A 72089-nucleotide genomic window follows, 5' to 3' on the forward strand; every position below is an offset into this window, starting at 1 on the left:
CTGTTCCTTGTACTAGCTATGCAATTTGACTTTGCTGGGGTAGGGAACAGAAGAAAAAAACACTCACACCTTGAGCCATGATCTCAGCTGGAAAGCAGGCACCAACAGCTGTGAAACTACTGTGAGATGTCCCTCTTGTCAGAGCAATGCCTGCCTGAAAGAAAGCTTCTTGACTTTATGTCAGTGCAATATTGAAGCCTAAGCTTCCAGCTGCTTGCTCTGAATGGAGCTGTGCAGAGTTTTCTCTAAGCAGACTTCCTTGCTTAGCTTTAAAATTATCTCCTTCTGTAATAAAGATGCCTGAAAATGTGAGTATTTTCTTCCAACAAAAGCTATGAAAGGGCTAAATGAAACTGTTCATCATTACCGTAGAATTAAGCAGAGGAATAACTCTCCAGTTTAGCACCAGTCTCAGCTTTAAGGTGCTGCCCAACAGCTGTAAAGAGCATGACAACTACCTGAGGTTATCAGGAGAGATGGATACTTCTTTACATGACCTCCTTAACTGCTCCTCTACAGTGAAAACCATATTAATTTAATGTTTTCATGGCATGTCTCAGTGGTTTGGGTTGTCAGGAAGGCAAAGTGGGCAATTAGACCATGAGAGTAATTAGTTATAAACTTAACTGCATGGTGATATTATACAGATACATATAAATTGTTAGGGTTTTCTGTAACCCAGAAGAGCTTTTAGTTTACTCAGGCCAGAAAGAATTATTTTTTATTTTGTTTATATCAATAGAACATTCAGGCAAAAGTAACAATAAAATTTTTAATAGTTGCTTTAATTCACTTTAACAGAAACATTCAACACTTTAAAATTCATGTTTTTCCAAATCAGCTCTGAGGATTTTCTAATTGTGACTTGCGAGGTAGAAAATGGTGATTGATTTTTGAAGTTGCCATTTTTCCTTTGGAATATTCACAACTAACTTTTGTACGCATGTGACTGGTTGTGGGCCTGCTCACATGTACATATATTCCCTTACTTTCTGAATTATGAAATAAGGGAGAATAAGAAAAAAAAAAAAGATCTGAAAATACCGAACACAGAAATTCAAAACCAAATAAGTAATCCAAACATTTTCTAAAAAATGTTTTCTATATTTTTCATTATCTGAACTTAGATATTGAGCCCAGTTGTACCCAAGGTGTTTCTAGGATAATTCCACAGACCCTGGTGTTCTTCTGTCTATGTACTAATGAAAATGAGTCAAATTTTGTCTAGACTTTTTCTCTGAAATTATTGTTTCTAGAACAAAAATTGTGTGACATTTGTTACTGCTCAGAAATTACTGTGGAGTGGCTACTGGGCATATTCTTCATTATTCGTTTGTATTTGTCTTCCACATTTTCTTGCATTCAGCATGTTTGGGCTTTTTTTTATTTTCTTTGCTACTTGTGAAAATTTAATTGAATATATTACACAGTATTTGACAATTTATTAATCCCATGTCCTGTTGTTATAGGAAATGAGCAATCTCCAATGTCACCTTCTAGCATATTCATGTGGGTCAATCGAGGTCAGAATTTATACAAACAGCTACTGTCAGGAAGTAAATTTTGCGTGTACTAACGAATATAATGCAGTCTGAATACTGATAACCCTGGAACACAACTAAGTGTGTTCTCCTCTGTAGTTCCATTCTTTTGTGTTAATACCATTATCAGCTTGTTTTATGGAGGAATTGAAGTTGAAAAAACCAAGAATGCATTAGCTTACTTTACTGTCTGGACATATGGTGAGCCATGGGATCATTAACAATAACACATTAGCCCCAATAATGTTTTCTGAAAGCTCACGGGGATTTAATCTGTTGTTGCATATTAAAGGTATGCATATTGTTTCCTGTCACCTTGCAGATCATACTGAGTCTACAAAAATAGCACCCAAGTTTTATTCATCTGGAAACTTACATGCAACAGCTACACACAACAAGCAGATCTTTTCTGTCAAAATGTTCTTGATTTATCCATTAAAAATATCCTCCCTTCCATAAGGTAACAGCCATTCGTTCACTCTGAAACTAGAGAATCTGACTGTGTTCTGATCTGGCTGTAGGGTGTTTCCATCAAGAGGTTTATTTATATGGATAGATATCCTGGAGGAATATTAGGTTATATTGATGCTATCCCAAATAAATGATATCAGGATTGACTGAGAGGTTTAAAAATATATGCTACTCTAACCATTAGACCAAAAGATGACTTTGTTTCTCTGACTTAACTGGTGTTGCTAATGAGTTAACTCAGCTCCCTGGCACAGTTTGGGCATGGTAGAACAGGCTGGGTAAGTTCCTGTAAAGGTATTATAGGTTGTTAATGAAGAGTTTGAATATTTTTCTGCTGCTTTGGGTTCTGCAGTGCTAACACACTCTAGGTATAATGGCTCAAACTCCCTAAAAATGGGTTGCTAAATCTAAGGAAAAAGTATGGGAAGTAGTTAAACAAGAATGGAATTTATATGAAAAATTATTGTGGAAATGAGAGAAAGATTCAGCACTGGGGAAAGATTAAAAAGTGTCTGAGAGTGACTGCTCCTGCTATAGTATATTCTTTCCTGGGGCTGGGCCCTAAATCTCTTCCTATATCTGGGTTGGTTGTCAAGTTATGTTTATCAACACCTAGGTAATGTAGAGGCATACAAGGTTTCACACACCTTGTCTTTCTGACAGATAGCAGGAGACATTCTCTGTTTTGGCTATTCATTCCTCCTCACATCCCTCTCCTTCCCCTTCCTGTTGTTTTTTCTTAAACCAAGATCATGGCTTTTACTTGGTATGCAATTCTTTTATAACATATACACACAAACATACACACAATTACATTTCTATATGTTATTTACATAACATAAAATTACGTAAATAGCATATAGAAATGGAATTATAACATATAAATACTGTATATATTTATATGTATTCACTGTGGTAATAAGTAGCAATCCTTGGACAATTGAACAGGTGGCAGATTATAACTGATGAGTGGGATGATGGCAATGCATCAGAGGCTTCTTAAATCAGCTTCAGCACCAAGAAAAGGTGAATGGAACTGCAGTCTGATTCTGAGTATGTCATCATGAACTGATCCACAGAGCTAGCTCAGCACCCAGGTGAAAAGAAGTTATTCTTTATAGAATATAAAATTCTTGAACATCTGTCAGTTTAACGCACAATAAAATATAATTCACTCAAGTCATTTATTTAAAGTGCAATTTTTGTTTGAAAGTCACTAAATGTATTATTTTCTTTAATACCTTTAGTTTCTTCCATAGCGACTTTAACTGGCCTGCATGGTCATAAGGTATGAACTGGAGTGTTATGTGAGGTACAAATTCTTCTGGTTAATGAAGCATTTCAGATTGTTTTCATGAAATCTTCTCTTAATGAATTATTTACCCAAAACTAAGGCTTGATACCTGGTACCTTTCATGATAGCTAGTATCCCCTTTGAAAAAGTATTTTAAAAAATTCTTTTGTCTAAGTTGAAAGTTATTATGCTGAAGTAATGGAAGCTAGTTGGATTTAAATAATATAATGAAACATTTTTATTTGAAGTTGAATGTGCAATTTAATTGTATTTTTCTTTCCATTTAGAATTAACCAGACAAGCTGAAATTAGTATATATGCACTAGTATCAGTGACATCTAAAAACCTACATAAATGGGTGTTGACTGTGAAGATCAAAATAGTTATTAGGCAGGACAGCACTTCCCAGTGATTCATTGCACTTCTGAAAGGTGTGGACAGCTTTCCATTAATTTTAATGGAACCTGAACCAGGCCCTTGTAGAATTGTATAAAACAGCCTAGTATTCATAATTTCCTAATTCCTGAGAAACCTGTGTTCACCAGCTATTTCACTGGTAACTTGAAAGCACTGAAGTGCCTTCCCACTGCTTGTAAATTAAGAATGACCCAGTCTTGAGAAAGGTTTTGATAATAAAGAGAGGAACAATCACATAATGATATTTTAAAATTTCAGTCCATCCACAGAAGTAGTTGGTACAAAACTACCTATATTTTGCATAGTATCTCTTTAATTAGGTAGGAGCTGGCTTCCTAATCCCTGCTTTAGCCTGAGAGGCTTTTCTTCACCATTCTGTAAGAGTGAGAGCCACACTGTTTACCTGAATATATGACAGGGAAAGTCTCATTTCTGATGCTTAAATCACTGAGCACTAACCTTCTACTACCTTCACATGGCTTCATGTCCTTTCAGCTTATATTTTCTTTTCCATTATGTGGTCTGGAGTAAAGGAAGCTGAAGGAAGACCTTATTTCTCTTCATAACTACCTGAAAGGATGTTGTGGTGACGTGGTCTCAGTCTCTCCTCCCAAGCAGCAAGAAATGGGACAAGAGGAAATGGCCTCAAGCAGTGCCAGAGGACATTTAGATTGAATTAAGAAAAATTGGTTTAGATTGGATATTAAGAAAAAATTCTTTATGAAAAGAGTTGTCAAGCATTGGACCATGCTGTCCAAAGAAGTGATGGAATCACCATGCCTGGTGGTGTCTAAAAGATATGTAGGTGTGGAACTTATGGACACAATTCAGTGGCAGACTTGTCAGTGCTGGGAAAATGATTGCATGATCTAAAAGGTCTTTTCCAACATAAACAGTTCTATGATTCTATGATTGCTGTGCCTGAATTACAGGTCTACATCCTCTAGTAGAGGTCATGGAGGGACTTCTATTCACTACAATACAAAATGAGCACCATTCTTAGGAATTCATTTACCTGAACAAGTGTAGGGAGAAATTGCCAAGATAAATGCTTATTAGCTTGCAGGATTTCTTGTATCTTGCTTGGTGTTCTCTCTTATTGATTTGAATAGCATGGCTTTTCACATGATATATGTTGTCTCTGGGTAGTTGTTGCTTTTCTCTCTCTTACATCTCACATCTACTCTAGGAAGCCTAGTCTGACTATTTGGTGCCATATATCTGACCACTAGGTGCTGTCTTGACTAAGGTTAAACTTTCAGTCTGGCTTTAGCTGGTTTTAAAGCACTTCTCCTTTTAGTGACTATCACTTCTACTGTTTTGCTGCTCCTGGAGGTTGATATAAATATTGAATTAACCTCTTTTAACATCTGTTTCTTGTGCCAATACATATGAATAAAAATACACTGTCTGCCACAGGGTTTCTTTTTGCCCTTTCATCTTCTTTTTCACTATCAAATACTGCCTGTCACCATCTTAGGTTAGGCATGCTTGCAGCTATTTTGCATTTATGTAATGAAAAATAAATATGTAGGCCATTGTAAACTGTTCTGTATTTTTCTCTTAAATCTAGATCTAATGAACTAAACTTTGATGCTCATATCAGTTGCATTAGTTTTACCCAATTTTTTCAAGCCCAGCTTCAATTTCAAAGTTCATAGTGTAAGAAGGAAATTACCCTGGGGAAAGTTTCTTCCAGTTTGTGAGATAATAGCTGTTCAGTAATTATTACAACTCCTTAACCTGTTTTGAAATCATTTGGTCTCCTACTGCTCACTTGGTGAAAGTGGCTATAAAGTCTTTCCAGTAACAATATTTTGAGGTAATAATTTTCATGGGTTCAAGAGACGATTGTGTTAAAGCTTTCATAACAATTAGTGTCACATCCCAAGCTTGTGCATATACATGTATTGGGATTTTGGCATTGTTAATGGCTGTATTTCTTCAATGATAGCCATAATTAATGGGTACGAACTAAATTTGCTAGAGGAGGAAAGTTGAAACTACAGCTAAATGAGTTCTGTTAAGCCTAAGCAGAACAACATGAAAGAATTCTACAATGCAATTAAGAATTACAATTGCTTGACTGGTTCTAGGTATTTGTTTCTTTTCCAGGCAGAAGCATGTAGAACTTTTGTATTTCCAAAGAAAATGTCACCCACAATTTTACTTTTAATATCAGGATTTTTTTACCCAAATATGCATTATAAATTGAACTTTTCCATAAGCCTCACATTTTGTAAAGTTTTCAATTTTTTTTTCCAAGATATTCCTGAATCCATGTGGTACAGAAATACTTTGTAAAAGATGAGAAGGAGTAAAGTTCTTCGAGTTGAAACATAGTAAAATTTATCAAATGTTTTCTTGTAGTTCCATAGGAAAAAACCTAAATTCTTTCATGGTGGAAGAGTATCTGAAATAGACTTTATTATGTTTGTTTTATTTTTTACATAGCTTTCTCTTTTGTGATACAAGCAATGTTCTCCATCATTGCTTGAGTAGAATAATGGCAGATTATAATGTAGAATGGAAAAAGACTATATGAAATATGTGATATTAGATGTGCTTCAACGTGTGCATCATAGTGTTTTAGCCTTTTCAACTGTTAAGAGTTGGTATCCACAAGTACATTACTCACTGTAGCTCTTTATTTCATTTTCTGAAAGACAGATGAATGAATTCTTAGAGCATGTGAACAAAAGTAAGCCAAAATATTTACTCAGATAGTTACTGAAGTTATTTTTTTGTCCTTATTGACTGGCCATGTACCCAGTAGAATTGCCACAGCCTGTAACTTCTGAAGGTATTTACTACTACATTTAACTGTAAGTAGTTATATACTGCAAATGTGTAAATAAGCATTTTGCAGAAATACAGTGAAGTCAGCTTCCACTGGAATTTTGGCATGCTCACAAGACCCCATGTTTCTTCTGGTTACACAATACTTGTAATTATCCACTTAATTACAGCTTTTAAGACCTTGAAATTTTGTGGTGAAATGGAATACTATAACCCAGCTGAGTGCCAGTAGATCAGGCTTACAGGGGGCATGCATGCTTTGATTACTTTCCTGCTGTGAAGGTTCTTAGGTTTGAAAGTTTCTGGAATGACTTTGTAATTTTATCAGGTATTCTTTGAAGCTCTTCACTATAGCTCACTGCCTATTGCTTGCACAAATCTGCAGTCTAATGTGCAATAAGCTCGTCAGATAACGACTGACAGATGCATATTCCTTCCTACTCTGCAGTTTAGTGATATATGTGCTTTACATGGTATAAACAGCTGTAACTTTGTTGCAGCACAGACAATTTCATAGGATCACACAATTACTGAATGATTTGGAAAGGACATTAAATAGTTGTAGTAGTTCCAAGCTCTATCCAGGGGATATCACTGATGAGTGGAAGAAAGCAGAAGTCATACCCACTTACAAGAAGAGTACTGAGGAGTATACAGGCCCATTAGTAGTACCTAAGTTCCTGGAAAAATAATAGTGAGTCCTCTTGGAAACTGTTGAAAAACAAACAAAGCAGATGACTGGGGAAAACCAGGATGGATTTACCAAGTGCAAATGAAAAAAAAGATAAAATCTGTTTGAAGAAGAGAACTGTAGATATTGTTTACCTGGACTCCAGTAAAGCATCTGCCATTGTTTCCCACAACCTTCTCCTGGTAAAACGGAGATGAGACTGGATAGGCAGTCTGCAAGGTGGATAGGGAATTGACTGTCAGGCTGCACTCAAGGAATGGGTTTTACCCAGGCTGGCAGCCTGGCACCAGGGGGTCCCCAGGGCCCATGCTCTTCAGCATCTTCATAAATAATTTGTATGATGGGATTTGAAGAACCCTTACCAAGTTTGCTGATAACTCCACACTGGGTGGTAAGGTGGATGTGGGTGTTGATTTTGCATGGAATGGTTTTCACAGCAGGGAGCTACAGGAGTGGATTCTGTGAGAAGCTGCAGGATACTTCTGCCATGTCTGGCAGAGCCAATCCCTCCAATGGATATGCTGATGGCCAAGTCTGGGCCAATTAGAAATGGTGGTAGTGGCTCTGTGATCACATATTTAAGAAGAAATCAAACAAAAAGTTGTTACACATTTTTAATTTCAACCAGAGAAGACTGGAGTGAGAACACATGAGAGAAACTCTGCAGACTCCAAGGTCAATGGGGAGGAGGGGGAGGAGGTGCTCCAGGCACCAGAGCCAAGATTCCTCTGCAGCCCATGGTGAGGCAGCTGTGCTCCTGCAGCCCATGGATCCACAGGGGATGCAGAATCCACTGCAGCCCATGGAGGAGATGCACATGCTGGAACAAATGGATACCTGGAGGAGGCTGTGGTCCTGTGGGAAACCCATGGAGAGAGAGGTAAGTGCTGCTTTCAGACTGGAACAGCCTGTCCCTGAAGGACTGCACCCTGTGAAAGAGTGATCCACGTTGGCAGCAGCTTGAGGGGGACTGTTGCCTATGGGAGGGACTCACACTGCAGCAGTTCACAGGCAGCTGCTGCTCAGGAGAGTGGAGCTGTGCTGGAGAAGTTCACGGAGAGCTGTGTTCCATGGGAGGGACCCCACAGTGCAGCAGGGGAGTGACTCCTCTCCCTGAGCAGTGGGAGAAAGCACAGGTGATGAACTGACCATTACCCCCATCCCCTGCCTCCTTGCACCACTAGGGTAGGAGGCAGAGCTGGAAAGGACAGGGGTGTAAAAAGGTGTTTTGAATCATTATCCTGCTCTGATTTTCTTAGTAATAAATTCACTTCCTATCTCTATGTTTAGCTTGCTTTGCCCTTGATGATATTTGATGAGTGAACTCTCTCTGTCCTTATCTCTACCCATGAACCGTTCACTAAATTTTCTCTCCTCTGGTTGCAGCAGAGAGTGAGTGAGCATCTTCTGTGGGTGCCTGGCATCTGGCCAGCCTCAATCCATGACAATGTGTCTGAAGAGACAGCCCTCTTAGGGACCTGGACAGGCTGGTAGAGTGTGCTAGAAGCAGCAGCATGAAGTTTAGCAAAGACAAGAGCAGGGTGCTGCACCTGTGACAAACAGCCCAGTTCTGGCTCAGCTCTGTGTGGCTGGGGAGCAGCCTTGCTGAAAGGAACCTGGGGGCTCTGGTGGGCAGTCAGCAGAGCACTGCTCCAGTGACAAAGGCAAATCAGACCCTGGAGCACTGCTAGCAGAGGTACTGACATGGTCATTCCACTCAGTGCTGGTGGGGCTACATCTGGAGTTATGTGTGCAGAGCTGGTCCCTACAATCCAAGAAAGACAGGGAGCAAACAAAGAAGGGCCATGAAGATGATCAAAGATTTGGAAATCTGCCCTGTGAGGAAAGGCTGAAAGAGTTAGACCTTTTCTGACTGGAGAAGAAAAGGCTCAATGGGGATTCTTTTCGCAGTATTCCAGTACCTAAATGGTGGCTACAAAGAGGATGGAGGCTCTTTGGAAGAGCCACATGGGGATGACAAGGGGCAGCAGATATAATTTGCACTGGAGAGGTTTCATCTTGACATAAGAAATAATTTTTTTTTGTAGTGAGAGCAGCCATTCACAGGAACAACCTTCCCAGGGACATGGCAGAAAAATTGTTAGGCTTGTTGTTCACTTTGCGTTCTGGAGTGAGTGCCTGTGGTACAGCTAGAAAGATCTTGGGATATGCCTTTACTTTCACTTATGGACATCTCTGCAAGCTCATAGTCACAAACCCAGCATAGTGAATCTGGGAAAAGCAAAGCATATTTCAATGCAATTTACTTTAAGTATTTGCAGGAACATCAAAACAAGCTTACATGTATATATAAAGTATTACCTTACGAGAAGACATTCTTTTTTACTAGATAAAAAAATACACCAGAAATCTTTGCTAATCTGAAATTAGTCTCATTTAATTGTAACTGGCCCCATTTCCAAACATGAAGTTCAGCAATACTGACTTATGAAAACCAGTAATAAGGTATTAATGACCCAAGGTTGTATGTTCATGATCAATTACTCAAAATTTATCACTTTTCATTAATACTAAGTCACTTTAATACTTTAAACCAAAGCATGTATTACAAGATAGGTAATCATTCATGTAGAATCTGATTGGGGCACAAGGCTATGTGTTTGGCTTTCAGGAATTCACGTGGGTCAATTCTATCTGCAGTGAAAGCTTAAATGAACTTGGCTGCACCTAACAGATCTCTTGACAGCAGATAAAAGCTGGTGGTAAAAGAGAGAAAACAATCCACAAAATATCAGGGAGAAATAAAGGAGTCAGACTTTGAACATAAGAACACCAGGAATGCATCACATCCAAGATAATGCAAGACCTTGTGTTATTATATTGAGTTTTGTGAACATTCAAATTTTCAGCACAATTTCAAGTCTCTCATTTCTCACAGTTATCTTTAATCCTTACCCTTTCCAAGAATGTCTGTAAGAGAATTCCTGGAAAAAGTATCTTCCTTCCATTTTTCAGTTTCCTCTTTGCAACACAGGGGACTTTGAAATATTTATTATTTCCCAGTGGATTTTTTTCTTTGATTTTTTCCCCCTGGATCTCATTTAGATTTCTAGTACAAATAAGAACCTTTGACAAAAATCTCCTAGGCTACCTGCTGTATGAATTATTAGCTTTAGTTTTAATTGTTATTTTTGTTATTATTGTTGAATCTGCTACCTTTCTTTGATTCTCCATAGTTCTTTTATTGTACAAACTGGGGAACAACCTATCCAGTCAGCTCATGAAAGTCAGCTGTCAGCATATACCATCCTCCATATTCTCTTCAATCCATATCGTAATTAATATCTTTTTTCAGATTGAAGAGTCCTTAGTCTGCTTAGTAATTTCTTGCTCAGAAGCTGAATGATATCTTTCAGCATTCTTGTCTGAAGCTTTTACATATCAGCTGTCACTTCAAATGCCTTTGTCAATTATATCTGAGGTATTTTAATCCATGAACTAATGCTGACAAATCTTTTTATTTTATTGCTCAACCAGTGCTGACTGAGTGATTCTTTCAAATATTGAAGGACTCTTCCTTCATGACATCACATGATAACATTTTTAGAATTTATTATTTAAACCCATCAGAGACTACCTGAATAAAAGTCCAACCCTCTGTCAGTTTTTAAAAGGCCAATGCTTTTTAAAGCATTACCTGCTCCAGATCCTGCCCACCTCACCAGCTGTAGGCTTGCTTAAAATGTTATCCCATAGTGATTTAAATTAGACATAATCCATTGAATTAAATGTGTTGTAATAAGTCCACTGATTTCAAAATAGACAATGATCTGAGCTTTTGTTCATAATATATACCACAAATTCAGTATTATAAAAGATTCAGTATAAATGTAATATGAATACATTTAAGCTTGCCATTTTTAGCTATGTAAAACAGTCAGTGCTTGAGTAAGTGTTGCACTATTGTGTTCTGAGTTTTTATTGTGTGAATGTCCTTAATCTCAAGATTATGACTAGCTCATTTAAAGTCCTGACTCATAATGGTAATTTAATGTCTGTGCTACACTGAAAATATCCAATATGAACGAACTAGTGAATATTAAAAATGTAATCAATTACTGAAGTAGGAAAACTTTACCTTTAGTAGAGAATAATTTTTACAGAACAAAATACAGTATGTGGAAAGGGTAACTTAACATTGGAGTACAGAAGAGAAGTTTTATTAAAGCCATTAAAGTTCCATCTCCTCTTACTGCAGTGAAAAGAATCAAAAACACAACCTCCTTTTGTCTAGGAAAAAAAAAAAGCAAAAAAGACTGAAAAGCATGCTTGGATCTATGGAATGGAGAGTTGATGGACAGGTAAAAGAGGAGTTGGAAGCTAAAAGAAAAGAATATATTAAGTATCAAGAGACTGCAGGGGAGAATGTGAAGGACATACTGAAAAGAAAATGTTCCTGCACCAATACTTTGTGGTTGTAACAAAAATAAATATATGGCTTTTAAGAATGAAGAGGTCATATAAAATATTATTTTGTTTTGCTTATATATTTGAAGGATGCAATTATGTATTTCTGTTTCCTGAGTTCTCCTGGATTTGCCTGCCTGTCTGAGAAAGAAGTAGTCATTCTATAACCCAGAATGGCACACAGCAAGTCACAAAATGTTAGAAATTTGTCATTTCAAATCACTAAAAGAAAGTAAGGAAAGAATTTTAGAAATCACCTTATCTCTGAATGAGAGGGAAAAGGAAGGAACATGGCCAATTTACAGTTGAGGGGTTTTTCACTCCCTTCTCTCTGGAAGGTTGCTGTTCTGTTACATGCAGCATGCTGTGGACCCAATTTCTTTCTATACTTCATTACTTAACATCTTTTTTTTTTTTAATCTATATCTTATGTACCAGGTATGGCAAATCAGTTTTAAATGATTTAATGTCTGAAAAATAAAGCATATAAAATTTATTACACCCATGAAGGCAAGCATGTGTAAGCATGTCTTTTGTAAATGGCACAAATGAGCTGATTGACAAGGTTGTCTGAGGGACCAATGTCACTTGTGCTGGAGTATTCATTTTGGAGAGAATTAAAGAGGGAAATTTAGGATTTGCACCAGTTTCTATGAGAAAGAGTAAGATCCTTTTTTTCCTCATAACTAATTTTTGTTTAGTTTCATCACAGTGTCTCTTTTTCTTATCATGAGTTTATAAATGTTATGCACTATGTAACCAAGAGTGGGACAGGCCCTGTTGAAACCTGTCAGAGAGTTTGCTCCTTTTCATTTGCCCAAGCACTATTCTGGAGTCAGAACAGTCACTGCAGCCATTGGTATTGTGCCAGAATGAATCTGAATAAAATGATGAGATTTAACTGAAGGTTTTTTAAGGCAGTGAGTCCATTAGTCTAACACAAATCTGCAGAGAGATTTGCAGATTCATCTGTCTTTGAATTAAAGGAAGAAAGGAAGCAGACAAAAGAGAAAGTTATATAGCTAAAATTAGATATGATGACAGATAGCAAATCTCTAGCCTTTATCAAATAGTTTAAACTTCTTTCCTGATGGTATTTCGGCTATAAAGAAAACTCTCTGCATTAGGAGCAAAATTATAAATGCATTGTGTGGGAGGATTATGTTGAAAGTCTGGCATCTACTTGATAACCTCATGAAATTCTGCCAGATCTGTCCCATTGAATACTGACAAGGCTTGAGAGGACTATAATTTCATTTTCAGGAATGGATTCTAGGGACTTAGTTTATGCTGAATTCAATTTTTAAATTTTATTCTTTCCCTTATTTCCCTCCACTTTGGCAGTTAAAAGCAAGGAAGACTAAACATGTGTTTTCACCTTACACATTTTCAAAACTCTACAATTATTCAACCAGTTGAAGTCTGCAGGTTGATTTCTTCTGAAGAAGAAAGAGTCACATTTTCAGAAAAATTTCCAGAAATGTCAAATTTCTGAAAAACCTTTTTTTGATAGGCTGTTCTGGAGAAATAAGTAGGAAAAAAAGGAAATCCCAAGAAAGACAAATATAAAGAAAAAAAACCAACTGAAACTTGTGCTTATTTTGGCAAAGACTGTTGTTATGTCGAGTCACAGTAGATGGTGCTGATGGGCTGGAAGGCATAAATTCATTCATTTGGGTCATACTCTGATGAGGCTGTTTTATAGTAACATATATAAATAAGCACTATTTGGTGTAAGAAACAATCAACTCTATTTGCTATTCACACATTGTCACTACTACATCTGATATTCACTGGATTTTAATTGATTCAGCTGGTATTAATGACGATGTCCTACTACTCATCCTTCCCTAAGAGACATTTTGTTTTTTTTTTTTTACTAGAGGAAGGCATCAGTGGGAAAATGATTTTTTATTTCCTACAATAATAAATGAAAACGGGGGAAGATATTTTTGTATATGGAGGGAACTGTGTGCAGTTTGATGGGGAAACTGAAAAGCATATTGATAGCAGCATTAACTCTGCTGGTGCTTTGTGTGTTCTTACGGCTGTTCTTTGCATTATGCAGCTGATTTGGTCTGACAGAAGGGGATCTCTCCCATGTTTGCTGTGCCATAAAAATGCTGAAAACATCCTGCTGACCTAGCCAGTTGGTAACAGCATTACTGGATATCTGCTATGGTCCCATTGTATTAATGGCATCTTCTATCCTGAGATGATGACGAGGGAAAAACCTCCTCAAAATCAAGTTAGTTTAGCTGCAGACTTATATTTACAGTTCAATGAAATTGAGTGAAACATTTAATTTAAGGCAAAACCTACCTTCTGGAACACACAACAGAAGTAAAAAAAAATAGTACCATATTCAGGAGAAACCATGAATATCTAGATAATATTTATGCTGGCAGATACTAGATAGTTCACTTTCTAAGTAAAATGCATTAATATAAGAAGCTACTGCAAAAGTGTTTCAAAAAATAATAATGATCATCATAGGTGTTATTGTTTTATCTCATGGGGTTACTCCAAAAAAGAAATTTAAAAAGCAAAAATTTGTTAACTGAGTGAAATTACTCTGCTAGACTTTATTTCTTTGTTAGATCAAAATTTAAACACCTTTTCTGACTGAGACCCATTATAAGTAACAGATAGCAGCTAGATTTTATGAGTAAGTTTTCCTTATCTTCTTTCTAGAGCTGACCAAAGCCAAACTCCTGCATTTGATGCATCAGAGGGATTTAAAGTCCTCTTAACTCACAGAAAAGACTGCTCTAATTATGGAGATAAACTGTTCTCTAGCATGGGTCTTTCACCTGGGCGACTTCTTGCACTGTTCGTGAACTCTGACAAGTAATTGCCCAGTATTCCCTTGATAGGAATTGAAATGTAGAAAAAAACCCTCTTTTTTGTGTTATCAGTCAGGTTGTGATAGAAATGTGAAGGTTTTGTTTTATTTCATATCTGTCTGCTACTTCAGCTTGGTGGTTTTTTTTGGTTTTCTTTTCCTTTTTCCCTTGAAGGAAGTAATGTATAAGTGGGTACACTAGACTAGGACTCTGGATATCAGTCCCCTACCTTTTGTGAGACTTTCAATGTCTAAGATTCCTAACTCCCAGCCTCACTCCCAACCTTTCTGCACTTTTCCCTTGTTGGATGTTATGTTGGTAAGTGATTCAGTTTAGGAATTTGAAAGCTATGAATGCAAAGTACTAAGTAACTCCGTGATAATTGTAAAATTCAGTATACTGTATATATATAAAAATATACACTATATATATATATTTACTGTAATAGTAAAATCCACTCACTGCTATTGCTTTGCTAAGACAACTCTATAGCTTACTCTATAGCTTAAGTCCATGCACATTTGCAGAAGTGCTTTAAGCATTAAAGACAATAAAGCTGAAACCAGGTCGTATATTATATGAAGTAATTCTTCCTCTACACTTGCCTTCTGAGAGTGATAAAAGCTATTAACTTTGTGTGTGAATGTCATTTAAATTTTGCATTCCTTTTTTTTTCTCCCCAATGATCAACAGTAAATTAAACCACTACGTGGCTTGTTTTTACAGATGAAGAGAGAATTGAAAGCAGTGCATGAGGGAGCTTTTTATTCCTTAAGACCTCACAGAAACCAATTTCAGTGAATGCACCTTCTAAAAGAATAGTAACAGAACATTTAAAATGTATTCCTCTACAACTCTATCTATATTTTCTTTATCTGATTTTATGAGGATCCTATTATGTTTGTACATATATGAGAATAAATGGGTTCAAAATTACACAGATTTTACTCTCTCTTCTCAGCCAGTTGTATTATTTTTAAATCAATTAAATACAGTGGCAGGCCACTAAGCCTGTCTGTGATATTGTGTCTTTGTCAGCAGTTTACTTATGTCTTTCCCAATTAATTAAATGGGAAACAGTGAGTGGCTGATGCACTGCTATGCATGGTATGTAGGACAAACCACACCTGCCACTGTGCATAAAATCTGCTTAATGCACATGACGGAAGCACACATGCACACAGCATATTGTGCATGTGTGTAGATATTGTGAAGAGTTAATTCCTTGCCAAGATATTTGCAGCTTGTCTTTCTTTTTGAACACACTAGCCCTTATCTTGCATTTTCTTCAGTTTATTTACAGAATTTTTAGTCTGCTTGCTCTGGTTTAACAATCTCCTGAGCAAGCAGACTGAAAATTCAGTAAACAAGATGAAGAAAACTTGCGATAAGGTGCAAAATATCTAGAAGAAACAACAGTTGTACAGATCAGAAGACTGAACTAAACTTTCAACATGGATTTTACACAGTGTGCAAAATATTTTTCCTTATAATGTATATAAGCTCCACCACTCAGCTGTTTTCTTAACATGTATATTAAATACTAACAAACCCTAAAATGTTAGTATCTGCAAAAATTTGACCTCCCCACTGAACATTGCTCACCATCTGCTTTACATCTTCACTTTATTGTCCACAATTAAGCTTACCATTGTAAGCCACAATGCTTTTCTATTTTTCAATTGCATCTCAGGATCTTTATCTCAGTTTATTTTTGGCCTGAAAACCAAATGAAGAGGTAGCACAGTGCATTGGTATTTTCTGATTCAGTCTCCAATTTCAGTTTTCTTTTGCCTTCTCTACATGCGGGAATGAAAAAGGTTTTTTTCTCCCTTTTGCTTTAACATCTTCCCATACCCTCACTAAAATGGCTCAAGTACATGATAGCTCCCACATCTCCTTTTCAAAAAGTGCCACTGAAATGAACAATGCTGGAAAACCTCCCTAACTGCCATTAATGCCTTCTGCAAATGCTAGCAACTAACAATGAAATGGTTACTTCTGTGTGCAGACTTCTGTAAGCATCCTCAAGTCCAGCCTTGGCCAAGACCTGAAATGGCTTCTGAATTATGCATTTATCTCTCAGGGAACACCATTCTATTTTAGAACAGAAGAAGCCACGTGAACTTATCACACTGCCCCTTCCTTCACAATTTTTTTGCTGCTTGACATGTCCCCTAGGCAGATTGTGTGAGACAGACCTTTCCTCTCTAAAATTCTGCCATTTTTGGCAGCCTTCTGACATGTACTCTATTCATTGCCTGCATTTATTGGATCTCAGCTGAACCATTCTCAGCAGCCCATATTTTGCTGTTACATTCCTCATCCTGCTATCACCCAGCTCTGTAACTCTATCTTGTGTAACAAAATATTCTCACTTGTGAAAAAGAATGGTATGAAAAAGAGCATAAACAGACTTTCCCTTAAGTCTTTACATGAGTCTCTTGTGTAAGAGCCTGGGGGGAGGTAAAAGGTGCAAACACATGCCCTGTGGGCGATATTCCAGCCTCCAGGCTGGAATTATGACAAGGACATTTAGACAGCCTGCTTGACAGACTGGTTCAACAAGTCTCTCTAAATGCAAGTAAAGCTTTTGAATCATCCTACAAGATTTTATCTTTTGCCAGATCACCCTCTATATCCAAATATTTATTGCTGGTCTCTCTGTTCTGCTTTCCTTTCCCAGGTCTTGTCTGGGCATACTGTCCTTTATCACAGAAAGTGCACTAAGCCTTGTGTAGACCTTCTGGACTGCTCTTGTACTTCTAAATGAAATAAAAAAGTTTTCATATTTAACAAGTTGTGCACATTTCTGCACAATTTTTATCTCTAGTGTTGAAATTGTAGAACTCATTATGCTGGGATATTTTGAATGTCAAAAGGAAATTATATTAGGAAAAAGATTAGACAGATTTAGGGAGGATAATACACATGTAGCTGGTAAACAAGGCAGAGGCACAGTTTCTAGTTTAGAAAGTCCTCAAACTTTTGAACAATTGCAAAAGCCAGGTTGCTCCAAGGGACGGTTCATTCTGAGCTTTCTGCTGTTCCTTTCTTCACTTGATAGCTTAATAGAAAAATTTTGCAATATTTTGCATGATGAGGTGTTTACTAAAGACTTGTCCAACATAGAAAACATGAAATTTAATTTTTAAAGAGGGTATTTTAATGCGAGGTTTAGTAAATTTAGGCCATATTTCAAGGATTTACTATAAAAACTATCAGTAACACTTATTTTAAACATAGAAGCTTTAAAAAAATTGAAACAGAACTGGCTGTAGAGTATTATAGATGAAAATATATATTTTTGGGTTTGTATAGGTTACATAAATGGATACATCATGCATAAAAAATGATACTTGTTTTCCCATTACTCATTATAAGGCAGTGTTGTCTAATGGGAGTAAACTAGGTTAGTAAACTGCTTCTTCAGCAATTTACCTTCACAGTTGATTCCAGCTGCAACAAAAAGATAAATCATACGCAAACATTTCCAGATAGCCAAATTACAAGCAATTTAGATTTTACTCTTTAAAATTGGTCATCACATTTGTAAGATCTCTTGTTCCCATATCATAGTCTTCTGTTGTAACTCCTTTTGGTAAAAGTTGTTGTAACCTTAGTGCCTTGCTAGCAAAAATTACACAGAGGGCATTTCTCCTCTGGAAAATGAGTTCATGTTTTGACCTTGTTTTATTTATCTACATATTTTTATAAAATGTTTTCAGTATGGTCACCTAATTAAACCCAGAGATCATGACCTGCGTGACTACTTGTATTTTCAAAACAGTAGCAGAAAAATTCAAGCTGAACTTATTATCTGTAAAATATGTATAAAAATGTGCTTACTAGGAAAACTTATTGGATGGCCATACTGTTTTAAAATATTTTGAGAATAAGGTCATTATTCATAAAAACTTTCAAACCACAGACACTTTATAGCAGGGTGTATAAAAGTCTTCTCTTTCCTACTGAAGAAGTTTTATTAATTGTCGGCTCATAAATATGCTTTTGAGACACAATGCTAGGTACTTTTGAGACACTTATGTAGTTGAAGGATAATTTATGTGAAAATTAGATGACTGTGTGCATTACCACTACCTCCACAACCTTGCTTTATGCACTTTGACATAGAAAGTGATGACACAGAACACCTTTTCCTCTTTAAAACTTAGATGACTCAGGTTATAAGGTCAATAAATGCTGTCCAAATCACTCTCCAAAACACGGTTGCCATCATTCATACTGGAAAAATTCCCTCTGCTAGGAGCAGTCCTCAGTCCATGATGTTTCCTGAGCATTTCACTGGCATTTTGGGGAAGATTGCTATTTGTCCATACATACATTTGTCCATACAGTAAATAAAGCCAGCCCTACAGCTCGTCTCCAAGACCTGATCAGTTTGCTAATGAAGCTCCAGAGACCTATCTTTTGGACATAAAATGGAGTTGTAAGATTAGAAACCTTCTACTCTGAATGTTTGATATACCCGGGGGACAAGGAATCCCAAGTTCTGGACCACTTGTGATTTTATTTATTGATTCTTATTGCAGAAGGATAAATAAGCCATCCCCAAAAGAACAATAGAACCTTGTTCCCCCTTGCTGTCTGAGAACAGCTTAATGTCTGGCAATATTCAATTTTTTCTTGCACATCTCTTGACTGTTTGCTTATATATCCTTATGTAGCCTTTCTGCTTTAGATATCCTTATAAATCCTTTCTAATTGGTGGTACAGCTGCACAGGTTCAGAAAAATCTCCCTGTCATGTGAGTTACTGCTTTTCAAGTAGGCCATGATTTTGTGGACAGAACATCTTTCCTGGGGTGTTTGAGTTGATATTTTGAGATCCCCTCTGAAACTGATGGGGGACTAGAATAGACATTGTTTACATCCTGAAAGAACACCCAAAGGTACAATGAAATAAGTGAAAAAATAAAAATTAATTTAAAAAAAGGGGTTTGCTACCATCAAGACTGGTTTGTAAATAATGGAGCAATATTGGACTGTGAATCTCAGTCTCATTTAGTTTTAAGCCCAGACAAGAGCAGGATATCACCCATTCCCTTTTCTTCTGCATAGAGTAAGGTTTGGCTTAGATTGTCTAGATTGTTTAGATTTTCTAAACATGGACATTTCTCCCATTTAAGTGATTTAGGGATCTAGAGGGCAATTTAGACCACCAAAACCTCCTGTAGGGTGTTGTATAACATTAGCCATGGAAATATTTGGACCCTTTGCTAAATATTAAACCCATGTTCATATTTAAACAATTCAAGTCTCTTTAAGGCTGTGCACAGCATTATTAAAATCTACTCGTCTGCTTAAATCCCTCAGGCCTGAGTTATTCCTTTATATGGAGCTACTGCACACTGGAAACAGCTGCTGTCAGCAAAAACAGCCTATCTGAAAACCTACAAAGCTTCACAAGTCTTAACAGCTTAACAGACCACTACAGAACAGAGGTGTGAAGTTTACTGAAGTCCAATTGATTAAAGTCACATGCCAGTCTTAGCTGGAAAGCAAAGAAAAGAGGTATTTATAAATATTTGGAAAAGTCTTTCAAACAGAGTTGGCAAGTACAGCTTCCTTGAAGATTTCTCTGTCTTTGTTGTGTTGGGATAGATCTGTAAGTAATTTAAGATAGTACAGATCCATCATTTTCAAAAGTACATCTGGGCTTACAGGAGCTGAGACTCTCACCCTGTGAATTTTAGAGCACAGCAGGGGCTTATTTTGTATCCATAAAACACCCTGCTGTGAAGTAAAAATTATTTCCTGACAATCATATGCATTTTCAAAAAAAGAGTGGTATCAACCTTTTGGCTCATGACCACAAATTTATCAGAAATAAATTTAGCAAAATGTCAGGGAAAAATGTCCAGTTGGGGAAGATATTTTGATTTAAGCAGAGCAATTGTTCTTTCTGGAAGTTTGAAATAGCACAAGTCCAAATTAAATTAGTAGCAACCAGAGACTATGATGCAGCATAGTACAGTTTCTCAGAACTCCTAGGTAACTAGAGAAATCCTCTGTTGAAATTCAAGGTTTTATTTAATTTCAATCACTGTTGAATCAGAAGTTGCCCTTATATGTTTGCATTAAGGGCTGCCATGGGTACCATTTTGTTTGTGGATGAGATGGTGCAGACCTTCCGAGAAGAACCTTTCACATTCACACCTGGTTCTTACCAAGCTCAAGGTATCTAGCCAGGGGTAGATGTGACAGATGCAGAAGGAAGAAGAACAACCAAATGAGATTTTTATTTTAAAACTATTTGAAAAACATTACTTTGCAGACATGGAGATTTTAGATAAGAGAGTACAGAATGTGCAAACCCTAACAGGTATTCTACAGTAATTGCTGACTGATAAAGTGCCAATGTAAGGAAAAAGCTCTTTTCTTAGAAACATTATAATGTTCTTTCTTTAACAGACAATTTGCTTGAAAACTTCCAAAGATATTGCCTGAGAAAGGCCCAAGATACAATTTTATTCCTCTTTTTAATTTTTTTTTTCTTTTAGTGGAGTTGGTTTTTAAAAGAGTTCAAAATATTATCTATGCAATACCAGATATTCAAATGGTGCATTAATAAAGTATTGAATCATCATCTGTAATTAGTTTCATAAGTCTGAAACTGAAGAGCCAACATAGGTGAAGGTTTGTATTTCATACAAATAATTTGTAATAAAGAAATAGGTTAGAATCAGAATGAAATTACTATTCTGATATTCAGGGGTCCTATTGTTTTTGAATTTTAGCTCCTTGCTCCAAAAGGTTGGATAGGAGGCAAAAATTGTGAAATGAAAATAGTTTGTTATAGTGACCTTTCATTATGAAGGTTGAAATAGAAATAAGAATGGTTGCAAACACCACTTAGCTCTTGCACAAAAAGAAAAGGGTGTTGGCTGCTCTGAATTTACAGGCTTTAAGAGATGATCTCAGAGGTTTCTGCAAATGCAAGCATGATTCAGCTGGTTGTATTTCCTTACCAAAAGTTCCTGGGTTTGTGCCTCTTGTAAAAGTTAAATTGTGTCAGAAATACTATTGATTAGTCTTAGATTGATGTGTGATTAATTTTGCTCATGCTAGGAAAATGGTTCTTTACCTGAGAGTGTGTCCTTGGACATTTTTGTCACAGCTCACAGTGCATACTGACACAAACAGTGTAAGTCCTATGAAAAAAAAACAAAACAAAACAAGAGCAGAGATTTGAGTTTATTCTGCAAAAACCTTTATTCTGCTCTCCTTTAGCAGTTTTAAGGACATACATTTAGTTTATTGTTTCATTTTGTTTTTAAAGACATAGTTGGATGGAGAACACACATAATTTTGGAAGTACAGGAAATGAGGAAATTATGTTTGGGTGTGTTCAAACAAGACAGCTTTTGAAAATGGATGCAAATGTTATACACAGATTTCAGCTCAGGTTGCAGAGGGAATATGCTGCATTAAGGTATAGCAGTAGAGCTAATCAGCCTGTCAGAATTTAATAGCCAAATGTCTTATATTCTAGATAATGGAGAAAAAACTCTTTTATTTTTGTTTTTAGTACTGTCTCAGGGATTTTTGTGCTCCTGGCTATGCAATAGTAATAATAATAATTTGATGAGGCAGCAAGTGGAAACAGGAGTTATAGTTAAGGTCCTTGAGGCAGAGATAATAGATCTTACAGTTCCTGGCAGCCTGACCTTCCTTTTACTTTTTATTCAAAGGAAAACCACCTTGCTCTTCTTCCATCAGCATGTTGGGGCCTTTAAAAAATAACAGAGTTAGGACTGCTGGGCTTTGCATTGAGCACCACCCCTTCTCCAAGAAGGAGGTGAAGGTATTTAGCATTCATATCATGCTGGACCCTCTGGATAAGGATGGAGGAGCCAGGGGCCTTCCTTTGCTGACAGAGGGGGATTTCAGGCTAAAGCTGATGTTTAGAGATGATGGGAACTCAAGGGCTGCTCAGAGCAGCCCCTAGAGAGGCTTCTGTGTCTCTGAGGCAAACAGCACTGTGGAGCAGGTTTTCCTGATGATATTCCTGGACATCTGCAGTCTGTTAAATTCCCACAGAGACAGAATGTGGGTGGTCGGGATCCTGCCATAGTATTGTTATCAAAGAAATTATTCTAAAAGAATGACTTACCTAGAGTGAGAGCTACCTTGTTTGTCTAAAATTTAAAAATCTATGATTTGAACAAATTGTCATTTTATCTTCCAAAGAACACATTACCTCTGCTGTGTGGAATACCCATATGATCTGCACTGTCAGATTCTATTATTATTGTGACAGATACTGTAGCATATAAATTTTAAACTAATGAAAAAAATGTCATCTATCTTTTGGAGCTAAATGTTCAAAGTGCATCAGCTATTCAATTTGATAGATCATTCTTCAGACAGTTTGAGAAGAATTGCATATTAAAAATACAGTGAATGGGAGAAACCCTCACTTTTATCCAGCTTCCCATTTCTTAAACTAATTCTGGGGAACTCATGAGAGGTCTAGTTCAAAAAATTTTTCTTCACTCAATCTATCTGGGAAAAAAAAGGTAAATAAAATATTTCTATATTAAGATAAATTTGATTTGAATAAAAAAATAAAGCAGGGTATTAGAACTTACTAATGCTGTTTTTCTGTTTATTATGGTCTCCTGGAAACAGCTGAAAGGGGAAAGAATAACTGCGGTTTATTGCTTTCATATTATTCTGTAGGTGAATGGTATCAACATTTATGATTCTCTAATAAAAGAACACACACTTGGGTTTTATAGGCTAAAGCAGTTGATAAATTCCATTAAATGTTTTAATACAGAAAACTTTTCTTATGTGAAAAAAAATAAATAAAAACCTTTGCAGGTTCCAGATGCAACAAAATTTTGGATGCTTCTAAAGCTGGACAGAAAATGAAGAGCTTGAAAGCTGAAACCCTTGGAAAATTTCAGATTGAAGACACTTGAACACAAGGGCAAATATGAATCTAACCATGAAATTTCCTAGACTGTTTTGTTTGCATGTTCATTAGCATCTTCATGTTAGCACGTTTCATTAGAATTAACATTTTCTTATGTTTCAAATGCTTCATTTCGCCAATTAAATCATTGCTTAAAATATCATCAGGGGCTCATTTTTCATGAGGGCAAAAACATTACACTTCTGTTCATGTATGACTTGTTACTCTCATCTTCCCTCTTTCTGTTACATACTTTTGGAAACCATAAAGTTTGTTATGTAAGCATAGAGGATGAAAACCAGCACATAAATAGTTAATTCTTAAAGCCACTAATGGTCAGGTTGAAATTACTTAGAGTATAACTTAAACAAAGGTTATATGATTTTATTGTAATTAATTTATAGGGACTCAGGAATGTAATAGCTATTTACCCCCTTCCTCACTTTCTGAAAGTCAACATTTGAGAAATTCACCATTACAGTTGGCTTCCAGACATTTTCCATTAACTTATTGGAAAAATTTCCTTTCTTTATTTGAAAAAGAGGGAAAGAGAAACACTTCCTCAGAAATTAAACAATTCCCCCTTAGAAAAACCTGTAAGGCTCATGCTGTCAGTGGAAGTTTGATTGCTTTTTCAAATGTGTTTCATTTCTATGTTCTCAGTAGATACAAGGGCTTTTTTTCCTGTCCACCTGTGCCTCAAGAGCCAATGCACAGAGAAGAAATTGGAACTTTTCAGGACTTCTTCAGGCATAACAAGGGGAACAGGAAACTTGTCATGTCCATACTCAGCTCCCTTCCAAATAAAGCCCTTGTACTGCTTTGGCAGCTAATGCTGAATAATAAATCAAGTAATAGGAGATAAGCTGAGGAATAGAAAACAACAGATTTTTCACTCTAAAAGGGAAGACATTCTAATGTGAAGAAACTTTTCAGTCTAAAAAATCCATGACATTTTAAAAATAATCCCTGTAGTCTGATTAAATATGGAAATGATCTTTAGACAAAGTGAACACTTCACAGTTCTGAGCTTGATATTTTATTTTATTTATCTCCTACAGATTCAAACAATTTCAGAGGATGTAACTAAACCACATGTGGTTTACCATTGATCTTTACCATAAATCAGAAGAATGATGAAAATTGTGGAAAAAGGTCAGTGAACTTTATTCCACTTCTCCTTCACTTATATCTTCTGTTATTTAAAATAAATTGTATTATTTTGTGCTACAATAACTTCTTGTTTTGGGGGGACAGCAAGTAATATCTAGGATGTTATTTACTTTGATTCCATAATAGAGTTTTGTTCATTTTCTGCTATGAAAAAGCCTCAGAGAAACACAGCAGGAACTCTAACACCAGATATTAAAACTGTTTTATTTTTTGGGAGAGCAATAACAGGCATTATTTATTTGATTTCATCTTCATTGCATGAATAAGTAGTAGTTATCCCTTGCATTTTAGTGGAAGGAAAAAGATCTAGTTTTGCTAGGATTACATTATTAATGCAATATAGTAAGTGAAGTATTTTTCTTTGTTTTTCCCAAAGGAATATTTTAGAACAGGCTGAAGTACAGACACTGGGAAATGAGAAAAAGGTGGAGCCTTCTCCCTTAATCAAAGTTGCATCCGGATTTTGTCCAGGACTTCATCCACCATTCATCAATTTTTAAAAAATTTTTGTCCTTCAAAGACTAATCTCAACATATTTTTTCTTTTTTGAAACTCAAGAAGTGTCCAATTCTTCGGAATATGCTGCATAAAAAACCTTCAGTACAATATGTTTGACTTCTCCATAAATAATTTTACTGTATGAAATCAGAGCTTCTTATTATATTTGGTCTTATTCGTTTTGATGTGCTGTGATTTTCCTGCCTCATGCTGTAGGTCATGCTGTGGGATTAGTTATACAGCCATTCTGCTACTGACTAGTAACTGACAGAAGCTGTTTTCATAACCTTTTTTGAAGATTGCAACATCTATATATGTATTTCTGTTTTCCAGCTTATCTTGACTTTTCAAAATACTTGCAAGCTCCTTATCAGCAGAGTTTTAAAACTTGTAGTAAGGAATAAGTTCCTTTTTCTAGCTAGCATGCTATCAGTTTGGGAAAAGTCACTTAAAAACATGAGCAAAAGAGTCTCAATATATTTAAATTGTAACCTTGAAAGAAAAAGGAATGTTATCTCAAATGATCAAGACTAATGATTCAGGACTTTAGAGATCATTATCAAAACTTCAGAGTCAAGTTAGATGTACTGGATAAGCCTGACTGCTGGATGGATTCAGAAGATCCTTGAGAGCAAGGTGCTTTGGCAGGCTGACCTTCATCTGAAACACACATGTACATGTGCCCTCACCCAGCTGTGTGCTTGTGAAAGGTTTTGTACGGCAATAACATCCCAGTCTATTTTTTTTTTTTTTCTTAAATCAGAGCACTGGTATTCACAGAGGAAAGTTTTCTTTATGCTTTAACAATCCAAATATACAAAAAAAAAGTAGATGATTTTATCTTGATCTGCATGAACAGCCTAGAGTAAGTATAATAATACATGTGCCTAAAGATGAACCATCCTATTCACTTTGCAGGATGGAGAGAGCAGCATTGTGCCTGAGTTTAATGTTGCTGCCAAAAAGCCAGTTAAACAGATTATTAAGAGCTGTACAAGCAGCTTAAATTCTCAATCTAGATAAAAAACTCACAGTAGCAGTGGCCTTAGAAGTGATGAATCAGTGTAGTAAGGAAAAAAAGCTCTTTCGGTACTTTCTCAGTTTGTAGGGTGAAGTTGTGCTCTGAAGTGTGAGTTTGAAGGTTTTTCCTGGATTTTAAAACGCATTTTATTTTCGGTTGCGTTACAATCCGATTAGTGAGAGATGCCTCTGCCCAAATAAGTGCAGACCATATGCCACAGTCAATAATATGGATTTTATTTAACAATGACTGTGAGGTAGATAGGAAAGTGGGCTAGAGGAGAGGAGACCAAGCAGAAGAACATCTGTCGGTCCAGCAGTGTCCCTTGGTCCTTTCTTCGCCCTGGATTTCTCAGTGGTGGGAGATCCAAAGCCATTCTTCTGTGGGTACCACCTTTATACAGCCCAGGTTTTGGTATCCATGGGGAGGTCACAGATTCCCATAACTTGGGATGATATATATGTCCGGACAATTGCTTTCTTTCCCACAGTTTGTCACAGCAGGATTTTTTGTTGGGATGCTTTCAGCAGGATATGCTAAGCAAATTTCCTCTGCCAGGCCAGGAATTAGTGCCTTTTTGTTGCAAATGCCTCCCTTCTGTGCTTATCTCAAATACCTGCTGTGGAGCCTTATCTTGTGACAAGATCCTTCTGTGGCCTTGACAACGTTTGAGACAGGCAGCTGGGCTCTTTAAGTCGTGAGAAGTATATTTGATGGTGTTTTAGTATTTAGAATTAAGTTTTAAATATTTAGTGTTTTAGTAGATGGTTTGGTAATTTTATAATTCAAGACTGACTTTAAATTAAATGGTTTGTTTTTTCCTACCCCTGAACATTGTTATTTTAATTCAAAATTTGCTACAATTTGACATGAATACGATATATTAACTATACTGGTAGTATAAAGGCTTATGGAAATTAATTTTTTACACTGACAACGTATAGCGCTGTATTCTACTGTATTCTAACAAATAAACAATATGTTCTCAATATACACCATGATAAGCCCTACAGCTACCTTGAAAGAAAAGCAAAGCACAACATAAGAATTTCAAAGGATATCTAGTCAGACAAGTGCATGGTACTACCAATGAAATAGATTTTAACTGGACTTACACATAAAATGAAAGTTAAATTTCTGAAGGTTCATTTCCACTCTCTTTTAAGATAGTAAGTAAATCAGAAAGGACATGGAACTCCTCATTCAGTAAGGGAAATTCAAATTGGAAGGGGCAATTTTCTTGTTAGCAGGTCTTGCATCACTATTTCTCTGACTTGAACAACCTCATTTAAATACTCAGTGAAGGCATGATGGGCTTTGATGAAAATCTTGATAGAGAGTGAATGTTTTCTAATAATTTTCTTTTCCAACCTCAGTTGAAATACTTTACAACTAATTTATTTTTTGTTCTCCATCATTTTCTTGTTTGAAATATTTTGTCACAAATTTTCAGATAAAATGATCCCTTATCAGTCGTAAACCAAGTCAATATTAGTGATTTTTACTCCACGTGAAATATCTTACAAACACAGAAAAAAACCCCCAAACTATAAGCCTATATTAAGCAAATGGATTGTGTAGGAAAGAGAAGTAAGAGAAGAAAGGGTGTATGAAGTCCTCAAATCAAATAGTTTCAGGTTACCCCATGAAGATCCATTATCAGCTCTCTGCAGTGTGGGAAGGATGAGTTAGGAAGCTCACAGGTGCTGGCTTTTGTGTTTTGTTTGCCTTGAGTATGTCACAGCAGCACGACATTCTGTCATGCAGTGAGGTGGTAAGGGTCATGGCAGGAAAAATTATAACAGATTCATTAAAATCATGTTCATATTAATCTAAAACTCAGATACATTGCAAATAATGAATGAGCTCTGCCAGACACTCCAAATGAATAATGGCAAAATCTATGCAATAAATAATTCACTTACGTGTGTCTTCTATTTTACAGAAACTTCTAAAGTGCTATGAGAAACATTTTTCGTAGAAAAAGAACAAACTTTTGGGAGTGAGGCAAATCTCTTCAGCTGTAATGATGAGATTCTTTTTAAGATCTATGACATGGAATACTGCTTCCACTGTATCTTTCAGAATTGTTTTCTTGATCACAAAATGAGAAGCAAAGCTGAGTGCATATATGTGTTGCTGGGTCCTTTAACTTCCATTCTGAGTAATAATTCTGCAGACCTAAGATTTATGCTTGTCATAGATTACATTATACATGTAATCTAAGGCATATATATTCCAAAATGGAATGCCTCTCGTTATTGTTTACTTTTAAAAATGGGAGATATGTCATAGCTGTGAGCTAAATACCTCCTTTGCATTCACATCTCTAAGTTTCCTAGAAAAACAATAATGTTAATGGAAGGTAGAGCATTTAATTTCAAATTTAGAGGCTTTTGTTGATAATGTTATTTAAACCCAGGAAGGTTATACTTAATTATAGATATGGCAGTGTTTTTGACAGTTCAACCTCTTTAATGGATTATCTTTCCTCATTTAAATATAAGAAGTAGGAATAATAAAAAATGAATCTACAAATTTAACAAGCTTCTTTTTATATGCTTAATAACTATCTTTGAAGGAGAATACACAGCACACTGAGCTTTAAAAAACTGACAATATTTATTAAGCCACAAAAGAGCTTATGTAGCTTTGTGATTATGGACAGGAAAGAATTTTAAAAAAGGCAAAGTTAGCAAAAAAAAGCTTTAAAGTAAGCAGAAATTACATGTCAGTCATAGACATTAAAGCTGGCTGTTTTTAAACTCCAACTGCTAAGCCCTGGGCATGAAACAAGAAAATGATGAGGTAGGCTGAATGAAATGCACACAAATGCTAATGTTTAGAACCTTACCTAAAGTTAAAAATACAAATGCTTGCTTTAAGGAAAAGGTTTCAAATAAAATAAAAGAATCCATCACATGAGTCTGTATGAATACAAATATGCTGAAATCCACACAGAGGGAATATGTTAAAGATAGACTTTCCTCTTCTGTTGAGAAATCTTCCTACTGTGTGCTCTAAAGGATACTGAAGTTTCCTGTTAAAGGGATGCAGAAATAAGGATTTTTACTGAATAAAGCCACATGATTTTATTAGGAGAGGAAGGAATCTGGCAGTCTTCAAGTGGAATAAGACAATTATCATTGCATACAATAAAATTGGCACCAATTAATTCATTTCCTACTTTTTTTGAATGCTTGCTATGGTAAATCGTAGCATTTGCTGAAGAATTCTTCAGAAGAATATGTACTGAGTATATTTCCTAGAATAATTGTCAGATATTACAAAATTAAGTATTTGATTCAGGAAACCACATCTTAATTTCCTCATCTACGGCATTAGATACATTTATATGTGCCTATTATGTATGCACACTTACATGAGTGTGTGTTTGTGTGTGTATAGTGGTGAGTGTGTTTGCATGTGTATAGTGTTGAAAAAATCACTTTTGTTTTTACTGTGTTCATCTGCAAAATAGAGCAACATCGTAAAAATTAAAAAATAGATGTCTATCATAAAACACTCCAAACCAACAAACTGCAAAACATTTCAAGTAAGAACATTACTACTTCTCTTTCCTGGCCCAGATTCCTATTATAGACTTTCTTAGACTTTAAGAAAGGAGCGCTGAAAAATCAGTGGAAAGGGCAAGGATTCCCAAAACTTAACATGCATTCCTCATTGAAGATGGGAAGAAACCCAGAGGAATCAGCTCACATATTTTCCAGTGCATTTGTATTCCCTTCTTGGACTCCTCTGTCCTACAGATATTTTCCCACCTGGTGTGCAGCTGAACTGCAGCCAGTGGACTTGGTCTCACCACTTGAAGCAAACCTTCTACTTTAAAGGGAAGAGCTGATGAAACTGCCAAACTCCACCAGTCTGAACAGAAAAATCTATAGTCTCTAGGGGATCTGTCCCCCTTTTGTCTGCATTCATGTTTTACTCTAAATGATTGTTGATTTATGTATCTAGAGTCAGCAAGAGTAACAGTGACTCATAATGACCCTGCTATGCCATTGCACATGCTATTGCTTGGTTTTGTTACTGCTACCATATTATTTCTATTCACTCATAGTGTTTCTGTTTTATAAAAAATTCTTTTTTCCATGGACCTGGCTGTGTGCAGTACAGTCAGGCTGAAGCACCGCATGGGATCTTTGCATCCTTCCATCACAGACAGTGATAAACACCAGTTTTTGCAACAGCCAGTTCCATTTTCAATTTCCTACTATATGTGTTAAAATGAAACATACTCAAATTAAAAGGCTCTTTTGAGTCACAGCTAGGAGGTCCATCTTTATTGGAACACTTTATTAGTCAACACTGTTTTGAGTTTATTTGTCCTGTGTGTGTGCATCTCCAGAAATTACAATTGTGTATGGAAACAATTAATGGTAACATCCCATCCAGAATGTTCTCCCTATGATACTACAAGAAAATTGTGTTAACAATAACAGCTGGCCACATGATGGACCCTTTAGTCCTTTATTTTCACCAGAAAACTTGAATAAAGATAACAGAATTTGACCTAATAATAAGAAAATAAATTATATGCCTATTGTAATAAAGCCCTGTGAAATATAAAGCCCTGATGTAATGGCAACTGCTCAACTCATACCTTTGAAGAAAGAGCAGTGCTAGCTGTTTGACTGAACTGTTGCAGGCAAATATATACTGCAAACAGCAGTTCCAAGAAAGTTGGAATACCAGAATAAGCTTTGTTCTTCTATAAGAAATACCAATTTTTTCTGAAAAGAAATATCATTATAAGGTAGTCAATATATTTTTTATACGAGACAGATAAAGAACCAATAAAGTTCTTAATGTTGTTTGTCTCAAAAAAGAGTACTTTGTTCTTCATGAAAGAAATGGGAAAACAAAAGTGAGCTTTCAAAATTCCAGCATTTATGTCCTTTCATGATCTTACATGAACAATGTAATTCAAAGGCTATCAGAAACAAAAGGTCTAGCAAACTCCACAGCATTTCTGCATTTGGAATTTCCAAACAAACCTACCAAGGTGAAGTGTCTGTTGTTTTTACAGTCTGTTCTCCTGCAACACCTCCAATATTTTTGTCATTAATATATGAAACCAAGTGCATCAATTACAGTTGCCATTAGAATAAAAACCTAATCTCAATTTTAAGAGTTGGTGTGCTCTAAAATAAAATAAAAATTATTTCTAGACATTGTCATGAACAGCACATCAGGGATTTCATATTTCTGAGAAGCAGCACTTAAAATCATGAACTCAGATATCATACAGAAGCTACAAATACATATTTTTAAAGTAACAAATACAGTATCCAGGCCCTTCACTGGTTTCTGCGCTCCAAGCCCTTATTCCCAGCAGCAAAAAAGCCAGTGCAGAGATGCAGCATGTAAAAGGTTCAGGAAAGGTACACATATCACTGTACATTCCTTGTCAGTGGAAATGGGCTGGGTACACCAGTGGAACAATGTAAACTCGAATTCTGACAGAAAGATTCACACTGCGGGTCGTTTTTCACAAGCTTTCTGAAGGTGACATTTCATCTCATGAATTTTCATCAGAAAATATGTTTCACTCCATAAAGGTAAAATCTATTGTCTTAAATATGTGCAGTGAATATTCTGATCTGAAATTTGCAAACATTTATCAAGTCAAGAATAAAGGTGTGCACTCTGATGGATCAGTCGCAATTAAAGCTGTAACACAGCTATCACATATGCAGCCCTTGTGAAGGCTGCATACTTGTGGAGAAGTCTATGCAAATAAAGCATGAAATGTAAGAAAAAAATAAGAAAAAAAGCAAAAAAATTACACCAAAATGATAATATTTATTAATATGGATGTAAAAGAGATATTAGCTGAACAGAAATCCAAAGGTTACTCCTGCAATAGTGAACAAATTAGTGATAGAATGTATTTTTTGGCCAAAGACCTGTTGCTACATCCTTATCATTAAGTTCTCAGCCACCAAAATCATTGTGCTTATGTATCATACTGGATTTTTCCAGGGGAGTAGTAGGAGGAAAGAACAAAACTCTGCCCCGGAGCTTCTTATCATGAAAGTAGGTGATGGTTTTCCAGTGCTTTTCTTCACTCTCTAGAAATACACTGTTTGTTGTTATGGAAATAGTGAGAAAAGCTAAATATGTAACGATGTTGGATGTTAATTATTGCAAATGCTGCTTAATGACAGTCAGTGGTATACTTTATTGTAATCTTCAATTCAAAACTGTTTTATTTTAAGAAGTGGACAATTCCTGATTTCAAAAATGACCCTAAGACACTGGGAAACAGGGCTGACTAGCTGCAGGGTGTGTACATGTATTTTTATTCCAAAATGGGTTTTTCTTGAATTTTTACTTACAGTATTTGGAAACTTACTTAGTTGGTGTCCTGCTGTACTACGTACATGACAAGCTTCATAAGAGATAACAGTACTGGAACCAGTCACTTAAAATCCAAAAATAAATGGTATAACTTAAGGCTTAAACAACCAGAGAGAGAGGAAAATTGGAAAAAAGAAAAAGACAGAAGGAAAAAACTGCTCTGGACCTTGCCCAGTGGAAACAAACTATATAAGAACTACATTACTGAATCTGAACACAGCACAGAGCTTAGAGACAAAAACAATGAACCCATGATTTTCAAGAGAAAAAACATTCCATGGGTTCTATAAAAATGCCTCTTCCTAACTACTTCATAGACATTTACAATTAGATGCCAGATCACACAGAATATGAACCATATTTTCTGGAAATGGAGAGGAATTCACTTCTAACAAACTTCCTTGCTTTTGTCTTTACATCCTTCTACCGGTATGTCCTCTCTGAAAGAATGTTACGTTCTTTCGAAAAACATTCACTTGAGCATCAGCAGCAAGAAATAGTGAAAAAAATTATCTGTTTGTCTGCCTTTTTCTTAATTTATCATGAAAAAGACAAAACCATGTCAAGGAAGCAGGAAAAATGGAGGATATTTTATTACCATAATATACTGTAATGCATCCTTTATGATAGCCACTTATTTATGTAATTTTTAGATTCTCTTACTGTTTAATAGTAAGACAGTTTATAAATGGAAAAATGACTATTTTGAGATAAATCTATTTAGTCATCATTGTTAATTTATTTTCATTCCCCTTTTATACCAATCTGTGATTCCTCTCTCCATTCCATTCATTTTGGCTGGAAATTTCAAGCATAGCCTTTTCCTTTCAGTAATTCTTTCAAAACTTATTTCATATTAGCAGAGCTAGTGATTTTTTCTCCTTTACTGTGAATCAAAATAAATCTTTTTTTTTCCAAAGATAAAGAGTTTTCATTGCAAATTTGATGAATGAGAGAATGAGAATACCTTTAAATATTATTATTCTTTCTTTTCCTTTTGCTTTAGGAAATGAGAAATATTCTGCAGTTTAAAACATAAATAACTCATACATACATTAAAAAAAGTCCTTTAGAGATTTGATGTGACCAGTATTGTCACACAAAATTGTGCTATTTCATAGCAGTTATGCAGAGTTGTCTGCAATGTAGGTGAGCAACTTTAACAGCTAATGCAATGGATCAGAATATTCCTCCGGGATGAACAATGATGGAAATTGTTTGGGTCAGGCAGTCCCAAAGAGTAATGTGTATTCTTCCTAAAATCTACAAGGACTGAAGAGAGACGATACGTTAAACCTGCTTCCCAGTGGTTTCCAGATCCATTTTGAATATATTTCTGCACATAAGTCCATAGGTTTTGGTTAGAAAGATTTCTTTTTCTTGTTTGCTTACAATTTGTGCTTGCAAGATTATCTTAAATTAGAACCCATGCTGACACTATAAATGTGTGTATTTCTTTTTGGAACTAAACAAAACACAAAAAAAAAGAAACGAGGAAGTATATTATTAAAACAGTACGTATATCATAATAATTAGGTGCCTAGCACCATTGTGTTGGACTTTAATAGTATCTCAAGGGTTGTTAGATTAATTTTTCAATTGAACAAAGGTGAATTTTCAAAGATTTAACAAACATAGGACATTCCTTTCAAGGTGAAAATTCCTTCTCCCTCTTCCTCAAATGAACTGCTTTGCTTAAGAAAACAAAAACTTGACAAGTCATAAATGCAATTGTGTTCTCTCAGGTAAGGAAAATGTTCAGATGGAGAATCAGTTCAGACTGTGAGCTAATGCAGCCTCCTCAGTACGTCAGAAGAACTGTAAATCCTATTCAGAAGATTTTCACCCAAATGAAATGGATTTTGGCTATGCTCCTGCCCTGGATGGGTACTCTGAAGGTATCCATGAACTTTCTATTATTAATCAGAAAATACACAGAAAGATGGAGACTCAGCACCCTGCAAATTCCATGGCATTTCACTGCCCCACTTTTGCTGGAGAGAAAATTGTTATTTTGTACTGATTTTTGCTGATCACTTTTTAGTGGTAGTAATATAGCAGGAACTCTAGTTCTCACAGTGGAAATACAGACAATCAGAAAACATCCCACCTATCTACATCTTTACTTCTTAAGGGGATAATTTTGTGAGAAAGATTGAGTGAGGATAGTATTAATAAATCCCAATTTTCTATCATAGTACAATAGATAAATGTTAGTGGCTCATATTGGTAAAAATGTTTGGAAAAAACATTTTCACAGCTAAGACCACAAAATTAAAAAAAAAAAAAAAGAAACATACAGGAATCTGTTTCTAGGTATTGGGTATCTTTCCCTCATTCTTTATATTTTGAGAAAATCACCACCTTCATTAAATGAATCTCATTAATATCATACTCCTAGATATAAATGCTCCCATTTAGGCTGGAATTCAGTTAGCAAACCTATTTTGGTCCGTATGGAATTGGCTTAATTAAGACGGACTAATATTTTGGACCAAACTAATTAATAGCTTAGTAGTGGATTCAGCTGTAAGATTTTCAGCAGTCTCTTAAAGTAGGGTCTCTCAGAGGGAGACAGCTGCTCATCATTGACATGCAGGACTAATACATTCAGCTTGAAAATGAACCTGAGTAGCTCCAGCTGAGCTTTGCCACTGCAGGTATTGGAAATCTTCTTGTCACCTGAGTATTCCTAGTGCCTTTTCCATCTAATTAGCTCTCATATCCCAAACCAAAGTTACAGAAAAACTGGTGTACTCTTGCTGACTGAATTCGTAGTGGAGTAGAAAAGATCAAGGAGCAGAGAGGGCTGAAAACCCTGTCCTGCCATCTCCCATGGAACTGCAGCACTGCCACCCGTTCCCAGAGACTGAAGAGGTGAGGTGGATGGTGCTTCCTTCAGGAGGGAGGGAAAGGATAAAGGGGTAGCTAATAATATAAATGGGACCTGTGTCACTTTCCTTCTTTTACTGCTGTTCAGGTTACAAAACTCATCGGGTCTCCTGACAGTTACTGACCCGTGTTTCTCACCTTTTCCTTCTAATTTGTTTCACCCTCTCCCTTTATTATGTTGCATGTATAATCACAACAACAGGATGAGATGTTTATTTTATACTTATGCACTTCCAATAGCACACCCAAGTCACCTGAGACCCCTGGATGGGATGTAGGGGTGAATCTTGAATTTGCTTACTTGAGTTAAAGTCATGACAATATAATATTTGAATTACTTATCCTGCAAGTTATTACTTGTAACTTCTGAAATTGTTTTCTTTCAAATTTAAGAATTGTACATGACTTTGCTTCTTTGTGTCTCAACACAGAGTTCTTCTTTGGGAAAAATGCCTTCCTCTCCACTGGGAGTCGAAGATGAAGTCCTCAGTGGATCAAGTCCTTGGACAAAAATTGTGATGGTATAAATTGCTTGCAATCCTGCAATTATTTTTAAGCATATATAATCTTACATATGCATACTACATATATATTTCTTGCATGTACAGATGACAAGAGTTTAGAAACAAAGAAATCAATCTTCACTGTAAAGAGTCACTATAACATATGAACATTTCTATAGCAATTTATTTTGCTTTGAGTAACATATGAATGCTTCCTTAGAGTAGCCATATAATTCTAATGGCTCTTCTGATGTTTGCAAATTATGCTAACAATGATCTTTTCTACATGTAAACATAAAACCTCACAATTATGTTAACACTGTGGTCAATATAGAGAAGGGATTTCTAATCCATACAGGTTATAATTTATTGCTTTTTTTCTGCCACTTTATTGTACTTTCCTTTAAATGAAGCAGCACTAAAATTTGCTAATTATTTTTCTCACTGCAATGTTTATAGTGCCACCTTTTAATTTTTGTCCAGATTTCTTCATACAAGCAATGTTTCTGAAAATGGTATTCTTGCAACTTAATAAAAAAGGTATTACCTTAATCATATGTAGTTTCTTCTGTGAAATCAACATGAAAGAAAAATGTTTGAGGAGGTGACAGCTTTTATATTTTGTGTTTCCTTGGTCAGAGCTCCTGCTGCTGCATAGCTCTCAATGTAAATGGTTTGCTAGAAAAACAGTGGTGCTGTTTTTCTTTGTATTTTATTTCATTTGGAATTGATCATGCCTCTGCTTTCAGATTTACCAAGATTAAAAGTACGTCTGAATTAATGTCAGCTTTAGATATCTATTATAATGTCAGTAGCTTGAAATCTATTATATTAATGTCGCATATATCTAGTAAAGTAGAAACACAAGTCTAGGAATAGGGATTTTTAGAGATCTGACCTGTTTTTTCTTCTTTGCTGTAACTTTCTGCCTGATAATAAACAAATGTCTGCTGGTTCACATTCTCTGAAATATCTAAGTGCCCATTTGTCATTGAAATCAGTCAGTCACCTACAGCTAAGAATATTTAAAAGACATCAGCCCCAGTCTCCTGTCTGCATGATGGTTATTCAGACAGGAGGTATCTACAGATATTTCAACCTTAGTGTCCTTGCTGCACTGAAGGCCAGCAGTGTCCTGGGCCACATAGGTAGGAGAGCTACCAGCTGCCCAAGGGATGTCACCCTTCTCCTCTAATAAACACTGCTGAGGCACGTTTGAAATGCTGTCTTCTTTCTAAGAGAGAAATGGGCATTCTGGATCTAGCCCAGCAAAGGGTCACAAATGCCATCAAGGAATGGGAGTGTCTGTTGCATGAGGAGAGGTTGAGAGAGATATGACTTCTGCCAGAAGAGAATGCCCTGGGGGGCAATATATATCAATGTGTATATGTTGGCATGGTGTAAATATGAGCTAGACTTTTCTCAGTAGCAGCCATGGAAAGGACAAGAGGCAACAACCACAAACTAAGATACAGGCAATTTATTTTAAACATCAGAAAAACATATTTACTGTGAGAGGGTAAGACACTGGCACAGGTTACCCAGAAAGCCAATGAACTGTTCATTCTTTGAGATACTTTAAACTCAGGTAGACCCAGATCTGATCAACCCACTCTAAACTAACCACACCTTAATCTGGGAGCTGGACTATGTGATTTCCAGAGATGCTTCCCACTTCAGACATTCTGTGATTTTGTGGTGAGGATCTTCCCATATAGTTGAGAAAGAAAGGAAGTGAGGAACAAAAAGAATTTTCTAAAAACATACCTTAAAGACAGAATTAATTTAAAATGTGAGATACTCACTTTTCCAAGTATGCAATTGAACAGTTTAGCGTAGACTCAGAATAAGCTGAGTTAGAAGGGAGCCATTAGGATCATTGAGTCCAGCTCCTGGTCCTGTGCAGGACAGCATAGTCTCAACTCTGCCAGGATTGATGCTGTGACCACTTCCCTGGGGAGCTTGTTCCAGTGTCTGACCTCTCTCTGGGTGAAGAAACTTTTCCTGATATTCAACCTAAACCTCCCTGATACAGCTTCATGCCATTCTCTTGGGTCCTGTTACTGATCACAGAGAACAGTACCTACCCTCTCTCTTCCCCACAAGGAAGTTGTAACTGCAATGAGGTCTCCTCTCAGTCTCCTCCAGAGTGAACAGACCAAGTAATGTCATTTGCTCCTCAAATGGTTTCCCCTCAAGGCTCTTCCACCATCTTTGTTGCCCTCCTTTGATCACTCTCTGATAGCTTACTATCTTTTACTGCAGTGCCCAAAACTGCACACAATATTCAAGATGAGGCCATCCCAGCCCAGAGCAGAGCAGGACAATGCCCTCCCTTGCCCAGCTGGCCATGCTGGGCCTGGTGCCCCCAGGACAGGGCCGGCCCTGCTGGCTCATCTCCAACTTCCCACTGGCCAGGAGCCCCAGGCTGATTTCCACTGTGCTGCTCTCCAGTTCCCTATACCTGGAAAAGCATGTGAAATCTTGGGACTTACACATAATTCTTATTCATTAAAAGATCTGGGGATATCTTTTTGCTTGTTCTCATTCCCTCCTGATCTCAAAATGTTGTCATGCATCATACTGAAGAGGTTATGCATATTGTATAAAACTTGTTGTCAAATTAATAAGCTGAACTTAGATATGAAACAGAAACAGTGGGACACAGAATCATTTTATGAACAAGGAATAATACATGCTTCTCTGAGAAAATGCTAGATCTAGAGCCCTTCAGATTTTCCTAAAATGTTAAATCACATCTGGCTTGTTACATCAGAAGCTGTAGATTTATAATATTAAATATTACCTCCTTTGAAGTGAGAGAGGTTTGATGTTTATGCGGAGGAAATATAATGATTGATTTAACTTTAGAACAGACACTGGGCAGGACTATGCATCATTATCAGCTCTGTTTACCTATTATGGAAAAAAATCATCTCTCAAAATACAAAAGTTATTGTTAGGAAATCAGACAGCATGTATGGTCAGAAATAAAAAATCAGCACAGTATTTCTTATGCTGTAGAACAATTGGATAATTTTAGAAAAAACTAAGAAAAATTAGAAGGATGAAGAGGATAAGCAGTAAATTTTTGCTGAGAGCAGAAAAACTGGCAACAACTGAAATAATGAAATTGTTCTAATGTAAAATTGTTATAATGTAAATTTGTTATAATGTAAAATGATTTACATTGTTATAATGTAAATCTTTATAATATAAAGATGAAATGTACTGAAATGCTGAAGTAGTAGTAGTCTTTTAAAGGGATTGAAATAGAACTTAGGGAATCTATAGAGATCTGGAATTACAACTACTTCTTGTAGTTGTAATTGGGAGGTTGGGAAGTTTACTCAGACCTCAGAATGCAAAGTTTTTCTCATCAAGTATGAAATGAAACACATGCAGGTATTTGTCCTCAACATCTTTGTGCTTTTGAGACATGAATACCAAAGCAAACAGGACATTAAAAAATTTTTTGCTAAACTAAATTATTACAGATGAATGTTGTGAGTCAGTTAAGCCATTTTTATGACTACAAAAAGAAGAGAAGATGCCAGGTATAAAAGACATCATTTGGTCTGACATTTTGTACCACTAAGGTGACCAGGTAAAGAAAATTCAGTTCTGTGAGACCTGTAAAGGCAAGCTACAATAACATAGCTAGCCTTGTGACACATAATGAGGTCAATCTGGTTGTAATGACACGACAGCTGCTACAGGTTTGTAAACATGCTTTGATAGTATAAATGAAGCATATCTATTCAATAGAATGTGCAATTGGCAAAGACAAAAATCTGTGCCAGGCACCACGCTAACAAATAGACAGCATTGCACAGTTCAGTTTGCTAGCATAGATACACACATGGGTTCCAGCACCTGTTCTGCTTATAACTAAACACGTCCTCAACTGGAGCATTCTGGTCTCTGCTACCCATACATAGGTACAGATAGCTCAGAGTATATACCATAAAAGTCTGGTATGCTCCATGTCTGATCAAAAAAGTGTTCTCTCTTCTTCCATTTTGTTATTATACCACCTCTTTTGTTTTTATCCCACAAAGCCCTCATTCTCAAGTCTAAAATGTCTGTTGTGCTGTTGCTCATTATGCAATATGTTTATTGGACCCCTTCTACTGAACTCTTAACAGATTACAGATCTGTAAAAGAACTAAAATGGCAAAAAATGTAAAGATATCAGATATCTACATCTCTCTCAATTATCCTAGAAAGTCTGACCTTGTGAACTTTTGCTTTTTAGTCTTTGCCATCTTCCGCTCCCCATTCACTACGTAATGTAGCATAAATGATGGTTTTTAAAAAAAAAGTCTTACTTTTTGTGTAAGCCACTTTTCCATTGTCAAGGGGCTGTTGTAAATTGGTTGATCCAAGCTAATTCAAGATGGAATTTGAGAACTTCCATTCTCCTTCACCTACACTGGAAGATGGAGGTGTGATCAACAGCAGTGCTCCTAGACGCTTTAACAGCTCGATATTCTTTATCTCGCGTTTCTGCAAGGTATGTTGCCTGTTTCTCTCATCCTCACATAAGAATTTAATTTTAAAGCTTTGACCTGGTTAGAACTGACCTTTGGTGAGGTTATTAAACGTTTTTCTATGGCAGGTTTATTTTTATTGACTTACAAGCTTTTCAGATTAAAAAACCTCCAAAAACAAACCAGAAGTGATCTCCCTAGACCCACCCTGAAAATTCTAATTCTTCATTTTTGTAACACTGGAATTTCAGTTTTAGCAGTTAAAGAAGTCTGAAAGGCTATTCCAGGGGGAGAGGGGTGGTAGAGGGAACTTTGTTTACTTTTTAACTTTAAATAAGTTGTTCCACTTCATTTTTTTTCCTTTCTGGAGAAAAGTGTATTGCCTAGCCTGCTGTAAACAAGTGATATGTTCTTTCCAGTAAGAATTTATAATGTTCCCACACTCTTGACTGGGGCAAATGCAATCCAGCAGTTAGCAGTGTGCCTCACAGGACACCCATGGATGTGTAGCCAAGCTGGGCTGAATGATCAGGGTAGGCACAGAGCATCTTGGCACAGCAATCTGGACCAGCCATGCTAAAAGATGGGCACCAGGAGTCTGCACTGAACTAAAGCGCCACACTAAATCTGCAGCGAATCCTCCTGCCTCCACAAAATGGAACAGTTTCTGAGCTACACTGCCCTTTCAGTAGCACTTCATGCAGTTACTGTTACTGCAGTCAGTTCAGTTAGTTCACTTATTTCATCCAGAATTTCTCTCCACTTTTGAATGTTTAAATTTTTAATTTAGAGATAGAAAAGTGAGAAAACCAAGAAAAATTCCAACTTTTTAATAAAAAAAATCTAAAAACAACCTCATTTTTCTTAATAACCCATGATTTATGACAAAAATTAACTCTTGAGTGAATTTTTATGGTAATAAGTTATATCACAAAATATTTATTATGGACAAACTAGCACGGGCTCAAAAACTTAGAAGAATGTCCAGCTATGATAGGGTCATTATTTTAATGAAGTAAGAAGACTATACATGCTGACAAAGGAGAAAAATAAAACATAAATTTCTTAATGTTGTCATATTATAATTAGGAATAGCAGGAGCAGTGGGATTTAACACTGATAGGATTTACTATTAATGGACTTCATCCTTAAGAATTCATAGCACCAAGGTTTCTGCTAACATCAATTAGGGTCCAGAGTTTCACAAGTATTTCTGAGACCTCATAATGAGATTCTGGGGTGCTTCTAATCTGTAACTTTTGTTGTCTCAAGTATTTTCTCCAAATCCTGTCTCTCTTGCTTTGACTTTTCTGACAGAATTATCATCTGGGCCTCAAATATCTCCTGTAGATAAGGACATGGGCTAGGCAAGCCCTAGGCATGGCTTTTGAGCTCACAGTGGTGATAGTTACTTGAGCTGTGGACACTGTGAGCAAAAGCTACAGCCTAGAAGGGCTTTTAACTGTACAGCAAGAAGTATTTAACACTCCTGTTTCCTAGGATTGAATAACCTGCTAGATTTTTAACCCGAAAGTGGATTCCTTTTCCTCTGCTTACTTCTTAGTTAGTCTGTTTCTTCTAGATTTTGTTTATATTAATAAATTGTACCTGACTCCTTTTTGCCCTACTTAGGCATAGTTGGTAATGTTCCTTTGTTTTTAATGTTAGACATAGATTTTTCTTTTCTCATCTTATTACTTATCGTTCATATTTAATGCTGCACACAGAATTATCTTTTAGACTCTTTTTACCTTTTGATTTCTTATATTTAATGACACACCCAACTGTTTGATATCCTTTTTTTCCCTAGGAACCTGTCACTGCTCTCTATTTAGCTGCTTTGAACTAGCTTTCATCTTTTAGTATTTAAATCATCTAAGTTCTCATGTATCATACTGCATTGTTCCTCATTATTTACTCCTTCTGACTGTAATGCCATTCTCTTCAAACTAGTGTTACTTTTTTCTTTGTTTCCTGCTCTTTGTTTTTAATTTTCCAAGTCAGATTTACGCTTATTACATGACTCCCACACCTTAGCTATTGTCATTAACCTCAGATGTGAGACTTTATCAAAAGGGTTTTCAGAAGCTTGTCTGAAGTGTCTTATCTACAGCAGCTCGTTTGTCGCCCGCGACCAGGGGAGTTACTGAATGGCAGAAGGCTCCTCTCGCTGGAAGCTAAGTGCCCAACCCTCTGAGTCCTTTGTTTGAATGTAGGTCTCCAGCATGGCAGCCTACAATAGAAGCACTTGACAAAAGGATTGATTTTTACATCCAGCACTGGAAGAATGCATATGATTTCCATGTATTACATGGTGTACGTGCTACATAATTTGAAACTTTTTTTTCTAGCTGCACTGAATATCCTGTTTGAAGCCTGGGCTATATTGAATTCTATTATAAATTTCTATTATAAATAAATGGCATTAACCTCAGAGTTAAACTCTCAGTACTTGCCAGCACTGCCACAGAACTTTACCAGATATGACGAATTGTTTGCTTGCCAACCAAAATCCAAATCTAAAGTGCAATTCCAAATCTGAAATCATGCTTATAAAGTACCAATCTATATAGAGAGCCTAATTGGAGCTGGATGAGTTTTTCCTTTAGATCCTTCAAGAAACAAACTTCACTGAATCTGCATTTACATTTAAAAATGCTTTAAATCTAGATGATTCATAAGGATCTGTAAATAAGGAAATAAAGTAATGCCTTCAAGAAAGTCAGTGCTATATTTTGGTCCTAAATACTCTGGGTAATACTATTAATTCCATTTCAAGAAAAATATTTCATTACTGATGAAAGATGAAAAGGGTATATGGGGGAAATCTCATCTATTAGTAAATGGGGAAAAGGAGTCTTCAATTACAAGGGTGTTTATATGGTAAAAGCATAAAGAATGCCCAAATAGTAAAAAAACTGGAGACCAGGAACATTTGTTCTCTATGCCCTATGCCTCAGAAATAGGAGACATTTCCTAAAAGGCAGTAAATGAACTTCAAAACTCATTGTCATCATATCTCAGCGTCTGTAAAAATGCTAGGGAAAATCACATACTCCATAATTCAAGGCTGTGTTGACCAACAGAGACCAAATTAAGACCTTTTGGAAACATGGGTCAGAAGGCATTATTCCACCTCTACTTACATCACATTTCTCTAATGCATCTATTCCTTGCTATCACCTGGGACTCTATGTGCCACTGATGACTTGAATGACACCTTCTGTTGGTGCTCACTGCAAATTGTGTTAATAGGAAATAAATTAAATCCATTAGAACTGCTGTCTTCATAGCTGACTTTAATTCAAAGCTGCTTTGAATCAAAACATAATCAAACTTTTAGCCTTGAGGCTTCACAATCAAGTTAGACTGATCAAAGGGGGAAGTTTTGTGTAATGTTCAATCTAATATAATTGAGGACCTAACACAGGTGGTTTTGCTCTCCTTCTTGTTATCCTTTTTCATATGATCCTGCCCTTCTTAAATCTTTGTGTCTGTTTGTTAGACTGAACTTTCTGATCTAGCTTGTTTTGCAGTTCCTTACGTGTTATATCTTATAATACCCAGGCACTGGAAAATGCTGTGGGTAGGAGATCACTTTTGAACAGGATTACACCTAGTGAAAATGCACCCTTAGGTCAATTTTCCTTCTCATACCTATTTGCATGTTCTGTTTCTATTTTCTGACAGTGTGCTGCTTTGTCTGGTGTGGAGTTTATTTTCTTCACAGTGGCTGATATGTGGCTGTGTGTTAGACTTGAGCTGAACACAGAGTTGATACTGTAGAGATGTTTTAGCTCTTGCTGAGCAGGATTTACACAGAGCCAAGGCCTCTTCTGCATTTTGCACTACTGTGCTGACAAAGAAGTTGTGGGTACATGGGAGGCTGAGGCGAGACACAGCCAGGACAGGAGACCCAAACTGACCCAAGGGACCATGACCAGACCATGCAACATCATGCTCAGCGTATAAAGTGGGGAAAGAAGGAGGAAGAGTGGGGCATTTGGAGTGATAGTGTTTGTCTTCCCAAGTTAGCATTTTATGTGAATGAGTCCTGCTTTCCTGGAGATGGCTGAACACCTGTCTGCCTATGGAAAGCAGTGAATTAATTTCTTGTTTGACTTTGTGCGCACTGCTTTTACTTTCCCTATTAAACTGTCTTTATCTCAACCCATGAGTTTTCTGGCTTTTTCCCTTTTGATTTCCTCCTTGATCCCGCTGGTGCAGGACTCAGCAAGCGACGGCATGGGGCTTGGTTGCTGCTTGATATTAAATCATGACAGACAGCTAGAGTGGTTACATAGCCCAGCAGTTGTTTGGGTTTTTTATACATATGATTCATACCATAAATCAAAATAAGCAAAGTTAATGCAAGAAAATAGCAAGGAAGCCCTGGTGAGAAGGTGAGGGTAATTATGGACAGAATTACCCTTTCTAATAGCTGCCTGATTTAGCTTGATTTAAGCCGACTGTGGAGCTATCGAAAAAAGCCAAATTCGGGTTCCTCTAATGAGCATATTTCATACAACCTCTCAAAACAAAGTGAAATAGGTCAAATAGTAATCACAGTCTTGTATTGAAAAAAGGTTTTCTGTCCTAGAGAGTTCAATACTAGCTCTGTTCCTGATCTGAGAGCCTTAGATGACTTGAGGCTGTATGCAGAATAAACAACATAGTGAATTGTACCCTGAAATAAAAATGTAACTGCTGCAGGGCAGAGAGCAATCATTAAATATGTTCCTCACAATGACTCAGTTGACTCCAAAGATGAATCGCTCCTGTTAGCAGTAGATTAAGTTTTCTTGCCAGGTGTTTCTCTAACATAGTAGGATAACATGTTTCAGTAGAGTTTGTGCTGCATGGGTGTGTGTGTCCCTGCTTTCAGTTCAATCTCAGAGAAGAATGCTCAAGCTGTACAGGGAAATACGACAGGGAGAGTGAGAGAGAAAAGGCATATTTGCCATTCTGAAGGATAAAGATGTCTTACAAAACTGTGACAGTAAAATGTATTGACAGAGGTCAGTTAAATTTACTCTGTTAAAAAAACATCACCAACAATGTTGTGCAGATTCTGTCTTTGGTCCTCAGTATCATTTCTGTTCTGCAGGGAAGTCAATTATCAGGAAATCCCATACCTGTCATGCTAGGATGAAATGGCTCTACTTTTTATACTCTTTAAGCCAAGACACCAAAATTGCTTTGAATCTTGATGATACTGCAAACAGATGTTGCTGCATTCTTGTTTTACTACTAAAACCCAGCCCAAACCAAACCAAAATACCAAGCAAAATGAAAATAAGAAAGAGGGAGGAAAATTGCAAAATAATTTGCTAATGGAACTCTTGGACAGGAAGAATAAAATATATTTGTCATTCTGAAAATTCAAAGGAGTAAATCTATCAGATCATCCTAACTAGCTCAATAGAGAAATTACCAAAGCTCAAAGTGGTTTTGGCAATATTTACTGATGAAGCAACTGTAGTGTTTTAATGAATAATACTTGTCTAATACTATCAGAAATTTCCCAGATTGCATTGAAACATAATGGTCTATAAAATCTAAGAGTACAAAATTGCTTAAACAGGACTTCAGTGGGCAGGGCAGGGTAGCATTTGGCCATAAATTGATCTGAGTGTTAGTTTCAAAATAATTTTTTTACTCTTTTGGTAGCCTTATCATCCCCTGTTTATAGATGTTCAAAATCTGCATTTCTGAAGTACCACATCAGGCTTATATTCATTGTTATGTCCTCAACTAGTTAGGTGTAGCCAGGACTACCTAGGGAAAATATCATCAACACAGATTCTTTACAGTTCATTTTCACTGCTGTTGCTCAATGACTACTTGGAAACAGATGCAGGAGTTAATTATTTTTTCCCAGCTCTCCAACAGTATTCATGCCCACACTCATGCAAAACAGGACCTTTTGTTCCTACTTAGCAGTTTGCTGAAGGGTTAGATACCATCTGACTTAAAAATACCCATCCATACTGTGTTAATAAGATTGTGGCCATATTAATAGTCATCTCATCTTTCTCCCTTTCTTTTCTGCATATATACATATCTATATGAGTGTATGTAAGTGTGTGTTACATGTTTGTATATAACACATACAAACCTTTACATTTTGTGTGTTATACAAACTCATATCCTTATAATATAAACACATTTATTTAAATTAAATATTTTGAAGATGCAGACCTAACACATATATGGACATAACACAGATTTATAATTGTAAGTCACCAATGGGCTTTGTAAGTATTTATGAATTAAAATTTACTAAAACCATATTTTAATATATATTTTAATCAAAAGGTTCTTTCCCAGGCAGTAGACAGATGAGTTACTTAATAATTCAGTGGACCCATAATAAATAGCTTCAAATCCCATACTGTGGTGAAGTTTCATTAATTTGTTTCTGCTTATATTGAACTCAAGCACCTGAAGTTCTTGTAACATAATGGCACACTGACAGGTAAGGGACAGACAGCACAGGAAGAAAAGGAAATTACATGATTATTTTTAGGAAATTTCATCATTCCCACTGGAACTGAGTCACATTATAATTGTACTCATATGCACATAACAATGTAATTCATTTTTCATCACACTAATAATATGAAAGTATCAATAAGTCTCATAGTAACAGGTTAAAATTCACTGCATTTATTGTCAAATGAAAATTGTATCAACTTTCAGCAGATACACTATTTCTTTGATGCTTCATGCCTATTACACTCATCATATTGTGTTACATACGGTACCATAACACAATGTGACTCTTCAAAATGGATCTGGCTAACATTTGAAATACTGAGTTGGGGAATAATACAGGCTGACATGGATGGAATAAAGGATTTTGATTCTGTTTGATTTTGAACTGCTTTACATTTTTGGATATAACTCAAATCCTAATGATAAAACTATATTTACTCATCATCGCTGAATTGAAAGTTATATAGAAGTCTCTGCACACCTTAACTATTAATTGAATGTGAAGAAAAGGATTAATTGCAATTTGAATTTCTCAATTCAGTGAAAAATTGGTGCCATTAATGATTGTGAGTGCCAGGGCCAGGAACCTGAGTCTAAAAAGCATTTTCATACTGTAGACATTCTCTCATGGTGACTTCTTTAGGAATCTTTTACAGGAGCTGATAAAGCACCACATATCTGAGATGTTGAAATATCATACTGAGAAGATTTGTATAGTCCTCAGACAGACATTTTGAATTGTAAAGCCTTGTATCAATATCTGTTACTGCCACCTACTACCATCTTAATTCCCCAACACTTTATTACACTATTGTGAAGCAGTAGAATCTAACTTTGATGTTTGTATGTTGACAGCTGTGATCAAATTGGTTTTTTTGTATGATAAAACTGGCACACAGAAGGGAGGAAACACTCAGAAATAGTATAAAACATACTTGAAAGCTATAACTGAAGTACACAATCTCTAAAAGATTCTTCCTTTATTGTGCTATGTCAGATGTTAAATACATTATCACTTCAGTTAAAACTGAGACCATATTACATTACTTTTGCTTTATATCTGTATCTTTTTTCCCCCTGTATATAGTCATTGAATAAAATTGTTTATAAAACACTGTTGCCTGATAGACTTGGGAGGGATGATCAACATTTATTACCTAGTTATTCCCTTTGGCTGGGTCTGAGAACATGATTGGAATTTTCTTAGTCTCTACATATTGAACATTGATTTTTTTTGTCTCTCTTCTTTTAGTTTCCAGTAAATTTAATACATAATCTCTGACACTGGACTTCTACACGGTTTCCATAGTCTATAACTGTGCTTCAGATAGATGAACTGTCACTAGCTGGAGTTTCGAGTGCAATTTTTTTTTTTTTTTGTAAATGTATTTCATACATCTTGGGTTTTTTTTGGTTTTTTTTTTTTTTGAGAAGGAAAGTAAAAATTCTAGTAGTGGATATCAAATTCAGGTCATACTGAAAAATGTATAAGAAATGAATTAATCACAAAAAAAATGCATCTTTTAAATGTTATATACATGAAGCAATCAGCATGGCCAAATTGTATAAATGCTAACATCAGAAATAGGACTATCAAATGTCATCTTTGAGAATTCAGGAAGTAGGTTGGGTAATTCATAGAACTTGTTTTTATAACTCTCTTAAGTAAGAACTCTATATGAGATCAGAGAAATACTTCAATAAATCCTTTATCACCTTGAGGAAAATTGCAACCAGCAAGAGTTCATAAGCAAGAAATCATGTTAAATTAACTTGCTATCAAAGAAAATTCAACAGTTTTCTATAGAAGGTAGGGTTAATGCAGTGAGCATAATAGGCACTGTTTAATTCTTCTGACTTCAGTAAAGATCTAACCTATTAAATCTAGGGTGAATTTAAAATATTTTTCAAGAAATCACAAGAAATGTGGTGTATATATAGCAATGTGTAGAATGAGAAACTTGAAAGATAAATAATGGCATTATCTTTCATTATGATTAATCTCTGATCAGATTATTTTTACTTTCACAGTAGTGTTGTACTACTAATGATAATGATCTACATACCCCAGTGCTGTCCAAATCTCATTGAACAACTTCATGAACATACCAGCAGAAGGTAACAAAAAAAAAGCTTGGTAAATTATGTAAAAGGTAAAATATCTTTCCTTTTGAGGAACATAACTTTAAATATCATCATCCAATAGATGTTGTATGTAATATTTTTTATTTATTTCTGTCACTCTGGAGGAAACAGATTCTGTTCTCTCTAATACCAGATTTCAGCAGGTAAAGATGTCAAATGACACTTTTACTCCAAGTGATTTCTGACTAAATTTCTCTCCTGATAGAAAGGAATAGATTGGAGAATTTCAGGCACTAAGTTCTGGAAAAAATAATAAAAGAGTTAAACACACATCATCTTCACCAAATAAAGTTTACAAGGATTTATAATGACAAGTCTATGTATATTTGAGGGAGCAACGCCAAACAAGGCCATATAAAAAAGAGAAGGAGAAGGCTTATTGAAAATTACCTAACAAATCAATAAAATAATGAAATAATTGATATGATTGTAAATGTAGTATGGAGATGTATTCTGTTATGGCAGAAATTTGCACTAATGACAAATTTTATCTTTCCTAATTTAAAATTTTTTGATTCTCTGAACCTTTGTAGACTAAGAAGATTGGGTAAAATATCTTTTATCTGAGACTACTTGAAAGATTTAGAGTGGAAGTACTGGAAATTTCTCAAAGAGTCTGAAAATCTCACTGGTGTTGGTATAACTACTCACAGTGACAAGATTAAACAGTGATTAGTAGTGAATCTGGCTCATAAAGTTTATTTCATACATTCATTTACATATGCACATAACTATTGCTATATATTTAAATAGTTGTGTCTATAATCTCTATAATCAAAAAGATAGTAGAAGCTAGGAGCCCTTCATCTATAATATTCCAAATAATTTTTGGAGATTGAAGCTCTTTGCCTCCATTTCACTTAGGAAACCTTCGGGATTTTAAGCGTTGAATGCTAACTCTTTCTTGTTCCAGTTTATCTTCCTGAATAGTAGAAATCAAGAGGTCAACCTTAAGTCTGCATGTGTCCAGTCATTCATCATTTTACCAGATATGTTATGAAAAACAGGTTATATTTGTTATCTTGCAGGTACCTTATCACAGAATTATATCAGAGATGAGCTAAAAACCTAAAACAGTAGTAACAGTGTCACAAGGTCAGTCAACAGCAATGTCAAAAAATAGTGTTTGTTCTTTGCTTCATAATTTCCACTGCTTTCAGATACCTCTATATTGTTCAAAATACACTTGCCTCCTAACAAAGAAGGACAGAATTTTTCATCTGGAAAGAAATAAATTGCCTCGGGAGTCTGTTCAAAGAATTTGTGCATCTTCTAGTGATGCAAAGTAATAAATAAATAAACAAACCTGTATGGCATTTCAATGGGAAGTGTTGTGTTTGAAATTAAAGCAGTCAAGGACCATCAGCTAGCAGGCTAATCTATGCAAATATTCCATTCTGTGTTGAGAAAGCACTCACAGCAACATCATCCTGACTTAGTGCTTCATTACAGGCAAGAAGTAATATCACTGTCCATTGGTGCTAAGATTTCAAAGTGACAAAGTACCTCATCAGAAGAAAACTGATGTGAATAAGAGCACTTTGCTGATCAGAAGACTGCAGATGAGTTTTAGTGTCCCTGGCTTCATCAGTGACAGACTTATTAGCTGTGGCTGGAGAGGCTGACCCTGGAATGCAGAGCTGATCTTCAGCCATAAGCTTGAATTGCTGCAGGTGTCTGCTGACTAATCAGAGCTCAGCAGCAGCTCTGCCAGGGTCATCAGCTGCTCAGAGTCCCTTCTGTAATTGGTATTGGTCACATTGTTACACACAGCGCAGCCAGCACCCAACCAAGGGTAAATCATGCAATATTTTGCATGGCTTAAGCAGATGTAGGACAGCACTCCAGTCCCACAGCAGCAGCTCACACTGCACGCTGGAGTGGCTCTTGGTGTCACTCATTGCACATCCCTTTCACTCTCTAAAAGTTAGTCAACTGCTTCAAATTAGCCTATCCTTCCCCTTGAATCATCAGAGATAATTGCTTCTCAGAAATATTTAATCAACAATAATGTAAGGGTGTATGAAAAAATGAGTTGCCCCTTGGGAGATGCTTCTCTCTTTCTGTTGACTAAAGAGCAATAAAGCCTAGATAACTTAGAGCTGAGGCTATTCACCAACCTTTTAGAAGCCTGTGTTACTTGAGATATGACTGTAAGGCCAAGAGCAACAGCATCAATATAAAACTGAACTAATAAAACTGGTAGGCTGTAATGTCTCCTGGTACCTGTCTGCAGTGCTTGTGACTGGATATCTGTCAGGTCTAATGGAATGATGTGGCTGTGCACCTTTTACAGGTTAAACATCCCACCATTTCTGATACAATGCTATTCATCAGGCACTCTTTGCAGTTTGCACTGTACACTATGAAGCTGTAAAATAAACTGCATTTTAGGCAACAAATTCTGCACTATAGGAATGACTGTGACACAGTTTGGCTTTATTTTCCTATCCAAAATTAAATCTATGTACCTATTTAGACACTTTTGTGCTGCTAACACATGTGACTACAACGTGTCAACTAGAGATAGCAAAACAGTGATGGAAAGATCTATGTAGAAATATTTTCGTCATGTTTCCCTGTCTCTGATGCTGCACTTGAGTCAAGTCATTGGGTCAAGTTCATAATTGCTATTAAGCCAAACATTTGATTTTTCCTAACTGCACAAATGAAGAGTTTTGTCTGCTGCACAGTGCTGTGCATACAAAAGATCTTTGCGTGTTGGTTCTGGTCCTGGAGGCTGTATGAGTAACAGCATGGGAATAGAAAGCATTTATACTGCTGCCTAAGGTCTGTCTGCCTAGCTGGTAAAGGAAGAAAGAAGGATACCTATATTCCCTGAGTACGGTCCCCATCACTCTGTTTTCTTGACCAAGGTGATGTAATCCATGTGATTAAAAGGCAATTTCTGCAAAAAAATTCTTTGTTTCAATTAAGAAAAAATAAAATAAAAATGGAGGCGAAGAAGTAAGAAAAACTACCAGAATGCAGGAAAACAGAATGTGAATTGATGGCATGATATATATAGCTAAGTAGGTCAGTGTAGATATTGAAATAATAAAAAAAAATAAGTTATAGCCCCACTTCTTAGGAAAACACAGGTAATTCTTCAAAATAACCCTGGCAATATATTCTAACAGAAAAGAGAGATTTGCATTTTCAGCATAATAGTAGGGTTGGAAGAATTTGCTGCAGCCAACTGCACCATTTCTTCTGTTTTTTGCAGCCTTAGAATATAGCAAAGACCCCAATATGCCCTACTGTGATCAGGGTCTAAATACTGCAAAATTGACCTTTTATCATGCTAAATGTGAAGTGTGAAAGACTCTAATGTGTAACATGGAGAAAGACTAATTTAGAAATTTCCATGGCTACAGGAAAAATCCAGACTCAGAGCAAACCATAAACTCTGCAGAAGAATACAGAGTGACATGCTGCAGAATGGCAAATACCATATTGAGCATGTACAGTATAATGAGAGGAATTAGGTCAGGAGAAGGGGGGCAGGTAATTAATTTTTTATCTCAGTGAAGAATTGGTGAAAGTGTATTTGAGTGCTTTACACTGTTTTTGGGCTCCATAATACAAAAAAGATTTTGCTGAATTGGAAAGACTCCAAAAAAGGATAACAAAAATGATAAAAAAAATGTTTATTAAGAAAAGAGAATTTGCAAAGCCTGGGGAAAGTAGGACTAAGGCACAACATGAAAGCTAATTCTAAATACCTGCAGGGGATTAACAAAAAAGAAAAAAAGAGTCTGAGGGTAGAGTAGGGAAAGAAAAAGTATTTCAGCAATCAGTTCAGGTACAAGAAAATAATTACCTCAAAATAACTTTGGAAAAGAGAAAATAAAAGGTGTCTGTGTGCAGCTTGCAGTCAGTCTCGCAAGAGTCAGTTCATTGACTTTCCAATAGGGAAACCTGAAGAACCAGTTATTTGTCAGTGGGAAAGAAGTACTTGTCAGTGTGAATAAGGGCATAGTCCTTTTTCTGTTTCTGGAATTCTGACTAAGGGCTGAAAGAATTTCTTTCCCTTTCCCTTTCCCTTTCCCTTTCCCTTTCCCTTTCCCTTTCCCTTTCCCTTTCCCTTTCCCTTTCCCTTTCCTTCTTCATAAGAAAAATGCAACTGGTAACACTGAAATTTCTATCAAACCTTTATTGAAAAACAAAATTTTCAAATGTATATTCAACATCTCAGCAGACAAATAAAATATGAATAAAAGTGTCTGGAACTATATAACAAATTTGTTCACATGTATTTTATCAGGAAGACAAGACTTGGTTACTTGCATTATTCCCAAGTGTTTTCCCCAAGTTCAGAACAGTATTTGAGTGTCAAACCAAATAATAGCCATTTATTTTCCAGTATTTAAAATAAAATGAAATTTTAAAAAGCAGCTAAATTAGTGTAGAATCATGACCAGATCTGTATACATAGGCTTAGCTACTTACTGTGTTATCATATGCCAGGTATATTATATACATATGACCAAAGGGTCTGTTAGGGAAAGAAAAATTAAAAAAAACCCCAACAATATAGGAGGTGTTTTTAATGCATATACTGAATGCATATACTGCATGTGCCCAAATGCAAAATTGTGAGAAGAAATATTCTTTTCTTCCCCTCATACTTTTAAATAATCATTTCATTCTCTGCAATGGAAATGTATGACACTGCTTAAAAAATGTCAAAGCAAGCTGAATCTTCATGAAGCTCTGAGAATTTCTGAAATTCCCAATCTTTGTATTAATGGGCACCCAAAACTAGATGAGCAAAATTTGACTGATGCACAGTTCATTTTCTTCATCTCAGCTGTCATGGGGCTATGTTTTGGGTCTGTGTTTTGATAACAAAGGGATATTTTACCAGGTGCTGAGCAGCACTGACACAGAGTCAGGGCCTTTTCTTCTCATCCCACCCCACCAGTGAGGAGGCTGGGGGTGCACAGTGAGCTGGGGGGACACAGCCAGCACAGCTGACCCCAACTGACCCAGGGCATATTCCACACCCTGGGGCATCATGCTCAGCACACACAGCTGGGGGAGAAGGAGGAAACGGGGATGTTTGGAGTGATGGTGTTTGTCTTCCCAGTCACTGCTAGGTGTGATGGAGCCGTGCTTTACCAGATGCGGCTGAACGCCTCCCTGCCCATGGGAAGGGGTGAATAAATTCATTGTTTTACTTTGCTCTCGCACAAAGCTTTTGCTTGTCCTTTAAAACTGCCTTTATCTCAGCCCATGTATTTCCTCGCTTTTACTTTTCTGATTCTCTCCCCATTCCCACCAGGGGAGTGAGCAAGCAGCTGTCTAGGGCTTAGCTGCTGGCTGGTGTTGAACCACAATACTGAAAAACCATCTTACTAGCTGCTATATATCAAGCTGCACTTGCTATATAACAAAATACACCAAAAGAAAATATTTACCTATACTAATAAGAGAACAGGGCGTTTTTACATCAGAATGGTGGACTCTTTGGTCTGGGGGATTTATCTGTCTCCTTGTTTTGCACTTTGCATTTGTTTTAAAGTGGCAAGGTTTTTGTCCTTTTTATTTTGTGGTTGTTCTTGTCGTTTTTTTTTTTCTCTATTTATCAGTGAAGGACCGTGATGAATCACCTCTTCAAGGATGGACACCTGAAATTACAATACATAGCTTCTAATTTATATAGAAAAACATACAGATTGAAGCACAAAGCTATATAATGGAGAGATATTAAACACATGAAATCAAAAAGTGCAAATTTCAGTCCCATGACTAAAAACGCTTTAGAAGTTGGCCCCTCTTTTCCTAAGCAGTGAAAGAATTTTAGTGCAATGATTTCTCTGGAATATAATGGGAACTGTGTGGCTTAATTCCCAAACACTACTAAAAAATCTTTAGGGCTAATTACCAATTTCAGTCCTCTGTTTTACATGTTTAATTATATACAGTAGCTGTATGAATGCATTGCAGATCTGAAAAATGGTGAGAGAAATACACTTTTAGTTTCTGGAAATATGCTGTTGGCACTAAACAGATAATGCTTATAACAATAAAATAAAATATACATTCCTGTTTTAAATTTAGCCATGTTTATTAGGGATGAAAGAATTCATGTGAAATTTTGTGAAAGGGATGAAAGAACTCCCTGCTCTGGAGCCTACATTTAAATTTCACATGACGCCACCTCCAGCTAATTGTTAAACTGGGTCAGAGAATTCTGATCCATTATGTTAACTCTTCATTGAGAATTTGGTACCTTCTTGGGTTACATACCTAACCTCAGTTCAGCAGTGAATGTACCATTAATTTGACTTATTTCAACCAATTGACAATAATTTTGCAGTAAAACTATTTGTGGCAATCTGGTCTTTTCCTGGATCTCCCTGTATTTTCTTCTCATTCCCTTAATGAAAGAGGAAAAAAAAAGAAATCTTGTACCTTTCTAAAATCTATTTCTCTGGAAGAGCAATCAAATGTAATTTCTTAGGTGTCCCAGTAGTCATAGAAAATTGGCTATGTAAAATGAGTCCAGTGGCTTTAAGCCAATGAGTACATCTGGATAAACCTTTGCTGTGCTAGTAAAAAACTGCCACAGCACAGATACAAATATCAGTTCACCTAGAAAAGCCCACAGAAGTGCATGCTCTGTGCTGCGGTTGTTCTGTTGCTTTCATTTATCATTTCAAGCTGTGTTATTTTGATGGCTTTTCAGTTGCAGGAGTACCAGTGCTGATGCAGAGATAATGAAATACTGAAAGCATCAAACAACAGGGATGTCTGTAACTGGTAATGGGCATCCTTCCTCAGTTTATTAACTCCAGCTGTGCTGTTTGACAGTTTCTGTGAAGGGATACAGCACAGTGTGAGAATACTGAATGGAGAATGAAGAAGCTAGTGTCAGGAATTAAACTGCATCACACACAATCTCTATGAGTAGAATTTCAGAAGGTAAAAAGGATCATCATCTTTCAAAATTACGGTCTCTATCTTCATCAGACCATGAAGTGACCAATAGAGAGACCTTCAGTTCAAGGTTCAGCCTTCAGCACTTTTACCACAGTGCAGTTATTTTCTGATCTGAAATGGGTTCCCAACACTTTGCAGATTTACTAAATAAGATAGTATCTAGTCTTTTATAATAGTAAGATTAGGTTGGACTTAAAATTATACACATCACTGCTTCTGAGAACAAACTAGTTGGGAGTCATCATTACCAAAACTTTGCTCAGAATAACATGTGGATATTGTTACATAGAGCACTGGGCACGGAGGACTGTTGAGGAAGAAATAAAAGCAGCCTAATATTGCAGATCTTCTTGCTTCTAATTGGTGGTTATCCTTGGTTTTTAAGAGTTTTAAGTGTCTGAAGCTGAATATGCCAGGAAACTGGAAAAAGCTGTGAAATCTTTTTAATAATGCACACTAAGTGGAAGTATTGCACAGTGTGTTCTCAGAAGTGTCTTAGCGTAGACAAGTCACAAAGGCCTGTTTCTGTATGAGAGGTTGTGAATAAGACTCACAAGCAATCCACAGGTATGGGTGCAGTAGTACTTCTCAGAAAATAGCAGGACAATTAGAGTGAAAGCATTTGCTGGGAGCAGTTGCTCGAATGTATCACCAGAACAGAGAAGTTTTAGAGTGTAGTGGTTCTGCTGAATCTACAAGAACTGTTTAACTCAGGACACTGATTGTCCCTCTGGGGCCACTCACACACACTAGCACCAACAACAGATTGGATAACTCAGGTCACATGCAAGCCTGCAGAATTTTCTATATACATCTGAAACAACAAAACTTTGAGTCAGCTTTACAGTTGTATTACCACTACCAAGGGACAGTGTTTTGGGTGTGGGTGGCAAACTTTTGATAAGGGGGATGCAGGATTCCTCCCTCTGAGAAGTTTTTGCTATGATGTTTTTGCCAGATGTTTTTGCCGTGTCCAACAGAGTCAGAGCTGCTGGCTCCAAAACAGACCTGCCAGTGGCTAAGGCTGAGCCCATCAGTGATGGCAGTGGTGTCTCTGGGATAATGCATATAGGAGGGGAGAAAAAGCTGCCAGGAGAGAGAAATGAGAAAAAGTGTGAGAGGAAGAGCACTACTACAGACAGCAAAGTCAGTAAAAAGGGAGGCAGGAGGTGCTCCAGGCACCAGAGCAGAGATTCCCCTGCACCCCATGGTGAAGGCTGTGGTGAAGCAGCTGTGCCCCTGCAGCCCATGGAGGCCCATGGATGTACAGATCCAGCCACCTGCAGCCTGTGTAGGACTCCATGCCAGAGCAGGGGGATGCCTAAAGGAAGCTGTTACCCTGTGGGAAGCCCATGTTGGATCAGGCTTCTGGCAGGACCTGTGGACCCATGCAGGGTGAAGCCCACGCTGAATCAGATTTTCTGGCAGCACTTGTGACCCTGTGGGGGCCTCAGGCTGCAGCAGCCTGTTCCAAAAGCACTGCACCCTGTGGGAGGGATGCACTCTGGAGCAGCTCATGGAGAGCTCCAGCCTGTGGGAAGGACTCACATTGGACATAATCATGGAGAATCATTTCCATGGGAGGGCCCCCTGGTTGGAGCCAGGAAGGAGTGTGAGGAGGAAGAAGCAACAAAGATAATTTGTGATGAACTGACTGTAATTCTTGTTTCCTATCCACATGTGCATCTGCAGGAGGAGATAAAAAATATCAGGAGTGAAGTTGTGCCTAGGATGAAACCAGGACTGAGGGCAAAGTGGTTTTAAGAATTGGCTTTTAGTTCTCATTTTTCTATTTTGATTTGGTTGGTAATATATTATATACTTTTATAATTTCTTTTCCCATGACAGTAATGAGTGAGTGATATTTCCCTGTCCATATCTTGACCCACAAGCTTTTTATCACATTTTCTCTCCTTTGTCCAGATGAGGAGGAGTTCAATCACACGTTGGCAAATCAGTATTTCTTCCCCTCTTGGCAAAGAACTGACTTTTCAGCTGTTACTGCAGCTGCATACGTATGAGTTTGTGTGATGAAGTAATTGAGTGAACCATGACAATACATATCTGCTGTTAATAATAAAATCTTAATAGAGAAATAGTTAATTGCACTGGCTTTGGCTGGGATAGAGTTAATTTTCTTTATGGTGTCTGGGGCTCTGTTCAGATTTGTGCTGAACAGAGGGCTCATAATACAGAGATATTTTTGTTATTGCTGAGCAGGTCTTGCACAGAGCCGAGGTCTGCTGCTTTCTGTACTGCCACTCTGGCAAAGGACTGGGAGGGCATGGGAGGCTGGGAGGAGGCACAGCCAGGACAGGAAACCCAAACTGACCCCAGGGATATTCCAGACCCTGTGACATCATGCTCAGTGTATAAAGTGGGGGGAAGAAGGAGGAAGGGAGGGATATTTGGAGAGATGGCATTGGTCTTCCCAAGTCGCTGTGAAGGGGCCCTGCTCTCCTAGGGATGGTTGTACACCTGCCTGCTCATAGGGAGTGAATTTCTTGCTTTGCTTTGCTTTGCTTTGCTTTGCTTTGCTTTGCTTTGTTTGTGTGCACAACTCTTGCATTCCCTATTAAACTCTCTTAATCTGAACCCATGAGTTTTCCACCTTTTACCCTTCCAATTCCCTCCTTGATCCTTCTGCTAGGGGAGTGAGCAAAGAGCTGTATGTGTTGTTGGCTGGGGTTAAATCACAAAATTAATAAAAACTGTTCTAACAAATGCTGATCTGTGTCTCTCCTGAATCACTTTCCTGCCACACAGCTTTACACAATTGAAGTCCTGCAGCAAGCAGCCAATGCAGGTGTTTGAAGGACCACCAGTTCTGGTAGGTGCAGCTATAGCACACACAACCCTTCAAGAAGTAGGCTGATATTTATATCTAGTGCAAAGACTCAAATCAACTCATAGATATGTTTTGTTTTTAACAAAGTCTGCCATGTACCTGCTGTCTTCATGGGAAATTGGTGGCTGAGATGAGGGCAAGGGGAAGGAATGCAAGCTACTTTGAATGAGTGAATGAATGAAGAAATTAATGTATCTTCTTGGTTGTTTTTTTTTTTTTTTTGAGTTGATCATTTATATAAACTGTTACAATAACCCCAAAAGCAGTAACTTTACAGTGTTGCTGCTGTTGACTCTCTTACCCAAAAGTGCTTTGATGTTAAGGTCAGTGTAATTAATAGGCTGGAGTCTGCAGTTGTCAAAGTACAAGGCTGCTTTCACTCACACCCTGGGGTTTTCTGTCACCAGCTCTCCCTACCAGCAACTTTGTGGACTGACATTTCATTTTTAAGCCAGAGGCTTGAAATTTTTTGCTATTCCTGCAACTTGTCAAAAAACCAAGGAGGTGTCCAGAGCCTGGTTGCAAACCTAAGCAGTGAGTACAGGTGAAGGTTACAAGAGATGAAATCATGTTCAGAAAAGCATTCAAAAGGCTTTGCCAAACCTTTGCACGCTGTAAAAAACCACAGATTAGTAAAACAGGCACTTTGGCTATGCCGTAGCTGAAATGGAGGTTGAAAATAGGGCCTGTTGGCAGGTTTTAGATAACTTTCATTTACAGGCTTAGGAGTGCCCCCATAAAGTGGTGTGAGTGTGTATGAATATGTCAAATCCTGGCATTTTTATGTAACTAAATAAGAAAAATATGTGGGGGGTACTGATATAGATAGAGAGGATGGCAGAAACATCAGTGTATGCTTTTATCTGTTTGGAAAGGAGTGAGTGTGGCAGCATGCCAACTCCAAGACCCCAGGACACAGCAGCCCTGCCTATTCTTGGATGGTGACTGCTGCTGAATTGTATACACTAGCTGCCAGGATCATTCTAGCTCAACCCACAGACTGTGTTTTCTTGGAAATGTCATACAGGGCCAGTATGTTAGCAAGACATGTCTTTAATTCCTCTGGAAAGCTCATATTCTGCTGTTGAAGAAGAGAAAAAGGAAGAAAATAATAATATATTTTTTCCTGATACTAAACAAGATCACAAATTAAGGTTGATTAGCCTTTTACATCTTCCTTAATTGGCTGGAAGGCTTGAGGAAGCTGTGAATCAAAGTGCTGATGAGTTGGACACAGGTGTACTGCCTAATGGCAGTTCTACTTTGTTAAATGAATCCTCCTGGCTAATCTCAATACTCCATTCCAATACTGGGACTGGTATTTTGGAAAGGTATCACTAAAAAAGAATCCCTGTGGCATTGGTAACATCTGGGAGTAAACTGTTTGTAAATGACCCCAAAAATGCTGTAATTGTGTGACAAGGAGAATCATATAAGTGAACACGTAATAACACATTCTTTTTTGTGTTCCTTCCTCATAAATTGCCTATAATACTTGCTCTAGATTTCAGTAAAAGTAGGACTAGCAAAAGACTAGGCATCAGACTGTGTTTTAAAGGAACCTTAATACGAAAATAAATGTTTAGAATATCACCCAGTAACAAAATATAACATTGGGTATGATTTAGTTTAAGATTGGCAGGTGAACAAATCTGTTGTTTACACCCAAACTGGCTTGTATCACAAAAGCCCACTATCTAAAAGCTGAGAATTTTTCAATTTCTCCTCATGGTCCGGGAAGCTCCAGTTCTCTGACTGCTCTCCTTTGGTCTTCATAGTGTCAGAAGATGTGGTTTGGTTTTCACTGGTTCCACTGACAGCCTGACAAGTCTGGAGGCACGAGGCAGAAACGGCAACGCAGTCCCTGATGCACCACTCAGGGGACATGGTCTGAGCTGGCCTGGGCAGACACTTTGTGCCACGCATTCACCTGATGCCCTGGTGGCCCTGGGTGTCTCTTCTGATGCTGGCAGCCCAAAGGTGAGTTCAGCCTACAGGAGTGAAAGACAGCACCCAAGGGTAGGAGGGATACTCCATCTTTTACCTGGATCTTGGACAAATGGTCAGCTAGTCACTTTGGTGGTTAATAATCTGCTCAGTGCAGTGAGTTTTCTCTAGATTCCAGGGGACAAGAAAAGAAAAAAAGTCAGCAGTGAGATTTTCAAAATAAATTAAACCTGGTCTAATACTGCTCTGATATGTATAGTTTGATCTTGCCCTTGACCCAATGTCTTTCTTGTACTCTGTCATTCCCTTCCTCAGTCATCTCCATAGGCTCTTTCCTCACATATATATGTACGGGACATTTTTTTCTGATTTTCTCCCATGTTTTACCTCATAAAAGTTAAATCTTTTTGATCCATATTATTACAATACTCTGTAAAAGAAATAACAATACACTATTTTGAAGCTGCCCACTTTGAACATAGAAAACTAAGTGCCTCAGTTTGATAAAGGAAAGAAAAAAAAGTTCTACAGAAATGAAATGAAAAACTTTTCTTAACTACCCACACAATGGCTTACTCAAGCCACTGATATCAAGTTTCTTTCTTTCATCATGTCTAAATGCCTGCACAAAGGAGAAAAAAGGAAAATAAAAAATATATTACATGCTCTTTGTCTTGATCCAAAGCCTGGAAAGACTGTTAAGGAATCTTTTGTTGTTTAAGACACTCATACATCATGCAACATATCACCTTATTCTTCAGCAGCCACTTTCCCCACTCAAAGCTATTATTTTGACTATGAAAAATGTGTGTTTTTCTTCTTCTTGGATTCTTACTCTCAAATGGTGTAGGACAAAGACTGGCAAATAGTCTTTTACCATTTGTAAATACCTCAAATCAAAGTATATTGTGCTTGTCCTTGAGAAGTCAATATATATAACTGGGTTCTCTATAATAGAAAAAACCCAACTTTCAATGTTCTTTTTACTCTTCTGTGATGGAGTGGCTGCAACAGTCAACAAATGATGACAAATTGATGTCATTCACCTAGACTTCAGTAAGGACTTTGGCATGGTTCCATATGACATTCCTATTTCCAGGTTGAAGATGCATGGATTTGAAAGGAGGACTATTCTGTGGATAAGGAATTGGCTGTGTGGATACTCTCAGAGTTGCAGTCAATGGTTTGATGCCCAAGTGGAGACACGAGACAAGTAGTGTCCCTCAGGGCTCTGACTTGGAACTAGGGCTCTTCAATCTCCTTTTCAATGACATAGGCAGTGAGATCTAGAGCACTCCCAGCAGGTTTGTAGCTGATGGGTAACTGAGTGCTGCACTTGACACAAGAGGACAGGTTGCCATCTAGAGAGACCAAGATTGAGAAATGGGCCAATGAGAACGTCATGAATTTCAACAAGTCCAAGGGCAAAGTGCTGCACCTGGGTGATTGTGATCCTAGATATGAGCATAGATGGAGAGAAGAACTAATTGCCAAGAAGGACTTAGGGGTGCTGGTGGGTGAGAGACTGGACATGACCTGGCAATTGCAGTGCAGGAGGGCAACTGCATCCTGGGCTGCACCCAAAGCAGTGTGGCCAGCAGGTCGAGGGAGGCGATTCTCCCTGTCTCTCTGTTCTCGTAAGAATCCACCTGGAATATTGCATCCATCTCTGGGGTGCCCAACACAACAAAGATGTGGACTTGTTGGACTGAGTCCAGAGAAGTGCCATGAAGATGATCAGAGGGCTGGAGAATCTTTTCTGTGAAGACAATGAAAAAATTGAAGTTGTTCAGCCCAGAGAAGAAAAGGCTCTGAGGAGACTTTGGAACAGCCTTCCAGTACCTAAAGAGGGCTTCAAGAAACTTTAAATGGCAAGATAAATGCTTTAAATGGCAAGATAAAAAGTTTAGAATGGATACTGGGGAAAATTCCATACTGTTAGGGTAGTGAGGCCTTGAACAGGTTTCCAAGAGAAGTTGTGGATGCCCTATCCATGGAGTTCAAGGGAAGGATGGATTACATCCTGAGAAACCTGGTCTACTGGGTTGCCACTCTGCCATGCCCTTTTAGTTCCCTCACAACCCAGACCATTCTATGGTTCTTTAATTCTGTGATTCATTTTATAAACCTTGAAGATTGTGGTGAGGCAGGCTGTTCGTCTGCAGCCCAAGGTGGTCCACTGTGGAGCAGAGATCCACCTGCAACTATATGCCTGAGCAGGTGGATGCCCAAAGGAGGCTGGGACCACCAGGGAAAACCATGCTGGAGCAGGGTCCTGGCAGGACCTGTAGAACCATGCAGAGTGAAGCCCACACTCAATATTTGCTGGCAGGATTTGTGACCCATGGAATACCCACACCAGAGCAGCCAGTTCCTGAAGAACTGCACCCTGAGGAAGGCTGCAGCATTTTGTGAAGGACTGCAGCCTGTAGGAAGGGCTCACATTGGAGAAACATATGGAAGACTGGCTTTGCTGGAATGGACCCCGTGCTGGAGCAGTGGAAGACTATGAGGAGTCCTGCTTCTGAGGAGAAAATAGCAGCAGAGACAGTGTCATGAACTATGGTAACCCCCATCTCCCACCCACCTGCATCATTGTGGGGAGGAGGTAGAATTCAGGAATAAATTTAGGCCTGAGAAGGCGGGAAGGGTGAGAGAAAGGTATTTTTAAGATTTGGTTTTACTTCTCATTACTCTGCTCTGATGTGATTGATAATAAAATAAATTAATTTCCACAGGTCAAGTCTCTGTGGCGAGTGATCTCTCTTTATCCTTATCTTGACCCAAAAGCCTTTTGTTGTATTTTCTCTCCACTCTGTATCTGAGGAGGGCAGTGACAGAGTGGCTTTGGTGGGCACCTGACATCAGCCAATGTCAACCCACTGCAAGCTTACAGTGAATTACTTTGACTTTCAGTGCCATGGAGACAGAAAGTATGTCAGGGAAACAACTTGTCTCAAATCAGACTAATCCTTAATATGAAATCAAGCTCTTTTTTTTTTTTTTTTTATTTCTTCTGAGGAGGAGATACTTTGAAAGGTATTTTTGATTTTTTCCCCAGAATCTCTTTTCTGATTGTACCTTAGCCCATCAGGACAGAAAGGAAGGAATTATTCACAAAGAATACTTGACTTAGCAGTCCTGGAATTCAGGGACCTAATCCAGTTTGCACCAGCTATGTCCTCATCCTGTATATATGAGGATATAAATGCAAAATCCTTTAAGTGATGTAGGATTTTGGCACATATTTTTCCTGAAAGAAACTTGCTATGCTGCTAAGTAAAATATTTTTCATCATTCCTTCTATTGATGTTGATCCAGTTCAGACATTTAAAGTGTTTCATCTGAGCACCAGGCTTCAATTCCAGCTTTGCAAAAAAGACCTTTCCAAGAAAATCAGGACTTTTTTCCTATGTTAAAGTTATTTTTCTCCAGACTAGTTCCAATTAAGCTTTTTTCCTTTTGATCAGTTGTTCTATTTATCAATAAATGTTCAAATTAAAAGGAGGACACTCTAATAAGCAGTAATCATGAAAATATACCCAAAGGAAGATAAAACGTATGCTGTTTTCAGGGAAAACAGACATTTTCATTTCTCTAAATAGGAGACATGAATACTGTATTACTAATAAATACATTTAGCATTGTAGACAAGGATCAGTCCTGTTTTATATACCTTTGTAATCAAAGGAGATTGGAACTACAGCAATTGACTGTATCTGTTGCCAAAAAATTATATCAATAATTAAGATCTAATTTAAACAACCTCTACTGACTGTACTGCCATCTGCATATATGCATATTTGTGTGTGTCGAACTATTATAAGTAGTTTATATTTGGTTGAATCGTAGCTAAGTGCTGGCTGGATTAATTAGTTAATTTATTAATCAGGTAATTATTAAATGACGTGACAAAAAATAGTTGAGTTTGATGTAAGCTTTCTGTTTCAAATCTGTAACCACTTTACAAAGTACGGGCATTTTCTGACAGCACTTTTCATGAAAAAAACCATGGTGAATCACTGAAAGTTGTGCTGCCTCTGACTGACAGGACAGTGACTTGCCTAGACATTTATTACAACTTTAGAGAAAACTGCTCATAGACTACACTTTTGGAGAGAGCAATTCTCAATACAAAAGTAAATAGCATTTGAAGGCTTTGAGAATCTATCTGGAGCACAACAATAATAAAAAAATATTCCTTATTTCTTTAGCTGGAAAATAGACTACCAAAATCAGAAAAATCCAGCCAGGTAGGGAAATCTGTGGCATTTTTTGTCTCCTCCTACTTGATACTAAAAGGAATTCCCTAATTATCAATGGTTATATTGAAAATATTCATCTATCTTCTAATTATCTGAGTCTCTAGGCAGTATGTATATGCAAAGGATGGATAAAGAATTTCAAATACTCAATTTCTTCCTGCAAGTCCTATTAACAACCACAAGTCTGAGCCCAATACTCATTTCTTGAAGGAATGATGTTAATGAAGAAGAAGAGGTGAGACAAGCAGAGTAGAAAGGACAAAGATAAAAAGACAATCATACAAAATGCCCCAACAAAACAACACCCAAAATTATTAACAGCCAATCCCCCCCTGCCACACCAATATGAAAAAGACAGAAAAAAGAAACAACAAAAATAACAGAATAAGAAAAAAATCCCAGACAATAAACACACAAAGGCATGTGTTCCCAGTGCTGAAAGAATCTCGTGAAGAACAGTAAATGACAAGGAAATGTGGTGCCTTTTGCAGTCTTCCTGGAGAGAACTGTACAGGAGGAGAGTCCATTTTAAATAAAGTTTTTATCTGAAACTTTTGGCAGTCTTTTGGCAGGCCATGTGGAATCTGAACTGTGCAACTGGTCTTTACCAGAGATCTCCTATTTTCTTGTGGAGCCCCTTGATTTCACACACAGCTTCCCTATTCCTGATATTAAGAGAGCCTCTCTGATTACTAAGTATAATATGAAAGCTGTTTTCCCTCCTCTGATGGTCTTTCTAGAATTGTTGAAGGAAGTTTTAGTATTTTAAACATCTCTTTTCTTTTATATTTTCTTATTTTAGTGCTGCTCAAACATTCACTACAAGTCTTTTTCTGCTTCCCTGGAGGCTAACTTTCATGTAGACTGATAACCACAGTATAAAAAACCAAAAGTTTCATAACATACTCCATTGCAATCATCCAAAATCCACATGTAGATAAGTGTGTGACAGTTGACTACAAGTAATAGCCCTATGGTGTAGTGAAAATCACCAGAGCTGATGAGTTCCATATACTTAACCAAAGATGAATGTAGGGTATTTTCTCATTTTTTGAGTAATGGGAACTGGGTTTGCAATTCATAACAAGTTAATTTTTTGTACATAGGGACTATGTGAGGCTAGACTGAGAAAACTGGCAAAATGGATCTGAGTCTTTCTAATAAAAAATGGCTTAAGGTTATTATTATCTCTCAGAAGAACATGTAAGAAGGCAAAACAGCAGTATTCTCTGGCATTCAGCTCATGGTTTTGATTTAGAGCCTTTGTTCATGTTGTGTGCAAATCCTCTATCAGAAATATGCTCCCTCACTGCTTGAAGCACTGAAGATATCTGTCTTGATTTCAGTTTTAGAAAGCCTAAAGTCTTGATGGCAAGTACACAACCCTGTGTGGGAGAGAATTAAGGAAAAGTACAGTCCCTTCTTGTAATTTCTGAAGGTTTTGGCCAATTTCAACCAAATTTGTCGAATAGCATCTTACTTTATTAGGCATTTGAGAATACATAACATCTGCACAAAGACATCAACTAGGCAGTGGGTATGGGTATGCCAGTACACTATTTATATTTTCTTGTGCAGAGGAGCAAAGGATATTAGTCTTGTACATGGTAGATCAGGTAATTCACAAATGAACTCAGAAAAAGCATTATCCCTAATGCTCCAGTGAATAAGCCAAGTAGTCGTTGCCACAGGTTAGGAATAAACTTCTATTTTATTCTGTTGCTATGTCAAGTCATATGAGATGCTCAAGGCATTTTATTCCTTAGAGCTGAAACTCACAAAGGTTAATATCAATATGATTTAGGCATCCAAATGGCTTTGGCAATGTGGACATAAATATGAGTTGCTTATTTTTGTCATCTCTTGGAACATCTGACATAGCCACTATTAGAGACATGATACTGAATGAAATGGGCCAGTGGTCTTGAGTACAAGGTTATTTCCTTTGTGACATTCTTTCTGACATTTTAGCATGTCTGAAAATCTGGCAAGATTACCAGTGGGAAGAAATTAAATAAGAGAATGCCAGGAACTTTTAAACCTATCTATTTCTGCTGGAAAACTACTAATAGCAGAGAGGACCTTTAATTCTAAGCATTTACAACATTGGGAAACATTATTTTTAAGTAATGAACTGTTTGAAATTAGTCACCCTATGAACAAATTTTAAACTTTTTGAGTACATGGATAAGCATTCTTGCCCCTGAATTGCACTTTTATCTCACATTACTCTTTTCAGTTATATTTGTATGTTCTACAGAAGAAAGAAGAGATGATTGCATTGCTGTCTTATTAATTGCTAACAATAAATACCAACACACCTTTCATTCTCTTTTGGTCTAAAGTGGCGCTCATGCCCTCATATATTTGGTCCCACACACATTGCATGACCAAAAGCACTGAGTAGCTTTACTGTCCTTCCCCAGTCATGGCCTGTCATCTATTCCCACTGGAGCTGTTTATGTTCTTCAAGGTACCTTGTACATGTGGATCCAGATAGGAAAGAAAACCTAGTGTGTGCGACATAAGTGGTTGAATAAGGACCCACAAAATCTGGAACTGGAAAAATTTCAGAGGCTTTCAAGGCACTAAAAATTTGCATGCAATACTGTCACACTGGTTTTGATGACAAACATGCTCACAGAATTGGGATTTCTTCACAAATAATCTGTGAATCCAAAACAGCCACTATAATTAAAAATCTTAGAATTTATACAGAATTATTCCACCACACTCATAAACTTTATCTGTAGCTCCTATCTATTTTGAAATTTGTACTTGAAAAGATTAAGTAAATGCCTATGATTCAACTGTTAGCTAAACTGTCTAATATTTTGTAAGAAGAAATCCCAACTTAGGGATTTTTCATATTCAGATCACATATTTGGTTTGGATGTCCTTTTAGCTTCTGAAATCTTCTGTATGGGTCCTGTACACAGGGACTCTCTGATTGCACTTTGCTTTGTTTTTTTTAAGCCTCAGGTAAAACACATTTGTAATCAAAAGTGGCAGGAAATGAATAAAGAGAGGAAGGGATTTTGTAAACAATTTTTTTTTCTTACCTCATATTGCACTCAAGAAAGGGAATGATGTTTGGAATACAGATATAAATACTTGGATTAAATCCTGGAAGAAGAAATCAAAGAGACCATTATACAAAAAAATGAGGGCCCCTAAATCCAATTGATGTTATAAATTGGAGGGGCAGATGAAAAGTAGGGAAAAGGGTGTAATTGTGGAGCAATCACCAGTTTAATGAGTTTGTTTTTTTTTTATCCCAAGAAAAAGGTTAGAAATCTAAGATTTTATTTAGTGTTTGGTCTTTAGCTTAAATGTTTTGAATTGTGTAGGATTTTATATTCATAAGAAGAAAAATAAGCATAACTGCTCCTCTTTTTCTGAATTATCAGTGTTAATCCATTAATTCACTCTTGTATATCCTTCAAGACCCTGCTTTAAACAGTAAACTTAGAGGAATGCAGGATGGATTTACCATCAGTAAAAAAAGGTAGAAGGTCTAACTGGCAACCACTGCATCAGAGGAATATATGATCAAGAATATTTTCTTATGGCTTGGTACTTGGACTTCAGATTCAAAATACAATGGGCAACCAAAATGAGCCCAGTAGGGCTCAGGTAAAGACTTCTTTACTCTCACCTGAGCCAGATACAGACATCCAGTGGTAGCAAAGACCAAATACACAATGCCCAATAACCTTCAGCAGTTTTGTGAAGACTGCTGTATTACAGCTCAGAGGAGAGAGCAGAATAGGAATATCAGCTCAGAAATTGAGAAATTCCTGTGGGAAGACCTGGAGGACTTCAGCAGCATCAGGATTTTATTCTGTCTAGAGCAAAAATTATCCATAGAAGATTTATGTAGGCAGTCACTGGATTGCTTCAAATAATAGAGATGTGTGTGCAACACAAATACTTTGTGATGCTTGTTAGAACAAATCTTTCTCATACAGTTGTATCTTATCTGTGCTGCTGACCACGACTTCCTAATCCCACCCAGATTTATGGGTGACTAATGGGCTATTTGTCTCACCATAGGAAATGGGTAGTCTGGTGTACAGAAAAAAATAAACAAAAAATTCTTCACGTGGGAATATCAACATGGAATTGTTATGAACTAAAATGTAATGGAAAAAGCCACAATAGAGAGAAATTGACAGATTCTGAGATTTTAAGCAATAATAGTAAATATATATCTCATAATCACTGCATGCAAATGTGAAATGCATCCAAAGATTTGTCTCACATACTGCTTTTTGTGTGTGACTGCACAGCATAGCTGTTAGTCACCTGTGTTTCCATTCAGAGGATTATAATTTTTATATAATTAATAGATTACTATGTATGCTGAAGAGAGTAAACAGTGAGAAAAAAAAAAAAACCAAACCACTGATGAAAAGAAGAAAATTAAGAAATAAGAGATAAATTTCATCATATTGTGACTTTTGATGTTTCACTTTTCAGATTCTTGATAGTCCTAATTCTAAGAGACTGCTTAGTATTCAAAAAAAAACCGCAACAAATATCTTCTGTTGAGATTAACAGCCTTATTTCCATCATGAGTGAATTTTAGCTGAAAGTAATTGTCACTTGTACAGGTTTGCATACCATCATTCCCCATCTTCAGGTTCTGAGAAGGGTAATAGTATCTTGGAGAACAGGAAAGTGCATGCTGCTTCTATGTCCTTACCAGCTCACCCAAACATCTTTCCTAACACAAAATACATTGATTACTTTCTAGAGAACTAAAGAAGAATTTTAATATAGCCTTATTACCCTAAGACTCAATAGAGATGCTTTGGATCCACAATTCTCCCTTAATGCTGCCTCCAAAAGTTATTTAAATTCAATCAACCCTCATGGTTTACCACAATGTAATAAAGTTATTGCCACATACTATTTAGACATCTTTTACTACATTAATAACGGATCTGTGCATACTCTGTCAACCTATTGCAATCAGGGGTTAAAAAACACCAACTTAAACTTTCTCATTAACTGTTTATGACATAGAACAGCTAAGGAATAGTAACTCATTAAACCACATTAACTCAGCGATGTCTGAGTCCTGGGAAAAAAATCCATTTGAATTTCTGTAGCTCACTATGTAATAAATTTGAAGAAGTGCTCAGATGATTTTGAGGAGTAGCTGAAATGAGATGCAGTTGTCACTTTAATGTTTCTTGGCAATAAAATCACATCAGAACACTGTGGGATTCTATTTCTGTTTGTAGGATGTCAAAATACTTGCAGAACAGCAAAAAATGCTGAGTCAGGGCCAAAGCTGAAAATCACCGCTTTCTCATGCTTAAGCATGAGTGCAGTCTTGGTAAGTTTGGGATTAAAATCAGTGTGATTAAATGGAAAATGTTGATGTCAAAAGTATTGTGAAAGATTGGTAATTATCTAATTCAGAATTCTGATGTATCTGAAGAGAAGAGAATCTGACTTCAGGTTCTGTTAGTAGGAAACTTTGAGCCCATTTAGTTACTTTGGTTTCCAGATTTTAATGTGACCTGTTTGTAACCAAACTAGAACAGAGGAAAAATGACAACTTGGTACAGAGCAGAGTCAAATGAAGTTCAAATATTTACTGTTTGCAAACAAAACATTAATGCAAATTATATCAAGTCATTCCTAGGATAAGGACAAATTAAAAAAAGGTTCTAATTGTTCAATTAATTAAATGTTATTATAAAAAGTCATAATAAACATAAGGCATTTCCAATAAAAAGCAGCTAAATTTAAGCCCTGCTTTATTCTGTTCAAATTACTGTTTGCAAAGGCATATGGCACATCTGTGTTCCATTATCTTTATTTACCAGGAAGGGTAAATATTGCTTCTTTTTCCTTCCCCTTCTTTTTCTATTTGGAGGTCACCTTTTCCAAAGATGCTGGATGTCAAAGGGCAGCGAAGACTGCTCAACACCTTGGCAGTACATTCACCTCCTATACTATTTATTTTCTAGCTATCACTGCATTTGGCTAGGAGCCCATTTAGCTAGGCAAGGCAGTGCTCATGCCAGGGCTGATCTGTCAAAACAGGCGTGTAAGTGAGCTGATTGCACAGGCCTCCTTGTGCCAGCTTCGCTCCCCAAGCCAGTTCTTCACTGTCTCCTTTGGAGTGTTGAGCAAAACACTGTCTGCATGAGTAGGAATTCATTTAGGAAAACCTCATATGCCGTGCACAAATCTGACATGTGGGCCTGGGGGGTCAGAGGACATGTTACAAGGATTTCTGCAAGGTGTGCAGCTTGTCGTATGAAATAAAACTTCTTGTTTGCTAATGTCTAGCAAAGTACTCCCAGTAAACACAGGTGAAATAGCTTGGCCAGTATGAAACCTGTGTCTGCTGTTAACTTTTTGTTCCTTGCATTTCGATATCTGTTATTGAGAAAAGAGAATTTTATCTGTTTGATGAAATAAAATATTCTGTTCTCTTGAAATATTCTTTTGTCAACTTGTTGGACTACATAAAGTCTCAAATTTAATTGTTTTGGGGGCTTTGTTTCACATCTTAAATAGCCTACTGGACTAATACTCTGAAGATTTTGGAAAGATGGGAGGAATATAACCTTGTTTAAAAAAAGAAACCTAACACTTATTTTATTAATATATTCCAAGTCCAGAGTTGAAAAATATCCCAATTTTAATTGGTGATGGGGAAGAATGATGTGTGAACACTTTGAAAAACTGGATTTTCAACCATTGGGTAAAACTCTTGCTACCTATGATGCCTCAGTGTTTTCCTACTTAATTTAGTCTTTCCCTCCTGGCTGTAAGTGAGTGATAAGTTGATGACTAAATAACATTAGACACTTTCTTACATGTAGTTGTCATGGTGGGCTAAAATTTTAGCACTCTGTCTCTCATGAGCAAAAGAGAAAAGGATCTCTGGACTATTGCATGTAAAGAGCTGTTTCTTTAGAGCTGCCTTAACTTAAGCCCTCTCCAGACACCCCCAGCTCAGCTGCTTGCAGAGGTAACCCAGCTGAACCTCAGGGCTGACTGCCTGCCCCTGAGTGA

General features: G+C 36.9%; 2 long non-coding RNA genes across 2 annotated transcripts; both read left to right on the forward strand.

The window, feature by feature from the left end:
• Positions 1–7965: 7965 nt before the first annotated feature.
• Positions 7966–25230, forward strand: LOC135446422 (uncharacterized). Its single transcript, XR_010439805.1, has 3 exons — positions 7966–8093; positions 24492–24585; positions 24980–25230. It is a non-coding gene; the product is annotated as an uncharacterized LOC135446422 (long non-coding RNA).
• A 9879-nt stretch (positions 25231–35109) lies between these two features.
• On the forward strand, positions 35110–36861 carry LOC135447496 (uncharacterized). Its single transcript, XR_010440171.1, has 3 exons — positions 35110–35166; positions 35244–35383; positions 35830–36861. It is a non-coding gene; the product is annotated as an uncharacterized LOC135447496 (long non-coding RNA).
• The last annotated feature ends 35228 nt before the right edge of the window (positions 36862–72089 follow it).

The sequence above is a fragment of the Zonotrichia leucophrys genome, chromosome 4, assembly GCF_028769735.1.
Source record: "Zonotrichia leucophrys gambelii isolate GWCS_2022_RI chromosome 4, RI_Zleu_2.0, whole genome shotgun sequence".
Classification (NCBI taxonomy): Eukaryota; Metazoa; Chordata; class Aves; order Passeriformes; family Passerellidae; genus Zonotrichia; species Zonotrichia leucophrys.